The sequence below is a fragment of the Mesoplodon densirostris genome, chromosome X (genome assembly GCF_025265405.1).
Source record: "Mesoplodon densirostris isolate mMesDen1 chromosome X, mMesDen1 primary haplotype, whole genome shotgun sequence".
Lineage (NCBI taxonomy): Eukaryota > Metazoa > Chordata > Mammalia > Artiodactyla > Ziphiidae > Mesoplodon > Mesoplodon densirostris.
In genome coordinates, this window is record NC_082681.1 from 30783560 (window position 1) to 30855648 (window position 72089).

The 72089-nt window shown below is 35.6% G+C and overlaps 1 pseudogene; it reads left to right on the forward strand.

Moving 5' to 3' along the window:
• The first annotated feature begins 35447 nt into the window (after positions 1–35447).
• LOC132481526 (ferritin heavy chain-like) lies at positions 35448–50039 on the forward strand (annotated as a pseudogene).
• Positions 50040–72089: the final 22050 nt, after the last annotated feature.

Here is a 72089-nt window from a genome sequence, read left to right on the forward strand (position 1 = left end):
CTGGGATAGATTTTTATAATGAGGAAAATAATAAAAAATAGTGGCACTTTTTTCATGATAAAATAGTAATACAATAGAATGAGAGAATCCTATGAATAATGGTATGGAAATAAATTTGAAAATCTGGATGAAAAATGGAAAAAATAGTGGCAAATATTCAGACTTAAAAATTTAGATAATACATTCATATAATTGTTTTGCCTGTTTACTAGATATGTGACCTTAATTAGGTTACAGAACCTATATCTTTATTTCCTCTTTAAAAAAGGATTTTGTGAGAATTAGGACATTATGCATATGAAAGGACTTAGCATAGTGCTTGATAAATATAAAACACTGTGCATTTTGTGAAGAAATGAAATAAATATTTATTAATTTATTTCTAAAACAAACACCATTTTATTTAAAGGTTATGTCATAGCAGCTGAAAAACAAAGCAAGTTAGGCAATTTAATGCTAATTTTTTTGACACTTTAGGGGAGATATTTGGAGATACATAACTGTGATCATAGCAAAGGTCAAGCGCTTTCTAGTCATCAGTTGTATGAACTGTGGCATTTCTTATTAACAATGAAGAAAATGCCCGTTTTCAGAGTAAAGCTGCCTATATACAGGCCATAATTCAAACTAAAGGATTCGAACAGATTTTTGCCTCCATCTATAACGTAACAAGAAAGGTAAGCTAAAGAACAAGACACTATTTGATAGATGAGTTCATTTGTAGTTTGAAAACTAGTTGTTTAGGATCAAATCATAAGTGGAGCATTCTCAGGCAGAGGTACTTTTAGTTACATAGAGAGTGCTTGAGATTCATCATCATATTCCCACATAATTCATTCCCTTTAGAGTATACTGGGAATTGATCAACAGCTGTGGGCAAACTCAGTGTGGTAGGATTCTCTAAGCAGCAGATCAAACTATTTTTGCCAGTTTTATTGCCTACTCTTTCATTCCTGTGCTTTTGTATTATGGAAACCTCCACCTTCAGAGCCAATGTTTTGGGCTTTCTATCCACCAATGAACTACAATCAATAATTCAGTTGCGAAGCACTTTGCTGCTATCATGTAAACAACACTTTGGGAAACTGTGGCCCATGTCTTCTAGTTTGTTTTGCATAATGTCACTAATACAGCTTAACAAGTGATAGAAAAAGAAAAAAACTAAGTCAGCCAGGCAATGTGATAATTTTCACATAATGGAGTGATATTTATAATTTCATTACTTGAGTCAAATGATTCTTCATGTTTTACTCTGAGTCTAGTTGAAAAAGAGATATGCGGCTCCAGCTTGGTTAGACAGATGTGATAACATTAATAAAGTATTTTAGAACATTTCTTCACAAAAATTATTTTCTATGACCAACCTGCTCCTCATTTCTTTGGAGACATCTAAGTGATAACTCCAAAACTTACTGCGATAGAAAAAGAGCAACGTCAATACTTCTTTGGTCATTAAAATAAAACATGCTTTGATAAAAATTTCCTTTACACAGGGTAAAAGTCACTGCTCATATATGTCCTCTTTGGCCTGAATTTTCATGACTATAACGTAACTGGCTATCTGGAATTACCTCAAACTGTACTAAACTCACTTAAAACCATAGGAATTGAAGACTATGTAATAGTCTGTGGCTTATCTTGATCATCCTCTATGATTCCATAAAACCTCAGACCACAAGGAAAAAAGACCATTACACTGACAACTCCAGGCTTGAACAAATTTCGTTTGGGAGATTTCTCTTTTTCTTCTTAACATCTTTATTGGAGTATAATTGCTTTACAATGGTGTGTTAGTTTCTGCTTTCTAACAGAGTGAAGCAGCTATACATATACATATATCCCCATATCTCCTCCCTGTTGTGTCTCCCTCCCACCCTCCTTATCCCACCTCTTTAGGTGGTCACAAAACACTGAGCTGATCTCCTTGTGTTATGTGGCTGCTTCCCACTAGTTATCTGTTTTACACTTGGTAGTGTATATATGTCCATGCCACTCTCTCACTTCGTCCCAGCTTAACCTTCCCCTCCCCATGTCCTCAAGTCCATTCTCTACGTCGGCGTCTTTATTCCTGTCCTGCCCCTAGGTTCTGCATAACCAATTTTTTTTTTTTTTAGATTTCATATATATGGTAGCATACGGTATTTGTTTTTCTCATTCTGACTTACTTCACTCTCTATGACAGAATCCAGGTCCATCCACCTAACTACAAATAACTCAATTTCATTTCTTTTTATGGCTGAGTAATATTCCATTGTATATATGTCCCACATCTTCTTTATCCATTCATCTGTCGATGGACACTTAGGTTGCTTCCATGTCCTGGCAATTGTAAATACTGCTGCAATGTACATTGTGATACATGACCCTTTTTGAATTATGGTTTAGTCAGGGTATATGCCCAGTAGTGGGATTGCTGGGTTGTATGGTACTTCTACTTTTAGTTTATTAAGGAACTCCCATACTGTTCTCCATAATGTCTGTATCAATTTACATACCCACCAACAGTGCAAGAGGGTTCCCTTTTCTCCACACCCTCTCCAGCATTTATTGTTGTTAGATTTTTTGATGATGGCCATTCTGACTGGTGTGAGGTGATACCTCATTGTAGTTTTGATTTGCATTTCTCTAATGATTACTGATGTTGAGCATCCTTTCACGTGTTTGTTGGCAATCTGTATATATTCTTTGCAGAAATGTCTATTTAGGTCTTCTGCCCATTTTTGGATTAGGTTGTTTGTTTTCTTTTTGATATTGAGCTGCAGGAGCTGCTTATAAATTTTGGAGATCAATCCTTTGTCAGTTGCTTCATTTGCAAATACTTTCTCCCATTCTGAGGGTTGTCTTTTCATCTTGTTTATGGTTTCCTTTGCTGTGCAAAAGCTTTAAAGTTTCATTTGGTCCCATTTGTTTACTTTTGATTTTATTTCCATTTCTCTACGAGGTGGGTCCAAAAGGATCTTGCTGTGATTTATGTCATAGAGTTTTCTGCCTATGTTTTCCTCTAAGAGTTTTACAGGGTCTGGTCTTAAATTTAGGTCTTTAATCCATTTTGAGTTTATTTTTCTATGGTGTTAGGGAGTGTTCTAATTTCTTTCTTTTACATGTAGCTGTCCAGTTTTCCCAGCACCACATATTGAAGAGGCTGTCTTTTCTCCCTTGTATATTCTTGCCTCCTTTATAAAAACTAAGGTGACCATATGTGTCTGGGTTTATCTGGGCTTTCTATCCTATTCCACTGATCTATATTTCTGTTTCTGTGCCAGACCATACTGTCTTGATGACTGTAGCTTTGTAGTATAGTCTGAAATCAGGGATCCTGATTCCACCAGCTCCGTTTTTGTTTCTCAAGATTACTTTGGATATTCAGGGTCTGTTGTGTTTCCATACAAATTGTGCAATTTTTTGTTCTAGTTCTGTGAAAAATGTCATTGGCAGTTTGATAGGCATTGCAATGAATCTGTAGATTGCTTTGGGGAGTACAGTCATTTTCACAATGTTGATCCTTCCAGTCCAAGTACATGGTATATCTCTCCATCTGTTTGTATCATCTTTAATTAATTTCATCAGCGTCTTACAGTTTTCTGCATACAGGTCTTTTGTCTTCTTAGGTAGATTTATTCCTAGATATTTTATTCTTTTTGTTGCAATGGTAATGGTAGTATTTCCTTAATTTCTCCTTCAAATTTATCACCATTAGTGTATAAGAATGCCAGAGATTTCTGTGCGTTAATTTTGTCTCCTGCTACTAAACCGAATTCATTGATTAGCTATAGTAGTTTTCTGGTAGCATCTTTAAGATTCTCTATATATAGCATCATGTCATCTATAAACAATGACAGCTTTACTGCTTCTTTTCCAATTTGGATTTCTTTTATTTCTTTTTCTCCTCTGATTGCCGTGGCTAAAACTTCCAAAACTATATTGAATAAGAGTGGTGAGAGTGGGCAACCTTGTCTTGTTCCTGATCTTAGTGGAAATGGTTTCAGTTCTTCACCACTGAGAACGATGTTTGCTGTGGGTTTGTCATATATGGCCTTTATTATGTTGAGGTAAGTTCCCTCTATGCCTACTTTCTGGAGGGTTTTTTTTTTTTTTTTTTTTTTTTTTGCACTACGCGGGCCTCTCACTGCTGTGGCCTCTCCCGCTGTGGAGCACAGGCTCCAGACGCACAGGCCCAGCCGCCATGGCCCTCGGGCCCAGCCGCTCCACGGCACACAGGATCCTCCCGGACCGGGGCACAAACCCACATCCCCTGCATCGGCAGGCGGACTCCCAACCACTGCGCCACCTGGGAAGCCCCTGGAGGGTTTTCATTATAAATGGGTATTGAATTTTGTCAAAAGCTTTCTCTGCATCTATTGAGATAATCATATGGTTTTTCTCCTTCAGTTTGTTAATATGGTGTATCACATTGATTGATTTGCCTATACTGAAGAATCCTTGCAATCCTAGGATAAACTCCATTTGATCATGGTGTATGATCCTTTAATATGCTGTTGGATTCTGTTTGCTAGTATTTTGTTGAGGATATTTGCATCTATGTTCATCAGTGATATTGGCCTGTAGTTTTCTTTTTTTGTGACATATTTTTTCTGGTTTTGGTATCACAGTGATGGTGGCCTCGTAGAATGTGTTTGGGTGTGATCCTCCCTCTGCTATACTTTCAAAGAGTTTGAGAAGGATAGGTGTTAGCTCTCCTCTAAATGTTTGATGGAATTCGCCTGTGAAGCCATCTGGTCCTGGGCTTTTGTTTGTTGGAAGATTTTTAATCACAGTTTCAGTTTCAGTGCATGTGATTGGTCTGTTTATATTTTGTTTCTTCCTGGTTCAGTCTCAGAAGGTTGTGCATTTTTAAGAATTTGTCCATTTCTTCCAGGTTGTCCATTTTATTGGCATAGAGTTGCTTGTAGTAATCTCTCATGATCCTTTGTATTTCTGCAGTGTCAGTTGTTACTTCTCCTTTTCCATTTCTAATTCTATTGATTTGAGTCTTCTCCCTTTTTTTTTCTTGAGTCTGGCTAATGGTTTATCAATTTTGTTTATCTTCTCAAAGAACCAGCTTTTAGTTTTATTGATCTTTGCTATTGTTTCTTCATTTCTTTTTCATTTATTCCTGTTCTGATCTTTATGATGTCTTTCTGTCTTCTAAAGTTGGGGATTTTTGGGGCTTCCCTGGTGGCGCAGTGGTTGAGAGTCTGCCTGCCGATGCAGGGGATGTGGGTTCGTGCCCCGGTCTGGGAAGATCCCACATGCTGTGGAGCGGCTGGGCCCGTGAGTTATGGCCACTGAGCCTGCGCGTCCAGAGCCTGTGCTCTGCAACGGGAGAGGCCACAACAGTGAAAGGCCCACGTACCGCAAAAAAAAAGAAAAAAAGAAAAAAAAAATAAAGTTGGGGATTTTTGTTCTTCCTTCTCTAATTGCTTTAGGTGTAAGGTTAGGTTGTTTATTTGAGATATTACTTGTTTCTGGAGATAGTATTGTATTGCTATAAACTTCCTGCTTAGAACTGCTTTTGCTGCATCCCATAGGTTTTGGGTCATTGTATTTACATTATCATTTGTTTCTAGGTATTTTTTGATTTCCTCTTTGATTTCTTCAGTGATCTCTTGGATATTAAGTAGTTTATTGTTTAGCCTCCATGTGTTTGTAGTTTTCACAGATTTTTTCCTGTAATTGATATCTAATTTCATAGCATTAAGGGTAGGAAAAGATACTTGATATGATTTCAATTTTCTTCAATTTACAAAGGCTTGATCTGTGACCCAAGATATGATCTGTCCTGGAGAATGTTCCATGATCACTTGAGAAGAATGTGTATTCTGTTGTTTTTGGACGGAATGTCCTATAAATATTAAGTCCATCTTGTTTAACATATCATTTAAAGCTTGTGTTTCCTTATTTATTTTCATTTTGGATGATTTGTCCATTGGTGAAAGTGAGGTGTTTCAGTCCCGTACTATGATTTTATTCCTTTTTGATTCCCCCTTTTATGGCTATTAGCATTCGCCTTATGTATTATGGTGCTCCTATATTGGGTGCATAAATATTAAAAATTGTTATATCTTCTTCTTGGATTGATCCCTTGATCATTATGTAGTGTACTTCATTTTCACTTGTAATGGTCTTTATTTTAAAGTCTGTCTGATTAGAATTGCTACTCCAGCTTCCTTTTGATTTCCATTTGCATGGAATATCTTTTTCCATCCCCTCACTTTCACTCTATATGTGTCCCTAGGTCTGAAGTGGGTCTCTTGTAGACAGCATATATACAGGTCATGTTTTCGTATCCATACAGCCAGTCTCTGTTTTTTGGTTGGAGCATTTAATCCGTTTGCATTTAAGGTAATTATCAATATGTATGATCCTATTACCATTTTCTTAATTGTTTTGGGTTTGTTATTGTAGGTCTTTTCCTTCTCTTGTGTTTCCTGCCTAGAGAAGTTCCTTTAGGATTTGTTGCAAAACTGGATAGTTGTGCTGAATTCTCTTAGATTTTGGTTGTCTGTAAAGGTTTTAATTTCTCTGTCACATCTGAATGAGATGCTTGCTGGGTAGAGTAATCTTGGTTGTAGTTTTTTCCCTTTCATCACTTTAAATATGTCTTGCCACTCCTTTCTCACTTGCAGACTTTCTGCTGAAAGATCAGTTGTTAACCTTATGTGGATTCCCTTTTATGTTATTGGTTGCTTTTCCCTTGCTGCTTGTAGTATTTTTTCTTTGTATTTAATTTTTGATAGTTTGATTAATATGTGTCTTGGCACGTTTCTCCTTGAATTTATCCTGTATGGGACTCTGCGCGTCATGGATTTGATTAACTATTTCTTTTCCCATATTAGGTTAGTTTTCAACTATAATCTATTCAAGTATTTTCTCAGTCCCTTTCTTTTCTCTTCTTCTTCTGGGACCCCTACAATTTGAATGTTGCTTCATTTAATGTTGTCACAGAGGTCTCTGAGACTGTCCTCGATTCTTTTCATTCTTTTTTCTTTATTCTGCTCTGTGGTAGTTATTTCCACTATTTTATCTTCCAGGTCACTTATTTGTTCTTCTGCCTCAGTTATTCTGCTATTGATTCCTTCTAGAGAATTTTAAATTTCATTTATTGTATTGTTCATCTATGTTTGTTTGCTCTTTAGTTCTTCTAGGTCCTTGTTAAACATTTCTTGTATTTTCTCCATTCTATTTCCAAGACATTGGATCTTTACTCTCATTATTCTGAATTCTTTTTCAGGTAGACTGCCTATTTCCTCTTCATTTGTTTGGTCTGGTGGGTTTTTATCTTGCTCCTTCATCTGCTGTATGTTTCCCTGTCTTCTCATTTTGCTTAACTTACTGTGTTTGGGGTCTCCTTTTTGCAGGCTGCTGGTTAGTAATTCCTGTTTTTTTTGATGGCTGCCCCTAGTTGCTTAGGTTGGTTCAGTAGGCTTTGTAGGCTTCCTGGTGGAGGGGACTAGTGCCTGTGTTCTATTGGATGATGTTGGATCTTGTCTTTCTGTTGTGTAGGTCCGCATCTGGTGGTGTGTTTTTGGGTGTCTGTGCTCTTAATATGATTTTAAGCAGCCTCTCTGCTAATGGGCAGGGTTGTTTTTCTGTCTGGCTAGTTGTTTGGCCTAGGGTGTCCAGCACTCTAGCTTGCTGGTCGTTGAGTGGAGTTGGGTCTTAGTGTTGAGATGGAGATCTCTGGGAGAGCTTTTGCTGTTAGATATTACATGGAGCTGGGTGGTCTCTGATGGTCCAATGTCCTGAACTCAGCTCTCCCACCTCAGAGGCACAGGCCTGACACCCAGTCACAGCCCTAAGACCCTGTCAGCCACACAGCTCAGAGGGAAAGTGAAAAAAAAAGAAAGAAAAATAAAATAAAGTTATTAAAATAATAAATAAAAATAATTATAAAAAGTAAAGTATTTAGGGCTTTCTGGTGGTGCAGTGATTGGGAGTCCGCCTGCCAATGCAGGGGACGCGGGTTCGTGCCCTGGTCCAGGGGGATCCCATGTGCCACAGAGCAGCTGGTCCCGTGTGCCATGGCTGCTGGGCCTGCGCATTCAGAGTCTGTGCTCCACAATGGGAGAGGCCCGCATACCGCAAAAAAAAAAAAAAAAAAAAGAAAAAGAAAAGAAAATATTTTAAAATTATTAGAAAAAGAAAAAAGAAAGAGAAAAGAGGGCAACCAAACCAAAAAACAAATCCACCAATGATAACAAGTGCTAAGAACTCTCCAAAGAAAAAAAAAACAGACAGAACCATAGGACAAGTGCTACAAGCAAAGCTATACAGACAAAATCACACAAAGAAGCATACACATTCATACTCACAAAAAGAGAAAAAGGAAAAAAATATGTATATCTTTGCTCCCGAAGTCCACTGCCTCATTTTTAGGATGGATCATTGTCTCTTCATGTATTCCACAGATGTAGGATAAATCAAGTTGATTGTGGAGATTTAATCTGCTGCTCCTGAGGCTGCTGGGAGAAATTTCCCTTTCTCTTCTTTGTTCATACAGTTCCTGGGGTTCAGCTTTGGATTTGGACCCGCCTCTGTGTTTAGGTCGCCTGAGGGCATCTGTTCTTTGCCCAGACAGGATGGGGTTAAAGAAGCAGCTGATTAGGGTGCTCTGGCTCACTCAGGCCAGGGGGAGGGAGGGGTGCTGTATGTGGGGCGAGCCTGTGGCGGCAGAGGCCAGCATGACATTGAAACAGTATGAGGTGCGCCGTGTGTTCTCTGGGGGAAGTTGTCCCTTGATCACAGGACCCTGGCAGTGGCAGGCTGAACAGGCTCCTGGGAGGGGAGGTGTGGACAGTGACCTGTGCTTGCACACAGGCTTCTTGGTGGCTGCAGCAGCAGCCTTAGCATTTCATGCCCGTCTCTGGTGTCCGTGCTGATAGCCACGACTCACGCCCATCTCTGGAGTTCATTTAGGTGGTTTTCTGAATCCCCTCTCCTTGCGTACCCTGATACAATGGTCTCTTGCCTCTTCAGCAGGTCCAGACTTTTCCCCAGACTCCCTCCCAGCTAGCTGTGGCACACCAGCCCCCTTCAGGCTGTGTTCACGCAGCCAACCCCCGTCCTCTCCCTGGGATCTGACCTCCGAAGCCCAAGCCTCAGCTCCCAGCCCCCACCCACCACGGTGGGTGAGCAGACAAGTGTCTCAGGCTGGTGAGTGCTGGCTGCATGGATCTTCTGTGCAGGAATCTCTCTGCTTTGCCCTCTGCACCCCTGTTGCTGTGCTCTCCTCCATGGCTCTGAAGCTTCCCCCCACACCCCATTTCCACAAGTGAAGGGGCTTCCTGGCGTGTGGAAACTTTTTTTCCTTCACAGCTCCCTCCCAGAGGTGCAGGTGCCATCCCTATTCTTTAGTCTGTATTTTTTTTTCTTTTGCCCTACCTAGGTACGTGGGGAGTTTCTTGCCTTTTGGGAAGTCTGTGGTCTTCTGCCAGCATTCAGTAGGTGTTCTGTAGGAGTTGTTCCACATGTAGATGTATTTCTGATATATCTGTGGTGAGGAAGCTGATCTCCACGTCTTACTCTTCTGCCATCTTGAAGTTCTCCCCCCCCGTTTGGGAGATTTCTGAATAGGAGTAGTTCTGTGTGTCCTGGGCATTTTAGCAAGTGTTCAAGCTCCTATGACCCAAAATATTCTTCCTGTGTTTGTTTTTACAACCACTTGATATCACAAACCCTTTATATTTTTTATTTTCCAATGCATTTTGAGGTGATCTTGTAGACTTGGACATATTGATCTATAGTAACTTTGTGGTCAATGTCTTGCTTGTTTTAAGCAATATAGAGAAGATTTTGGAGAAATTCGAAAATAAATAATAGAAATAATACCTTCTAGCACTGACTCTCTCTCCTCAGGCCATATGTTCTCTCATGTTTAAAAGCAAATTACTTTATACTAAGCCACTGCCTGCAATTACAGCTTAGAGAATGCCTGCATTGTATTCTCCTTTGATATGCCGCTAAATACCATGTATTATTATTTTCACATCAGTGAATAAATGCAAAATTTCTATGCATCAATGACTTTTAGTTGAGAAAGAACACACCTAAAAATAAAGCTTGTGCCAATGGGTAAATTTGGCAAGTCTCTGAATCAAAAGCATAGTGACAGGAGTGATTGGAGGATGGAAGGAAATAATTACAGTTATTTTTAGACTTTTATATATGTATTATATAAATCAACCTATTTAATATAAGTTTTGAAATCATATGAGAACCTAAACTTGGTTCTATGGTAAGTAGCTTTACTTTTATATAATATTTTATTTTTTTCTATTGCAATGTCGAATTAACTAGAAAACCAAAATTATTACATAGCCAAGTTTTACATATTCAATGGATAATTGATTGCATCTGATTCAAACTCAGCTCAAGAATCATTTCCTCCTGTTATGTAACATATCTGTACTGTAGCACTGGAATGTGAACAGTACAGGAGGGACAGCTTTGTTTTTTCCTGTAAGTTGCAGAGGAATTCATATAACAGATGGGAAGTGTTTATTTTAAAAATTAAAGGATCCTATTTTTCAATGTAACAATATATAAATTAACTTTATAAATCCCCCACTATGAGCAATTAGTATTTTGGTATAATCAGACAGCAATTCTTTAAATATATAACTGATTTTATTAAACTTTTTTGTTGACTGAAAATTGCAGTAGGGTGTATTTCAGCCATTTAAGAATGGTTAATTTTAGAGATGATATAAAAGTAGTGCTACTGGATTTCAGTAAGAGTACAAAAATTGAAAGAAAGTTCAATGCTATGCTCAGAAGCATTGTGTTATTTGACCAGAGGATTAGCAGCATCTAGCTAGCTAAGCATTGCAAAACCTAGGGAACCATTTAAATTCTTACAGTGGAGAGACAAAGCCATAATTAGGAAGAGATGACAGAACCATTACACAGACCCCCCCCCCCACACACACACACAATAAAGATGGGACCAGGGGGCTTCCCTGGTGTCACAGTGGTTAAGAATCCACCTGCAGGGGAAACGGGTTCAAGCCCTGGTCTGGGAAGATCCCACATGCCGTGGAGCAACTAAACCCATGTGCCACATCTACTGAACCTGTGTTCTAGAGCTCACGAGCCACAAGTACTGAAGCCCGTGCACCTAGAGCCTGTGCTCCACAACAAGAGGAGCCACTGCAATAAGAAGTCTGTGCACCACAACAAAGAGTAGCCCCCGCTCACCACAAGTAGAGAAAGCCTGCGCACAGCAACTAAGACCCAACACGGCCATAAATAAATAAATAAATAAAATATATTTTAAAAACCCTTTCAAAATAAAAAATAAAAAAGATGGGACCAGGGATCAGAATGCTATCATCATGAGAATTTTGGTTTATGAAAATATCAAAACCAGACCGAATGTCCTGGAAATCTCTCTTCAATGCATGTATCACACTGTCCTACTTGGAGTAACTTCCTTCAGAGTAGAAATTCTCTGAGGGCAAAAGTCATGGTTCTGCTTGGATAGCATGATGTAATTCAAAGTACAGATAATACATCTTTAAAAGAATTTAAACTCAGAAATGTGTTAGAGCTAGTTCAAATCAGTTCATGAGAATTGAATGGTAAATTTTCAGGAAATTTGTGAACATATTCCCATTACTTAAAATCAAATTATATAGGACTGCCATTAGCAAAATGGCAGAGTAGACAGCTCCAAGCTCTCATCCTCCACAGGAAGACCAAAATACAAGCACCATCAGAGCCAACTTTGTCATAATCCTGGAAAAGAGTCAAAGGTTTACAGTAATCAAACAAACATTGAATCAAAAAAAAAGCAACTTAACAATGGTAGGAAATCTTTGTAGCGTCTTACTTGCCCCTCCCCATCCCTCCCTGGCTTGACAGCAGTCTTGAAGATGACAGCCTGCATTCCCAGTGTGGCATCCTCTCTCAAGTTACAGAAGGAACAGATCAGGCCTTACTCACAAATTATTGTTTATATTGGCTTTGACCTGTCTAGGGGCTACATGAAGTACTGATACTAGGCATTTGTCTCTGTTTCACCAAACTCAGAACTAACAGGCCAGAAAACTAGCAGTCATTTCTTGAAAGCTTTGCAAGGTGAACAAAGAACCCTCAGAAGCCTGCAAAGAAAGATTAAAGGTGAGACATATAACAGACCACCTAAAGTCTGGAAGGAAAAGCTAGGGAGAATTTCTTTGAAAAATTAGGTCATTCAAAAATACCCATGTTTATTGGGAAATTTAGAAAGCCACAAGCAAGAACAGGGTAAGACACATGCATACATTAAAATCTTAGAAGACCCTAGACTTTTACCTCAGGCTAATCCCTAGGCTCAGCACAAGCCTGAATAACTATTAGAGAACTCAAAGTAACAGTCTGCAAAGAATGAGCGAGGTGCTTTTTCTCTCTTTTTAGCTCCATAGGAAATTTCTATGACTCCTAGTTGAACACAACCAAAATGAGCAAACACTTCAGTAATCACACACAAAAAGGAATACTGATTTTCAAAAATAATCTTGAAAAGTTATTAATCAATTAGACTACTACAATCTTCAACAATTAAAAAACACAGTGAACCTGAGGGGTGGGAAAGAATTTGATTTTCAGAATTACCATATTATAATATTCAAAGGTCCAGTTTTCAACAAAAAAATAACAAGGCAACAAATAATCAAGAACACATAGCCAATTCAACAGAACAAAATAAACTGACAGAAACCATCCCTGAGGAAACCTACACACTGGAATTACTAGAACAAGATTTTATAAAAACTGTTTTAAATATGCCCAAATAGTCAAATGAAAAGAACAAAAATCTAAATGAAATCAGGAAAATGATGCAAAAACAAAATAGGAAAATCAGTAGATATTCAAATTATAAAAGTAACCAAACAAATTCTCGAGCTGAAAAGTACAATGACTGAAGTGAAAAAAAAAAATACTAGAGGTGTTTACAGCATATTTAATCAGGCAGAAGAAAGAATCAGCAATCTTGAAGACAGGGCAGTTGAAATTATTGTGTCTGAGGAGCAGAAAGAGAAAAAATGAAGGAAAGTGAAAAGAGCCTAAAAGAACAATGGAACATCATCAGATGGAACAACATATACATTATAGGAGTCCCAAAAGGAGAAAAGAGAGAGAAAAAGGAGCAGAAAAAATATTTGAAAGTGTATTGGATGAAAAATTTCCAAATGTGATGCAAGACATATATCTATATATCCAAGAAGCTCAGCAAACTCCAAGTAAGATAAACTCAGGGATCCACAAAGAGAAACACTATCATATTGCCAAAAGGGAAAAACATAATCCATGTTGAAAAGACAACTTACAGAATGGGAGAAAATATTTTCAAGGTATGTATCTTATAACGGTTTAATATCTAGAATATATAAAGAACTCCTACAACTCCACAAGAAAACACAACACAATTAAAAATGGGAAAAGGACTTGGATACTTCTCCAAAGGAGATACACAAATGGCCAATAAGCATATAAAAAGATTCTTAACAGCCTTAGACACTAGGCAAATGCAATTCAAATCCACAATGATACATTTATCACACACTATGATGGCTATGATAAAAAAAAAACAGGAAATAACATGTGTTGACAAGGATACCTAAAAATTGGAATCCACATGTATTGCTGGTTGGAATACAAAATGTTTCAACCACTGGGGAAAAGAATTTGGCACTTCCTCAAAAAACTTAAACGTATACTTACAATAAGACCTAGCAATTCCACTCCTAGGTATATACCCAAAAGAACTGAAAACAGGGATTCAGGTACCTGTACACCAATGTTCATTGCAGCATTGTTTACAATAGCCAAAAGATGAAAACAATCCAAATGTTCATCAACAGATGAATGGATATACATACATTGTTATACATACACAGGAATATTATCTGACAGTAAAAAGGAATGAACTTTTGATATATGCTACAGTCTGGTTAAACTCAAAAATAATACACTATGTGAAATAAACCAGATACAAAAGGAAAATATTGTATGATTCCACCTATTTTAAATATCTAGAACAGACAAACTAATCAAGACAGAAATTATAATAGAGGTTATCAGGAGCTGGAGGAGGGGGAATGTGGAATTAATGCTTAATGGGTACAAAAAGTTTCTCTTTGAGTTGATGAAAAAGTTTGGGAAACGTTTTCAGATAGTGGTGATGGTTATAACAACACTGTAATTAATGTTAGTGAATTGCACACTTAAAGTGATTACAATGGTAAATTCCATGTCATTCATATATATTATATAATTTTAACAAAATTAAAATGCATATATTTTAATAATATATATACAATTTTAAATTCACAAATGATAAAAAACATTTATTTATATGAACTTACAAGTTAATTTATATTAAAAATAAAGTTAAAACCTAGCTTTAGCGCCAATATATAGAGCTTAGAAGTTGTGATCTCATCCTTAGAAAAATAAGTTGAAAATCTTAAAACCATGGACTTTCAACTGAAATGGCAGAAAAAACCTCTATCCAGGTATCTGGAGAGTCAGGCAAAGCCAGAAAGTCACAAACAAGATATGCTTGCTTGACACAGAAGCTGCTGGAGCCAAACTGGTAGGAACACTTAAATGGCAATTTTTACAAATTGTTGGAAATTGAGAGTTGACTGATGTGTGAGTGAGAAACTCCCAGAGGCCACAGTTCAAGGAGGAGCCCCACAGTTTCATTGGTTTTATTTCCAGTAGTCCTACTAGGTTCTCATGGTGAAATTCCAGAAAGATCCCCTCATGATTCTGGCATGGAGAGGGGAAGATTAATCGTTATGAAATACATCCAGAGCCTTCTCTGTAACAAATGCCTATTCTGAGGGAAAAAGACTTTACCAGAACCTTTTTCCAGTTGGGGAAAGCACATTCCTCCTGCCCTAGCCCTCTGTAACTTTCCTGTGTTATCTAAAAGAGAGAAAGCAATACCAGTGAAGAAACACTTGTGAAAGTTTGAGTCCAGAGACACGAGCCTACAAATTGCTGAGGTTTACAAAACACTTTCCTTCTCTCACAATTTACCACCACACCAACAGGGCTCCAGTGTAATAATAGGGGACTGCAGATGAAAGATTGCAAACAGACTCTCTGTGAGTAAGAGTACTTGGGGAATTCCAAAATAAACAAGGGAGACCAAAACAAGAACACTAGAGGAATTTGAAGCCTTAGGCACATAGAGCTTCAAAAAACATTAAACATAAAATATTAAAAATCCAATAATTAGCCAGATTAACATAAACTTTCATATTAAAGCCTATTCCTATTACTTGATACAACATGTTCAGTTTTCAACAAGAAAACTGAAAGGCATTCCGAAGAGTAAGAAAAAATATAGTCTGAAAAGATAAAGTAAGCATCAAACTAGGCTCAGATATGACACAGATGATTAAATTATCAGATAGGGAACTTAATGATGATAAATAGGTTAAAGACACTAAAGGAAAAAGTAGACAGCATGCAGGAACAGTTAAGTAATGTAAGCAGAAGACGGAAACTCTAGGAAAGAAACACAATAGAATGCTAGAAATCAAACGCTGTATCAGAAATGAAGAATTCCTTTGATGAGCTAATCTGTAAACTGGACATAGTTGAGGATGGAATCAGTGAGCTTGAATATAGGTCAATAGACACTTCCCAAGCTAAAATAAGAAAAGTAAAAAGAAATAAAAAGAGAACAGAACATCCAAGATCAGTGGGATAAGTTTTTAAATGTGCAACATATGTGTACTTGGAATAAAATAAGGAAAAGAAAAAATAGAGAAAGGAAACACTTGAAGTAATAATAACTGATAATTTTCTAAAACTGATGAGAAACACAAACCACAGATCCAGAAGTTCAGAAAAAAACAAGTAGAATAAAGACCAAAATATTGTATATTATATTCAAACTGCACAAAGACAAAATCATGCAAGAAGTCACAGCAGGGGATGGGGACTATAACTATAGAGGAATAAGGACAGGAATTACAACTGACCTCTCTTCAGACACCACTCAAGCAAGGAGTAAGTGGCATGAAATACTTAAAGTGTTGAAAGAAAAAAAACAAAACAAAACAAAAAACATACCAACCTAGAATTCTATGTCCAGTGAAATTATCCTTTAAATGTTAAGGAGAAATAAAGACTGTCTCAGACAAGCAAAAACTGAGTGATCTGTGAGTAATACACTTCTCTATTTCAATTTCTCTTTTGGACTATTGTTGAACTGCAGCTCATCATCTGGCACTCTGTGATCCACTTCACAAACATTAATAAAGTTATAACATGTGGTGAATATATTTTTTTTTTTTTGCTGTACACAGGCCTCTCACTGTTGTGGCCTCTCCCATTGCGGAGCACAGGCTCCGGACACGCAGGCTCAGCAGCCATGGCTCACAGGCCCAGCCACTCCATAGCATGTGGGATCTTCCTGGACCGGGGCACGAACCCATGTCCCCTGAATCGGCAGGCGGACTCTCAACCACTGCGCCACCAGGGAAGCCCTGTGGTGAATTTTTTAAGGTGATGAATCTATTCTGTATGATATTGTAATGAGAGGAGGCTAGAATCAGTTACATGTAATAGATTAGAGTAGGAGACATTGATATGAATTTAGGCTTAGCTTAATATATAAACAGATAGTTACATACAGAAATATTATAGATTCATAATAGTGTAATCAGTACACAGGTGTATACTAGTACACAGTGTGTAATTAGCACACAGGTAACTAAATGCACTTATATTTCCTTGCTCTATCAGCTGAGAGGACCTAGATATCACAATAGTAATGAGTACAACTAGCACCCAAATTTTAATTTCTTATACTATTCTCCAACAGTGGAACCAGGACTCCTTAGAGAAATGGCTAACTCTAGAACTAGGACAGGAGATACTCATGATAAATCTGGAATATCTTGTGTGCTAGAAAGTTAGAAAGTGCTAAACAAAAACAAACAAACAAACAAATAAAAAGCCTACAATGATGTGAATATGTTAAAGGGAATCAGGAATCAACTGAAAGAGCTCAGTTGGCCAAGCTGGAACAATTTGAGCAACAAAATATAAGAAGTAGTATAGAATTATAACCCAAATATAAAATAAATATACATGAGTCCATACTTATATAAACTAAGGATTGAACAAATAAACTGGAGAGAAGAGATAAATCTCCCATGTGGAAGAATTTCAAATAATTTTTATAGTTATGCTCCCATCCTCTTTAAGTGTGGGCTACACATAGTGACTTACTTCTAAAGAGTACAGTGTAGAAAAGGGGAAAAAGAGTAATTTTATAGTGGAGAAAACTGACAAATACCACCTAAGACTAGAGATCAAGGTGAACATCAACAGTAATAAGTCATACTGATTGTATAATTCCCTGGATATTATGTGGTAAAATGGTACCTTATCCCTGTGGTCCTAACAGAAACAAATGACCGTAGTCTAACCAGGAGAAAAAAAATGAAAAGATACAAATTAGGGGATATTCTTGATTCTCCTCACTTAGTAAATTATTTTTTATTCTCTTTGGATGCCAGTGGAATTATTTACATTTGTAGTCCAACAAATTCATCAGGTTTTGACATATAGGGATCATTCTTGTTTAATTTTTCCTCATATATGGTAAGACATCTCAGTCTACATATTCAAGACTTCCTTTATTTCAGTTGTTTTTTCTTGGTGGTGACGTTATTTATGGTTACTAATTTATAGTACTGTCTCAATTTTTATGAAAATTTATTAATATATACTGTTTACAAACATATTTCCTTTACAATAACTAAATAAATTTTCTCATGGAGCTCATATAACTATTTTTGTAGACCAAACTGATAAACAAGTAACTTTATTACATATCAGAATGCAAGTATTACAAGAAAATTACAAAGCTCTATCAAAGTTCAAAACAGAGGATTATTGGTGAAAAGTTGCTTAGCAAAACTAAAAAATATATATAATATTCAAATGAATCCTGTGGTAAATTTTGTAAAGAAAAGAGAAAAAAATCCTTTGTGTGATGGGAACCATTATCTCATAGGTTGTTAGAAAATTTATGATTTTGAATGTTAGGCCTTTTCCAATATGAAGATAGGAGCAATACCCACTCCTCTTTAAAAGGCCCAGGTATAGCCTTAATCCTCTGCTATAATCATCCTACATTACCCACAATGTGAAGTACTACCTGGTTCCTGTTCTGGTCTCATGGAGCTTAACTTTGTGGGCATACAATGACTGGAAAATATATTTTTATGCCTCCTTTCCTGGTCCCTGAGTCACCTGAACTGAAACTGCCCCTACCTGTATCTTTATGCCTGGCCTAAACCACAGGTCCTAACTCAACTCTATACCTTCTGCCCAGGTTACAGTTGTGAATCCTGATAACAATCATGAATTATTGTAACTAATTTCTTCTTGGTTGCAACCTCAGGATACTGTGACTACTGCCACCCCCACTGAACCCCAATTCTCTCTTCTGTCCCCCTCTGTCTTGCACACACACACACCCTCTCTACACATAATTCACATCTAAATCTGTTGACCATAGCCAGTTTCAGTATCTGAAAGCCAAACCTAGACCATCTACTCAGAATCCCAGTCTTGACTGTGTTTTCTAGATACCTTGGCCTCTACTCCACCATCAAAACTAAACACAATTATTTCCCACTCTCTTGAAAGCGACCTGTCAGCCCTATGCTCTACCTTGGTTGGTAGAGCAGAGTCTCCAGATGATTTTAACATTGTTTATCTCTTACTAAGTATATGTACTCATTTAAAAATTATTTAAAAGTTATTATGAACCTTAAAGCAGTGAGCCTTATCTCTAATCTATTATTTACAATACAATAGCCTTTATGCAATTTTTATTTGAAGAAAAGAGACCTTGGATGATCTATATGTGTGCTTTGGAAGGCAGAAATAAATGTCCATTCTTTATTCTGTACTTCTACAAAATTCTCTGTCTTTGCCATCTGTGTTTTGGAAGTATGCAGTTTTCTCTGCTTGTGTTTTATTTCTGATAAATAAGATAATTGGGAAATAACCCTAGAGAGCTATCCCTGTCAGTCTCTTTGTTCTTTAAGAAGGAGATGAAGTTGGGGGCTAGTTCTCATATACAATTAAGTTTAAAAGAATGCCATGACCTCAACTTGTCTTATCCTTCTCCTCTGGTCTCTATACATGTCTGTACAGGTGAGCCACCTTTGCTATTAAAATTTTGGATCCAAGATTCAACCTTTTCAACTGGAGATTCAGAAGTTCAGAGCAAATTAAGATGTAGTTTTGTTTAGTAAATAAATAAAGTATAATGAAAAATAGCTATGTTTGCATTTCTTACTTGGGATAATTGGGATTAAATGGTTTTCTCAACTGTTAACAGATATTAAAATCATATATATATATATATATATATATATATATATATATATATACACACACACACACACATATATATACATACATAATTTACTTATTTAACTGTTGTTACATATTATTTATTACTAGAACACTGTGCCTATAATAGTCCCCCAGAAAAAAATTATATTGTACCTCACACCAGGTTAGATTAATTTATATAAAGTTCAACACATATTTTGTGTACTTGCAAATTCTGAGCAAATTTGAAGTTAATATAAATTTGAGTCATAAATCTATTTTTTCAGTTCTTCCAACAACCCTAAGAATTGGTATCAAGTCACTTCCATATGAAAGTAAGCAGCAGGGTCTGTATGAAAGGAATGTGTTCCTAGATGTAGTAAAATTTATTGCTGTTTGGTGATGGGGACACAATGGACAAATTATGAAGTGAGGTATAAAATAGGTGAGATTAGGTAGTTCAAGAAAAAAACTAATAATGCTTTAAAATCCATGCAAACATGATCTAGTCTCTCTGAATTTTCACAGTGGACTTCTCTTCAACTTAGACCTTTGCTTCTGAGGCTTAGAGTACTGACTACTTTCCAAGTAAGATCTTTCTTATATTGATCCTCCCAATCTATACCTCCCTCTGAAATCTCCCTCCTCTATATAGGTAGTTCAGTTTCTTATTCATCTTCCCTGACAACAATAGGACTGTAGATGTAGCAGCAATAAAAGTAAGCAGGGTGGATGTTATATCGCCATTTCACTGAGTTTATTATTTATTATTAATTATTATTCTAAATTAAAGAGCTTTTTAAAGAATATTCAAAATATGAGGCCCCTTCTCATTCTACAATAAGTAATCTATTTCAGAGAGTGAACTATAGCTTCAAATAAAGAATTTTCTAGAAACTTCTTACTATATTAATTGACTTTGAACATTATATTATCTGTCACTTTGGATATATTATCAAAATAGCTGTTGGTCATGCATTCTGCATTGTCAGTGCTCTGATAACCATTCATTCAAAAATATGGAAATATTTATGAGAAAATAGTAATGAATAAAGCAGATATGGTCCTGGCCTTCATGGAGCTTGTAGTCTGGCAGGGAAAAAGCAGAAACTGTAGTTGCATTAGCATAAACCAATGATAAGGATCATTAAAGGGAACATTTGTCATGAACTGCCTGTACCCCAGGAGTGCCAATCCTCCCACAGTTCCTTGATGGAAATAGATTGCCTTTATCTTTCCCCAGTATGACTGCAGGTGGCGTTTAACCTTCTCACTAACCATCTGCTGAACAAGATTTCAGTCAATTTCATGTTGACAAAGACCCAACACTTACTTGATTGGGCTAATTGTTTCTTGATATCTCAGGCAGGCTCTCAGCCTGCCATACCTTAGTAGGTATTTCTAGTCTCTAGCTTCTAGCCCTTACTGGTATAGATTTATTACTCTAATCTAAGCCCTAGGTCTAACACTGAAGGTACACTGGTCGGAAGGATCACAGAGAGATCACAGATCAGGCAAACATTCAACAAAAGTTTTAAAAGGGGTGAGGATGGAGACTTCTGTTTCCAGTAGTATGGTAGATTAGATCATTTGGAAGACAATTCTACTATAAAACGATTTTATCTTAGAAAGAAGATACTTAGTAAAATATCACAGGATTTACAAGATGTAGGTAGATCTCCAAAAACCTAACAATTTACCCGGCTTTGAAAAAGGTAAAAATCACAAGAATAAGTCTGAGCTGGGGGTGATCAGTTAGCAAGAATGGGGAAACTGGATTACCATGATGGAAAATGCCAATGGAAGCACTATTGTGACACTAAACCTTGATGTATCAAAAGGTGGAGAAGCTGAAATTTAAGACATCTGGATTAATTTAGGAATCTCAAGGAAGAATAAAGTACTTATTTCTACCTCACACCTGGCTGAAGTAGACACAGATTCTGTTTAGAGGAAAATGTCCAAAATTTAGAAACTGAAGGACTCCCAACAGATTGAAACCAAGTAGACAAAAATTCAAAATTAAAGATCAACAAGACCATGAGGAGGTAAACCACCATAACAGAGAATAAGCAGAAACTATAAACAACAGATTTAGATACAGAATATGTAAGAAACATTTAAAGAAGTAAAGATTGGGGTCACAAAGATGAGCAAGCAATAAGAAATTATCAGGAATGACCAGACATATCTGACAAAGAAACAAATGGGACTCATAGAAATTTGGTTGAAATTATATAAATATACAATTAAATATGTTTTTATATATATTTATTTAAACAAAAATATATTTAGATACTTACAAATATATTTTAAGATACTGTATATAAATATACATATATCAGAAATATAATCATGTATATAATTTCAACAGCCCATTGTAATTATGTACAGACAGAATTTGTTGTATGAGTATAGAACTTATTATATAATACAATCAGTTTTTTTAAGAGTATATTGCTTAATTTCCAAATGTTTGGGGATTTTTCAAATTTGTTTCTGTTATTGATTTCTTATTTAATTCTGTTATGGTAAGAGAATTTAATTTGTGTGATTTTAATTTTTCACAGAGCAGGCAAGCTGGTTAAAAAAAAAATTCTACCAGCTTTCGTTTCACTGGAAAAGTTTCATTTCACCTTCATTTTTGAAAAGTATACAATTCTTGGCTGACTTTTTTCCTTCCATATTTTAACAATTTCAATCCGCTGTCTTTTTGTTTTCCAAGTGTCTCATGAGAAGTAAGTTAATTTTTTTTGGTTGTTTCTCTATATTGAGTTTCCTTTCCCTACCTGCCTTCCCCCAAATTTATTTTTACCTTTGTTATTGAGCAGTTTGATTATAAATTCTGTGTTTGTTGTAGCACATGCATTGCTTCTATCTTTCTGCTAAAATTCCACATCTCTTCATGCATGCTGTCCACATTTACCACTCAATCCTTTTACATATAACAGTAGTTGTTTTATTTTTTCAGCTTTATTGAGGTATAGTTGACATACAAAACTGTATATATTTAAGATGCACAATATGTTTTGATACACACATACATTGTGAAATGATTACTACAATCAAGCTAAGTGACATATCTATCACATGGTAGTTATTTTCAAATTCTTGCCTGATAGTTCCAAATTCTGGCTCATCTGAGTCTCTTTCTATGTATTGCTTTATCTCATAAAAATGAATGTTTCTTCCTGAATTTGCTATGTGTCTTTTAATTGAGTACCAGAATTACTATCTAGAAAAACAACAAAGACTGAGTCAAGTGGTATTTGTTGCCACAAATGGTTACACTTCTTTTGCCTGGCCACTAGTTGATGGAGTTGAGTAAATGTAGCTAGTAATTGAGTTGGGTTGTTGTATTGCTACATTCAGTATAACGCAGTCTTCCATTTTATTCTCCATGGTAAGCAGTGGTTACTCTTTACTTAGTGTGAGGCTTGGTTACTGAGGAGTAATATTTAGCATTCCTGCTCAGCTTTCAGCAATGCCTTCCCACTTGTGTCACAAGAGAGGTCTTCCTATGCACTCTTGCCACACCCAGAGTGTTCTTGTTTGTTATTTGGTGCTAGGCTTGTAAAGCTGGCAAAAGAGATTCTCAGTTTTTCTTGTCAAAGCTCATGTTTTAGGCAGGACCTGCGCACTTTGCCTTTGTGGATAAGGTCTAATCATGCCTATCCCTCTCACCTTGTGTGAGCAAACTCTGCCCTGCAGCTGGGTAACGTTTTTTATGAGAGACATTTTATGTCCCTCCCCCACTGGCAGATGACTTTTGCTTTTACCCCCTCCTCCAGAAGCAGAGAATCTTTGTCTGCACTGTGCAGGCTAGAGAGAAGTTTCCCTACCCTTTCTCAAAGGGTAGATGGGACTTGCCTGTGCCCTTCCCCTAAAATGTGCGGTTATACCTGAACCCTGTGTCAGAAGAGTTGTGGTTCTACCCCTGATTCAGAAGAACTGAATCTTTGCCTGAGTATTGGGGGAAAGACAGTTTGTTTTTTCCTCCCCCAGTGGTTTAAGGCAATTTTTTCACACAAGAGAAGGATTCAAGAAAGACTATAGGGTTTTACTGGCCTGGCATTGGAGACTGTACCCCTGTACCAACAATTACTCTCACTATTGTCTTCTGCCCAGCCCCCAACCTTTCTTGTGAGTAACCAGTGGAGGTCCATGTAGAAGACTGTTAAGTCAATCTCATTTCCCTTGTGTAGGGGACTCCAGGTTATTCCAAACTGATATGTTAGTCCACACTCAACCATTTAGAATTTGTTACAATTACAGCTGTTTATTCTTAAGCACGTCTATGCCAGCTTCCTCTTCCTCCCATGAAATGTTTCTTGTCACAAGACTCTTGAGAGAGTCTTGTCATTTTGGGGAAATAAGATTTTTGCATTTGCCTTGTGAGTTCAGTTCTCCGGTGGTGTCAAGAAGAGTTATGATTTTATAGATTATTTGGCATTTTTTTCATTATGAAAATGGGGACAAAATTCTCTTGCAGAAATGATAACACTACATTGTGTGGTTTAAAAATATGTAAATGAAATATATATGACAACAATTGCACAGATAACAAGGGATGAAATGTAATTATACTATTGCAAGGTTTTTATATTTTACCATGAAGTGAAACAATATTAACTTTAAGTATACTATAAGTAAAGAATGTATATTTTAATTTTTTAAGCAGCAACTTTAAAATTAAGGCAAAGATGTGTGCCTAAATGGTCACAAGAAGAATTAAAATGGAATACTAAAAAATATTTTTAAAATCCAAAGTAAAGATTGTAAAGAAAGATAAGAAGAACACTGACATACAGGACAAATAAAAAAGTAGCAAAACAGTAAACTTAATCCAACCATACAGGTAATTAGATCAAATGCCAGTAGTTTAAACATTCCATTTAAAAGGCAGATATTGCCAGTCTGGATAAAAAAGACTAAATATATGCTGTCTACAAGAAATTCACGTTAAATATAAGAAAAGAAAAAAAAAGAGAGCTAATGAATGTGAGAATCAAAGATAAGAAAGGTCGAAGGGTTATACTAACAGCAGATAAAGAATACCTCAAGACAAGAGCACTTTCTCAGAGATATTTCACAATAACAAAACCCATCACTTCATGAAGAAACAAATATAATCATAGTTTAAATGTGCCTAATAATGCATAAAAAACTGACAAAAATCAGCAGAAACAGATAAAATCCATCATCATGCCTCAAAATTATAGCACTCCTCTCTGTTATTGATAGTAAAACTACATATTCACCTAGCTTTCATATATTAAACACTAACCCCCAAACTACATGAAACAAATTCTTTTCAAGTGCACATGTAATGTTTAACACCATAGAACATACACTGGGCCGTAAAACAAGTCTCAATCAATTTCAAATTTTATAATTTTTCAGGCTATGTTCTCTGACTCAAGGAAACTAAGTTAGGAACCAGCGTCAATAAAAGATATCTAGAAATTTCATAATTATTTGGAAATTAAACAACATACTTCTAAATGACCCATGAGTAAAGCTAAAACAGTGTTTAGATGGAAAGCTATGCTTTAAATGCTTAGATTAGAAAAGAACAATTACCTCAAGTAAATGATCTAAGTTTCTACCTTACACAACTACAAAAAGAACAAATTGAGCCCAAAGTACAAGAAAGAACATAAAAAAGATAAAAGCAGAAATCAATGACATAGAAAATGGACAAAGAAGAAAATCAATTAAAGCACAGTTGGTCCTTTTAAAGGATCCATAAAATTGATGCAATCTTAGATAGATAAGAACAATGAATGAAGCACCAAATTTCCAGTATCAGGGAAAAAAAAGACGGACTATTACTGCAAATCATTTAAGCTTTAAAATTATGAATGGTATTATTAACAATTGTATGCCAATAAATTCAAATATTTAGATAAATTGGACAAAATCCTTTAAAGACACAAATTATCAAATGGACCCAAGTAGAAATAGAAAACTGAATAACCCTTTACTTATTAAAAGCATTAAATCATCAGTTAAGTATCTACCAACAAAGAAAACAAGACCTTGATGTTTTCACATGAATTGTATCCAACATGTATATAAGAAATAATTCCAATCCTACAAAACTATTTTAGAAAATAGGGGAGGAAATACTTCCTGAATCATTTTATGAGGATTACATACTATTTTTTTTTACTACATCGCTGGTTTATTATAAATGGATATAACTCAGGAATAACCAAATGGATGAGAAGCAGAGGGCAAGGTATGGAGAAGGGGGGGCAGCAGAATTTCCAAGCCCTCTTCGAGTGCCCCACTCTTCTAGCACCTCTACATGTTCAAGAATCCAGAAGCCCTCCAAATCCCATCTTTTTGGTTTTTTATAGAGGCTTCATTATACAAGCAAGATTGATTAACTCATTGACCACTGGTGACTGATTCAACCTCTAGCCCTTCTCTCCTCCCTGGAAATCAGTGGGTGGGACTTATAGTTCCCACCATCTAATCAAGGTTGGTTTCTGTGACAACCAGCCCCCCTCCTTAGGTGCTTTCCAAAAGAGACAACATAATCTTGATCTACAATCTGAAAAATACATTACAAGAATAGAAAACAAATGATCAATATCTTCATGAACTTGACAAAAAATACTTAGCAAAGCATTAATAAATTGAATCTAGTAATATGCCAAAAGGATTATACAACATTACTAGGTAGAGTTTACTCAAAGAATTCAAGGTTGGTTTCACATTTGAAAATCTATCCATGTCATCCACCACACTAACAGAATGAATGATAAAACCATATGATCATCTCAATATATGCAGGAAAATTATTTGACAAAATTTGACAGTTATCCATGATAAAAACTCTCAGCAAACTAGGAATATAATGGAAATTATTTAATCTGAAAAAAGTATCAATGAAAAACCTAGAGCTAACATAATGATAATAAAAATTTGAATGCTTCCCCTTTAAGATCCAGAAAAGGACTATGATCCTCCTGCTCTAACCATTTCTACTGAACACTGTACTGGATATCCAAGTCATTGCAATAAGACAATAGAAATAAAAGGCCTAAATATTGAAAAGGATGAAACAAAACTTTTCTTTTAGTGCAACAAAATATGACTCTCTATGTAATAGTTCCTAAACAAATTAAAAGCTACTGTTATAAGTTAATTTAACAATTCAAAAATATAAGGTCAATACAAAACATAAATTCTATTTCTGCATACTATCAGCAAACAAAATGAAATTAAAATTTTATTTTGAATAATGTAAAATATTTAAGAGTAAAAATCAAAATATACCCAACACATCTACTCTGAAACCTGACTCTAAATTATATGTAGAAATACAAAAGAGTTACAATGGCCAAAACAATATTGAAAGATAAGTACACATTTTGAGGACAAATTGCTTGAATTTAAGTTTATGTTCCAACAACACTAATTAAGACAGTGTGGTTGTGGCACAAAGATAAATAGGTCAGTGGATCAAAATAGAGTCTGATTGAGAACAGAGCAGAACAGAATAGACTCTTTCCAAATAATATCCATCATAATTCCATCAGGATTATATTTTTTATACGAGATGAAACTTTACTAAAGAGATATGTAAAAATATCTCCCTAAAAAGATTTGTACAAGAATATTCATAGAGGTTTTATCCAAAATAACTAAAAATGAGACAAAATCCAAATATACTTCAACAGGAGAATGGAAAAACAAATTGTAACATTCATATAGTGGAATACTACTTGGCAATACATAGGAAAAATGTTGATACATAAATGGGGAAGAATCTCACTGCTAACATGCTGAGCAGAAATAGACACAAAGAGTTCATAGTATAGCATTCATTTCATTTAAAACTATAGATTAGGTAAAATTAATCCAAGGTAAAAAAAATAAGAACAAGATTTCCTCTGTAGTAGATTAACTGGGAAGGGATATGAAGAAACTTTCTGGAGCATATATCAAGCTCATCAAAATGAACTTTAAGAATGTGAACATTTCACTGTATGGTAATTTATCTATTAAACGGGTATAAAAAATACTGAATTGCAATCTACAGATTCAAAGGAATCCTTACCAAAATACCAAAGGCATTTTTCACAGAACTAGAAAAAATAATGTCAAAATTTGTATGGAATCACAAAAGACCCTGAATAGCCAAAACAATCTTGAGAAAGAAGAACAGAGCTGGAGGAATCACCCTCCCTGACTTCAGACTACAATACAAAGCTGCAGTCATCAAAACAGTATGGTACTGGTGCAAAAACACACACATAGATCAATGGAAGAGGATAGAATGTCCAGAAATAAACCCATGCACTTATGGTGAATTAATATATGACAAAAGAGGCAAGAATATACAATGGAGAAAAGACAGCCTCTTCAATAACTGGTACTGGGAAAACTGGACAGCTACTTGTAAAAGAATGAAATTAAAACATTCTCTAACACCATTTACAAAAATAAACTCAAAATGGATTAAAGACCTAAATGTAAGACCAGATACCATAAAACTCCTAGAAGAAAACATAGGCAGAACACACTTTGACATAAATCATAGCAATATTTTTTAGATCTGTCCCATAAAGCAAAGGAAATACAAGCAAAAATAAACAAATGGGACCTAATTAAACTTCAAAGCTTTTGCACAGCAAAAGAAACCATCAATAAAAAGACAACCAAATGGGGTTTCCCTGGTGGTGCAGTGGTTGAGAGTCCGCCTGCCAATGCAGGGGACACGGGTTCGTGCCCCAGTCCGGGAAGATCCCACATGCCACAGAGCGGCTGGGCCCATGAGCCATGGCTGCTGGGCCTGCGCATCCGGAGCCTGTGCTCCGCAACGGGAGAGGCCACAACAGTGAGAGGCCTGCATACCGCAAAAAAAAAAAAAAAAAAGACATCCTAATGAAAGGGAGAAAATATTTGCAAATGATATGACCAATAAGGGGTTAATATCCAATATATATAAACAGCTCATACAAGTCAATATCAAAAAACCCCACAAACAACCCAATTAAAAAATGAGCAGAAGAACTGAACAGACGTTTTTCCAAAGAGGAAATGCAGATGGCCAAGAGGCAAATGAAAAGATGCTCAAAATTGTTAATCATCAGGGAAATGTAAAACAAAAGCACAATGAAATATCACCTCACACATGTCAGAATGGCTACCATCAAAAATAACACAAATAACAAACTTTGACCAGGATGTGGAGAAAAGGGAATCTTTGTACACTGTTGGTGGGAACGTAAATTGGTGCAGTCACTGTGGAAAACAGTATGAAGCCTTCTCAAAAAAACTAAAAACAGAACTACCATAAGACCCAGCAACTCCACTCCTGGATATATAGCTGAGAAAAACAAAAACACTAATTCAAAAACATACATGCACCCCAATGTTCATAAAAGCATTATTTATAATTTCCAAGATGTGAAACCAACCTAAGTGTCCATCAACAGATGAATGGATAAAAATGTGGTGTGTGTGTGTGTGTGTGTGTGTGTGTGTGTGTACACTCGATAGAATAATACTCAGCCATAAAAAAGAATGAAATTTTGTCATTTGCAGCAACATGGATAGACTTGGAGGGTATTATGCTAAGTGAAATAAGTCAGACAGAGAAAGACAAATAACTGTATGATGATATCACTTATATGTGGAATCTAAAAAATACAACAAACTAGTGAATATAACAAAAAAGGAAACCCACAGATGTAGAGAACAAACTTGTTGTTACTAGTGGGGAAAGGAAAGGGGGAGGGGCAATATAGAGGTAGGGGATTAAGAGGTACAAACTATTAGGCATAAAATAAGCTACAAGGATATATTGTACCACATGGGGAACAGAGCAAATATTTTATAATAACTATAAATAATAACTATAGCTATAAATAACTATAATAACTATAAATAACTATAATAACTATAAATGGAGTAGACCATTTGAATCAGTATATTGTACACCTGTAACTTATATAAGATTGTACAGCAACTATAATTCAATTAAAAATTTAATTTAAAAAAGAAATATTGAATTCTAAGTTAATAGATTTTCTTTCTGAAGTGTTAATGGATTCACTAATCTGAAACTATCTGTGTATACTTGCTTAAGTAAATGCATAAATAATGAGAGCCATTTTTACCATTGTTGGAAAAGAGAGTTAAACATATGAATCAGAAAAGACTAGCATATACCCTTCAGTATTGAAATTTCAGGTATCAATGTAATCTCAAATTTTAATCTGCTGCATTGAAAATTAAGAGATAGTGGAACAGCTTCTACAGATGGTAATGCAAGAATCACATACTCAGATATTCATTTACAGCATAGAAAGAGTAGAAAGATTTTACCTGCATCATTCCATCCCCCTTGCCAGTACAACTCAATGCCAAGAGGAAATCCTCTCCACCATGGCTTCCCCTGCACAAGAAAAAAAGAGAAGAAAAGAGAGAAGACTCAAAATATCAGAAATAAATAAGAGACATTCTAATGAATGTTTCAGAAATAAAGATTATCTTAAGGGACTATTATACACAATTATATATCAACAAATTGGATAACCTGGGAAAAAATAAACTTCTAGGAAACATACAATCTACTAAAGCAGAATCAAGAAGAAATAGGAAGCCTAAACAGACGAATAACAAATAAGGAGATTGAATCAGTAGTCAAAAACCTCCCAACAAAGAAAAGCCCAGGACCAGAGGACTTCATGGGTAAATTATATCAAACATTCTTAAACTCTTCCAAAAAACAAAAGGGGGAACATATAGAAACATTTAAGAAGGCCAGCATCACAGTGATAGCAAAGCTATACAAAGACACTAAAGAAAAGAAAAGCACAGGCTCATATCCTGGATGAACATAAATGCAAATATCCTTAATAAAACATTATCAAACCAAATTCAACTGTACATTAAAAGGATTATACACTATGGCCAAGTGGGATCTATCCCTGGGATGCAAGTATGGCTCAACATACACAAATCAAGAGGGTAGTAATAAATTAGAGCAGTGTGTCAGAGGTCCCCAAGACCACCCACAGTTTGATGACTTGCTAGGAGGACTAAGAGATCTTAGTATAAAATGTCACCCATCACTATGTTTTATTACAGTGAAAGAATATAAAGCAAAATTAGCAAAGGGAAAAGTCAAAGGGGACAAAGTCCAGAGAAAACCAGGCACAAGCCCTCTCCCTTTGGGGTCATACAAAACATGCTTAAGTCTCCTAGCAATGAGTTGTGAAAATACAAATGAAATGTTGTCTATAAATAAGCTCATTAGAGACCTAGTTCCCAGAATTATATTGGGGGCTGATCATATTAGGCACTGTCTGCTTATCATGTGTCAAAACTGCATACTCGCAGAAGGAAGGCAGGATAAGCCACATTATTCATATAAATAGTGTAGGCACAGTGAGCCACTCCTACCAGTTAGAACGATGGGAACCTTCCCTAAATCCAAGTTCTCAGATGCTAGTGAAGACCAAACCTTGTAAGCAGGACTTACAAAGGATAGCAGTCAAGCCTGGTCTATCAGTGCTTTCTATGTGAGCAGGGAGTTTAAGATTTAATTTATGCATTTTTGTATTATTCCACTTGTTACAATGAGTTCAGTTGGCCTTTGAATTTAAAATATTCATTAGTAAATAGGAAATATAGTTCTATTTGAAAACATAATACATATATTCACCTTACCACCCTCTCAAAATTTTATTAAAATAGAAGAATAATAACACTAAGAAAGAAAGTACATCTCCAGCAGACAAAAAAAGAAACTTTTAAAATTATAAAAAAGACAGAACAGATTAATAATGAAAACAAAAAGAGCTGAAGAACTTTCAGTCTCACTGAGAGAAAGAGGGGGCCCCACAAATATTACTCCGAGCAGAAACTGTGTATAAGAACAATCACAAGAGGAATTGAAAGGAACAAGGGTACTTTTCCCATGTAATTAAACGTCAGTAAAAAAATTTCATTCCCTCTTTCTTAAAGTGGCTATTTTCAGTGTTTTGACCGCAGGATAAAAACACAAGTAGGGTACCCTAAAATATGACAATTTACATAGGAATAAGCGGAGTGCTATAATTTCCTGTCAACCATCACAAAGGACACCGATTCCCTAAATTTAGAACCCCAAGAAAAACTAAACTCTAAAGGAATCCTAGTAACCACCATATGCCCCTCAACAACTATTCAAGCCAAGGGTAACCTGTTAATTCAAACCTGCATTCATGAAAAGAGAAAAGGTGAATTATTTATGTCTAAAGAAAGTGGCCAATCTGAATCAATCTTAACCATTACAGGTAAATGTGGATATACAATCAAAAATCAACTAGTGAAGAAAATCAACATGATGTAACTGAAAGCATTAAAATTCTGCAAAATGAACACATTAGGTAATCTTATAATTAATATTTTATATTTTCCTATTAATTCTAACATTGAAGTTGCACCCTCATTGCTGCATCCTCATCCTCTACTTTTTATAATGCTATACTTTCTCAAATCTCTCAAAGGCAGTCATTTTTAATGTCCATGAACTTTATTGAAATTAAAAGTTAATATTTGGGCTAAATAACAGAATGACCCAAGCTGAAGATCTAATTAATAAACATAAGATTAAATTCAGGTATTTCCAGGAGTGCAGTGAAAATGTATAAAAAGATGAGAAGAAAAATAAGTGAGGTACATAAAATGGGTGCAATAGTTCCAATATCCTTTTAACAGGGATCAAAATAAACAGACTATAGACAATGAAGAGTAGGAGGGAAATAGTGTAAAATATCTCTGAATAGAAGAATGAACTAAGTGTCATTATGAAAAGTCCAAAAGGGAATATTTTTAAGTTTAAAAATCTGAAACAATTGGGTGAAACTTTTGAACCACAAATATTCAATTTTTTTAACTTCAGAAAGAAAATATAAAAGCAATCCCTAAAACAAAACAAGAATCAGACTAGAGAACAGAGTAATATCTCCATAGTTCTGTGGGAGATTTATTTCAATGTTATAAATGTCATACCTAGACAAAGAATTTTGTCAGTAAATGACAGAACATACAGAAAATAAAGCTAGAGAAGATTTGAAAAACAAAATTAACATACACATATGGTCATGTATAGATTACTGTGTGTAACAGCAGCAGAATATACATTCTTTCTTTGAAATGCAAAATAGGTTGTTTTTCTTTTAACATCTTTATTGGAGTAAAATTGATTTACAATGGTGTGTTAGTTTCTGCTGTATAACAAAGTGAATCAGCAATATATATACATTTATCCACATTTTTCCTCCCTCTTGAATCTCCATCCCACCCTCCCTATCCCACCTCTCTAGGTGGACACAAAGCAATGAGCTAATCTCCCTGTGCCAATTTTTTGTTCTAGTTCTGTGAAAAATGCCATTGGTAGTCTGACAGGGATTGCACTGAATATGTAGATTGCTTTGGGTAGTATAGTCATTTTCACAATGTTCCTTCTTCCAATCCAAGAACATGGTACATCTCTCCATCTGTTTGTATCATCTTTAATTTCTTTCATCAGTGTCACAGTTTTCTGCATACAGGTGTTTTGTCTCCGTAGGTAGGTTTATTACTAGGTATTCTATTCTTTTTGTTGCAATGGTAAATGGGAGTGTTTCCTTAATTTCTCTGTGAGATTTTTCATCGTTAGTGTATAGGAATGCAAAAGTTTTCTGTACATTAATTTTGTATCCTGCTACTTTACCAAATTCATTGACTAGCTCTAGTAGTTTTCTGGTAGCATCTTTAGGATTCTGGTAGCATCTAGTAATTTTCTGAGAGCATCATTAGGAATGCAAGAGATTTCTGTGCATTAATTTTGTACATGCTACTTTACCAAATTCATTGACTAGCTCCAGTAGTTTTCTGGTAGCATGTTTAGGATTCTCTATGTATAGTATCATGTCATCTGCAAACAGTGACAGCTTTACTTCTTCTTTTCCAGTTTGGATTCCTTTTATTTCTTTTTCTTCTCTGATTGCTGTGGCTAAAACTTCGAAAACTATGTTGAATAATAGTGATAAGAGTGGACAACCTTGTCTTGTTCCTGACCTTAAAGGAAATGGTTTCAGTTTTTCACCATTGAGAGTGATTTTGGCTGTGGGTTTGTCATATGTGGCCTTTATTATGTTGAGGTAAGTTCCCTCTATGCTTAATTTCTGGAGGGTTTTTATCATAAACATTATTCTAATCAAGAGTATTTACAACCTCCCCCAAGAACAACAATGACAACAACTACAACCAATCTCATACATAATAGTGAAAGTGAAAAGTTTCCCATGCTACTCAACGTTATACCAGAGGTGGTAACAAGAACATTAAGGCAGAAAAAAATATATTAAAAATTAGAGAGAGGAAGGGAGCCATAACCATTCAATGGGGGAAATACAGTCTTCAACAAATGGTGCTGGGAAAATAGGATATCCACATGCAAAAGAATGAAGTTGGAACCCTACATTCCATGACGTACAAAACTTAACTCAAAATAGATCAAGGACAAAAATGTAATAGTTAAAATTATAAAATTCATAATGGAAAACATGGCTAGATACTCTGCTTATGGTCCCACACAGCTAAAATAAAAATATTGACCAGAGTTTCAGTTCTTGTCTGGGGCTCAGGCTCCTCTGCCAAGCTCACTTACATTAAAATAATTCAATTCCTTGTGGTTGTAGGAATGATATGTTATTCTTATGACATAGGAATCCCTTCTTCATCAAGACAATTACAGTGTGTTAAATCCTTACCATTCCTTAGATCTCTCTTACTTCTTCTTAAGCCTTTCTCTTCACCTTTAAGGGCTCAGGTGTTTACATTTGGACCATCTGAACAATTCAGGATAATCTCATCATATTCACAGGGTCCTGGGAGATTGGGTCTGTGAATTATCATGTGGATTTTTTGCAGAGAGGGGGCATATTTTTGCCTACCACAATGGCATATGTAAAAATATCTAAAAGAATCAACTGATAAATATTTTAGTATCAATAAAGCAGCTAAAAGATACGGCAGTTTAGTAGGTTTACTGGCTATATACAACATTAACTTTAAAAAATATCAATTGTATTTCAACATGCCAGTAACACACACAAAAATAAAGTATACCATTCACAATACTGTCAAAATCATTAAGTAAGAACAAATGTATCAGAGTATTGCAATTGTCTTTGGAGGCAATTATAAAATTTTAATAGGAGATATTAAAGATTTCCTGAATATAGAGATATATCATGTTAATGAATTTATGGACTTAATATTTTAAATATGTCCATTACCCCCACATCAATTTTAGGTTCAATAGAACTCCAATAAAAAAAACAGATTATACCGTGGGACTTCACAACTGATTTTTAAATCTTATATGGAAACAGAAAGGATCAAGAATACCCAAGCCATTCCTGAAAGAAAATAAAAGGGTTGAATAACTTGCTTTAATAGTTAAAAAAATAAGGGGCCAGATCAAGGTGGCAGAATAGAAGGACATGAAGCTCACCTCCTCCCACATCAAAAGTACATCTACAATTCTCACAGAATACCTGCTGAACACTGGCAGAAGATCTCATAAAAACAAAACCCCAAGGAAGATCACCATGTAACAAAGTAGGAGAAAACAACAACAACAAAAAGGAATCGGGATGGGACCTGCACCTCTGGAAGGGAGCTGTGAAAGAGGAAAGGTTCCCTCACTCTGGGAAGCCCCATCACTGGTGGGGAGATCAGTCAGGACAGAAAGGGAGCTTCCAAGGCTCAGAAGAGAGTGCAGCAGCCAGCTTGCAGCAGGCAAAACAGAGAAAGACCAGCACAGAGGGTCCATGCCACTTCCCTGCACTCCCCAACTCAAGATGCACTTCTGGTGTGCATGGGTGCTGGGTGCTGAAACTCTGGCTTCAGCGGACCCAGAGAAAGGACAGGGATTGGGTGTGTGGAAAGAGTCTGAAGGGGCTGGACTGTGGTCTAAGCTGCAACCTGGGGTGTGCACAGGAAGGAGCCCAGGTCTGCCACTGAAGCCCCATTGTTAACATGCATGCTGGAAGGGTGGGGCTTACTGGAGCAGCCTCATTTTCAACATGCTTACAGTGGGTGTGGAGTTCTGGGAGCACATAAGCACCTGCAGGTTGCCCACATGCAGAGGTGGGGCTGAAATCCAAGCCGATCCCCAGGAGCCCCAAGACTTCAGAAGCAGTCACTCTGCAATCGGAGGATTTATGCACCACAGGTGGCTTTGTAAACTCACTGCCTGCAGGACATCTGAGCCAATTACTGGTGCTCCCATGGCTGGGGCAGGTCTGGTGATAGCAAGCTATAGGCTCTGCAAGCACACAGATGTAGAGGTAGGGCTAGGGTCTGGGCTGACTTGGTAGCTCTGAGGGCAGGTCCAAGTGTGGGACTATGGTGGTCCCGGCGCCTAACCTTCAGTGGTTCTGTGCCAACAGATATGCGCTATAGGGCTTTGTGAACACAGCACCTGTGGGATACCTGCGCCAACTGCCTGAATTTCCAAGGTTGAGGCAGGGCTGAGGGCAGTGCTAAAACAGTGTAGTCGGTGAGCCTGCACAACAAGTGACAGGTGATACCACAGAGCGCACTTCCTAGTGGACAGCTCCTGTGGAGGAATACTCAGTGGCTCCTCTCCCAGTGGGAGTGCTCCAGTTCCTCCTACCTCACACCACAGTTCAGAAACAGATCTGGGGGCATCTACTCCAACAACTGGGGAGCAGACCCTGCACCCAACAGGGCTGTGACAACCACAGAGCAAAGAGGAGGCCTGCTCAACATCCAGTGCAGGCTCTGGTCACCACAACACCAGTCACACCCCATACAAAGGGATAACAGCCTACACACACTGAGAGAAAATGTGGCAGGCATCCATACTAAAAACAGCCCTTGCACCAAAAATATGAGACTCACGCAGGCTACATCGGGATGCTCCCACATAAGAGCCCTCCTAGACCATAGTAGATAACTGTTTCTCCTAAACTCACAGAGTCAGAGAAACATAAGTAAAACTAAGAAGCAGAGGAACCACTTCCAATTAAAAGATCAAGAGGATTACCCTGAAAGTACAAACAATGAAACAGATCTCTCTAGTCTACTAGACCTCAAATTCAAAAAGGAGGTAATGAAAATACTGAAGGAATTAAGAAAAGCTACCAACAGAAATGCAGATGACTCTAAAAAAGGAACTAGAAACTATGAAGAAATCAGGGTAGCAATAGACAAACCAGACAAAATAGACTTTAAAACAAAGGCCATAAAGAAAGATAAAGAAGGATACTATATAATGATACAAAGATCAATACAAGAAGAGGATATTATATTCGTTAACATATATGCACCCAATATAGCAGCACCTAAATACATAAAACAAATACTAACAGACATAAAGGGAGAAATTAACAGGAAAACAAAAATAGTAGGAGACTTTAAAAACCCACTCACATCAATGGACAGATCTTCCAGACAAAAAATCAAGAAGGCAACAGATATTCTAAATGATACAATAGAACAGTTAGACTTAATTGATATTTTTAGTACATCACATCCAAAAAAAAATAGAATACACATTCTTTTCAAGTGCACATGGAACATTCTCTAGGACAGCCTACATACAAAACAAACCTCAACAAATTTAAGAGGAAATAAGTCAATTTAAGCATCTTTTCTGACCACAATGTCATGAAACTAGAAATCAACTACAGAAAGAGAAACAAGAAAAAAATGATTACATGGAGACTAAACAACATGCTACTAAAAAACCAATGGGGGCAACAATGAAATCAAAGAGGAAATTAAAAAATACCTTGAGACAAATGACAATGAAAACACAACCATACAAAATCTATGGGATGCAGCAATAGCATTCCTAAGAGGGAAGTCCATAGTGATACAGGCCTTCCTCAAAAAAACAAGAAAAATCTCAAATAAACAACCTAACCTACCACCTCAAAAAATTAGAAAAAGAACAAACAAAACCTAAAGTCACCAGAAGGAATGAAATGATAAAGATCAGAGAGGAAAGAAATGAAATAGAGATTGAAAAAATAGAAAAATATCAATAAAATCAAGAGCTAGTTCCTTGAAAGTTGACAAACCTCTGTCCAGGCTCACCAAGAAGAAAAGATAAAGGACCCAAATAAACAAAATAAGAGATGAAAGAGGAGAAATAATAACTGATACCACAGAAATACTACAAAAAAACATAATACTATGAACAATTATATGCCAACATTGGACAACCTAGAAGAAATGGACAAGTTTCTAGAGACATACACCCCACCAAAAGTGAATCAAGAAGAAATAGATAGGGCCTCCCTGGTGGCGCAAGTGGTTGAGAGTCCGCCTGCCGATGCAGGGGATACGGGTTCGTGCCCCGGTCTGGGAGGATCCCATATGCCGCGGAGCGGCTGGGCCCGTGAGCCATGGCCGCTGAGCCTGCGCGTCCGGAGCCTGCGCGTCCGGAGCCTGTGCTCCGCAACGGGGGAGGCCACAACAGTGAGAGGCCCGCATACCGCAAAAAAAAAAAAAAAAAAAAAGAAGAAATAGATAATTTGAACAGATCAATCACTAGAAGTGAACTAGAATCTGTAATAAGAAAAACTCCCTGCAAACAAAAGTCCAGAACAAGATGGCTTCACTGGGGAATTCTACCAAACATACAAAGAATTTATACTGATCCTTCTCAAATTCCTCCTAAAGATTGAATAGGAAGGAACACTCCCAAAGTCATTCTATGAAGCCACCATCAGCCTGATACCAAAATCAGACAAAGACACTACCTAAAAAGAAAACTACAGGCCAATAACTTTGATGAATATAGATACAAAAGTTCTCAACAAAATATTAGCAAACTGAATGCTACAACACATAAAAAAAGATCATACACCACGATCAAGTTGGATTCATCCCATGGTCACAAGTATGGTTCAACATAATCAAAACAATTAATGTGATATACCACATCAACAAAGGAAAACACAAAAACCACATAATCATTTCAATAGATGCAGAAAAAGCCTTTGATAAAATTAGACATCCATTCATGACAAAAAATCTTAACAAAGTGGGTATAGAGGGAACATATCTCAACATAATAAAAGCTATTTTTGATAAACCAACAGCCAACATAAAACTCAACAGTGAAAATCTGAGAGGCTTCACAGTAAAATCTGGAAACAAGGATGCCCATTCTCACCACTTCTACTCAACACAGTATTGGAAGTCCTAGCCACAGCAATCAGACAAGAGAAAGAAATAAAAGGTATCCAAATAGGAAGAGAAGAGATAAAATTGTCATTATATGCAGATAACATTATACAATATATAGAAAACCTCAAAGACTCCACACAAAACTACTAGAACTGATAAAAAAATTCAGCAAGGTAGCAGGATACAAGATTAAAATACAGAAATCTGTTGTATTTCTTTACACTAACAATAATATATCAGAAAGGAAAAGTAAAAAAAAATAAACCCTTCTAAAATCTCATCAGAAAAAAAAAGATACTTAGGAATAAACCTGACCAAGGAGGGGAAAGACTTACATGCTGAGAATTATAAAACATTGAGGAAGGAAACTGAAGATGATTCAAAGAAATGGAAAGATATCCAATGCTTTTGGATTAGAAGAATTAATATTGTCAAAATGGTATTACTACCAAAAGCAATCTACAGATTTAATGCAATCCCTATCAAAATACCCATGGCATTTTTCACAGAACTAGAACAAACAACCCTAAAACTTATATGGTACCATGAAAGACCCTGAATTGCCAATCAATCCTGAGGAAAAAGAACGAAGTAGGAGCCATAACCCTCCCAAACTTCAGACAATACTACAAAGCTACAGTAATCAAAACAGAATGGTATTGGCACAAAAACAGACATATGGATCAATGGAATAGAAGAGAGAGTCCAGAAATAAACTCACGAACCTACAGTCAGTCTTCAACAAAGGAGGCAAGAATATACAATGGAGAAAAGACAGTCTCTTCAGCAAATGGTGTTGGGAAAGCTGGACAGCCACATGTAAGTCAATGAACTTAGAACACACCCTCACACCACACACAAAAATAAACTCAAAATGGATTAAAGACTTAAATATAAGACATGATAACATAAAACTCCTAGAAGAGAGCACAGGAAAAACATTCTCTGACATAAATTGTACCGATGTTTTCTTAGGTCAGTCTCCCAAGGCAACAGAAATAAAAGCAAAAATAAACAAATGGGACCTAATCAAACTTATAAGCTTTTTCACACCAAAGGAAACCATCAACAAAACAAAAAGACAACCTATGGACCAGGATAAAATATTTGCAAACAATGCAACTGACAAGGGCTTAAATTCCAAAACATGAAAAACAGCTCATATAAGTAAGTAACAAAAAAAACCAAGCAACCTAATAATATAATGGACAGAAGATCCAAATAGACATTTCTCCAAAGAAGACAAACAGATGGCCAATATGCACACGAAAAGATGCTCAACATTGCTAATTATTAAAGAAATGCAAATCAAACCTGCAATGAGGTACCACCTCACACTGGTCAGAATGGCCATCATTAAATAGTCTACAAATAACAAATGCTGGAAAGGCTGTGGAGAAAAGGGAACCCTCTTATACTGTTAGCGGGAATGTAAACTGGTGCAGCCACTATGGAAGACAGTATGCAGGCTCCTCCAAAAACTAAAAATAGAGTTGTCGCATTATCCAGCAATCCCACTCCTGGGCATATATCTGGAGAAAACTGTAATTCAAAAAGATACATGCACTCCTATGTTCATAGCAGCACTATTTACAACAGGCAAACATGAAGGCAACCTAAATGTTCATTGACAGATAAATGGATAAAGAAGATGTGGTACATATATACAATGGAATACTACTTAGCCATAAAAGAATGAAATAATGCAATTTGCAGCAACATGGATGTACCTAGAAATTATTATACTAAATGAAGTAATAAGTCAGAAAGACAAATATCATACGATATCACTTATATGTGGATGGAATCTAAAATATGACACAAATGAACTTATTTATGAAACAGAAACAGACTCACAGACATAGAAAATAAACTTATGGTTACCAAAGGGGAAAAGGGATGGGGGAGGGATAAATTAGGAGTTTGGGATTAGTAGATACAGTCTACTATATATAAAATAGACAAAAAACAAGGTTCTACTATATAGCACAGGGAACTATATTCAATATCCTGTAATAAACCATAATGGAAAAAGAATATATATATATATATATATATATATATATATATATATATATATATGAAACTGAATATATATATAAAACTGAATCACTTTACTGTACACCAGAAACTAACACAACATTGTAAATCAACTATATTCACTAAAACAATAAATTAAAAATAGTTTAAAAATGTACTTATTTTAAAGTAAAATAATCAGACAGCATGGTATTTGGACATGGATGCATAAATAAATCACTCAGAATGAAAATAAAAATCCTAGAAACTGAGTAACCTATGTATGGACAATTGATGTATGAAATAGATGGCCTTGAAGAAAAGCAAGAAAGGATGAACTTTACAAAAAGTCATGTGGTGACAACTGATGAATCATAACAGGACTTTTACTGCATATCATATGCAAAGATCAATTCCAGGTTGACATCAACAAAAATGGCAGAATAAATGATCCCCAATTCTACCATGCATAAAAGCAAGAAAAAACAGGCAAAAACTGTCAGAATCAACTTTTTTTTAGATTCTGGAAGCTTACCAAGGCTTGCAACAATCTGGAGAATGTACTTGCTCAAAAAAAGAAAAAAAATGAAAAGAACGATTCTCAGTAAGAACTGAGAATCTTGTGGCATTTAACTTACCCCATTCCCATACCCAGCTCCCTTTCTCCATGGTAGCCATGAAAGTAACAGACCACTGGACCACTTTCCTGGCACCAAATGAAAAAGAACAGACCTTATTCACATAGAGTTGTAATTAATTATTTGTTCTGACCTGTCTAGTATCTCCCTGGAAAACTGGCTCAAACGTTAGTTTTTATGTTAGTAACCTGCAGGTTTAGTGTTAAAACAGCTTGCAAATTGGGGGCAGAATTTCCTGCAAACCTTGCAGGCTAAAACAATCTTAGGTTCCTGCCACCTGAGATGATAGGTGTTGTGTAACAGCTGTGGAAAACAATAGACTAACCAAAAAGTTTGGGAGGTTTTATGGAATGAATTGTGTCCCCTCAAAATTCGTATGTTGAAACCCTAACCCCAGAATCTTAGAATATGACCATATTTGAAGATGCGTGCACACAGAGAAAAGGCCATGTGAGAGAGGCCTTAGGAGAAATCAAACCTGCCAACACCTTGCTCTAGGACTTGAAGTCTCTAGAACTGTGAGAAAATAAATTTCTGTGGTTTAAGCCACACAGTCTGTGATATTTTGTTATGGTAGCCCTAGCAACTAACACAGGAGGAACATCCCTAAAACTTTGGAAAGTTGCAAAATATTCCTGGGATCTAGAAGGGAATCTAGAAGGTCTATAATTTTCCAATGTCACATTTTATGATAACATTTATATGAAATTTGCAGAATAGGCAAATCCATAGAGACTGAAAGTAGAATAGTGATTGTCAGGGGATGGGAGTGATGGGTGATTGACATTAACTCCTAATGACTATGGCTTCATTATGGGGTAGTGGAAAGTTCTGGAATTAGACAGTGGTGAGGGCTATACAACAGTAAATATATTATAATCCACTTAGGTGTACATTTTTAAAATGCTGAATTATATGCTATATAAAATATATCCCAAATTTTACAAATGCTATAAAAATCAATTCCAGGCAGAAAAAATTACTAACACATGAAAGGGGAAACTATACATTTTTAGGAGATGCATAAGACAATATTTTTATGATTTCATCTTGAGGGAAAGATGTGTTAAACTAGATGAAAACAGCCATATGCGTGAAGGAAATACTGATAAACTCCATTATATTAAACTTACTCTCTCTTCGTCTAAAGACACAATAAAACTGTGAGAAGGTAAAAGAAAGTAAGGAGAGGATGTTTGCAACATGTATATTTAACTAAGTATATGTATATAATACATACCAACAAACAAAAATTACAAGAAGCCATTAAGAAAATCTCCAAATACCAGTTTTTAAAAATGGGCCATAAATTTTACTATACTTTACAAAAGAGGATATACCAATTACCACTAAACATGTAAACATACCTTTAACTTCATTAGTAAATCAGACAAATTCAAATTAAAATCTCAATGAAATATTATTGCATACATACCAGATTGGCAATTACTAAAACCTCTGATGACACCAATTGTTGGTAAAATTGTGATGCAAAGGAGAATCTCATGCATGACTGGTAGATTTTAAGTTGTTCAACTATGTTGGAAAAAATATTAGCATTATCTACTCATTTAAATAACACTTGACTTGTAATATAGCAATATCCCATCTAAGTATATAAAGTGGAATGAATCTTGTACATGCTTGCTAGTAGTTATGAAAAATATTTGCAGCAGCAGTGTTTGTAATGAGTTTTAATTGGAAAAATCTTCAAATGTCTATCAATAGTAGAATGAACAAACTTGGAGATATTCATACAATAGAATAGTATACAGCAAAACAAAGGAAATAACTATAGCTATATTTAATGATGTTAGATTCTCACAATGTTGCACAATAAATAAAAAAGAAAGTAATATAGTAGTGTGCTCACTTTGCATTACACTCAAAATCAAGGAAAAATAATATATTTATAGACATATTCATATACGTAGTAAAATTATAAAGAACAGCAAGGTAATAATTATCATAAAAGTCAAAATATTTAGAATGGGGGAAAGGATAGACACATGAGAGATTTCTGAGATACTAAAAATGATCTATTTTTTTCACTTTGGTTGTTACAAATTACACATACTTCATAATTATTCTTTACATTGTGTTTTATGCACTATTATTTATGTAAAATATATCTAAAAATAAAAATAGATATAGATGATAGATAGATAGATAGATAGATATAGATGATGCTAGAACAATTTTCCAGATGGGGAAAATAAGTTTTTATTCCTTCCTCACAACGTATGCAAAATTCAGTTGTATTAGATATAGTAAATAGTTAAATTTGAGAGGCTAGGAAAGGCTTTCTTATATAAGAAACATATATTACAAATGTTTAAGGAAAGCAATAATAAAAATAATACTTGAAAGTTTTGACCCTTTCTTGCTGTCTTACTATCTCCAATTTTCTTTTACAATCAATTTATTTTTGATAAGGTAATACATTCTTATGATTCTCTCACCTACCTTCTTGTAGGTCTTTGTCTGGCTTTAGTATCGGGGTAGTGAGGGACTCATTAAATGATTCTGGAAGTGTTCCCTCCTCTTCAACTTTGTGGAAAAATTTGGTATTTTTTCCTAAGAATTCACTAGTGAAGCCATCTGACTCTGCACTTTTCTTTGTTGGGAGGCTTTTGATTACTGATTCAATCTCCATATTAGATATAGGTCTGTTTAGACTTTCTTCATGTTTTAGTCTTGGTAGGCTGTATGTTTCCAGGAATTTATTCATCTTTTCTAGACTATTCAGCTTGTTGGTATATAATTGTCCATAGTAGTGTCCTTATGATTCTTTGTATTTCTGTGGCATAAGTTGTAATGTCTCTCATTTCTGATACTGATTGTTCTCTCTTTTTTTTAGTCTATCCAAAGGTTTTTTCACTTTTTAAAAAATCTTTTCAAAAAACAGTTCTGAGTTTCACTGTTTTTCTCTATTGTTTTTCCATTTTCTATTTTGTTTATTTCTGTCTTCTTTTTTTAATTCCTTCTGCTAACTTTGGGCTTTGTTTTTCTTTTTCTAAATCCTTGAGGTATGAAGTTAGATTTTTTGAGATCTTTCTTCTTTTATAATGTAGACTTTTCTAACTATGAACATCCCTCTTAGTACTCTCTTTCTCAATTTCATACGTCTTGGTATGTTGTGTTTTTATTTTTGTCTCGAGGTATTTTCTAGTTTCCTCTGATTCTTTTCAGACCCAATCATTGTTCAAGAGTGTATGGTTTAATTTCCACATATTTGTGAATTTTTCAGTTTTCCTTCTGCTACTGATTTCTATTTTCATTCCACTGTGATCAGAAATGATACTTGGTATGATTTTAATCTTAAATTTGTTGACCTGTTTCATGATCAAACATGTGATCTATGCTGGAGAAGGATCCATTCTCAGTTGAGAAGAATGTGTATTGTGGTGCATTGTGGTATTGAGTGGAAAGTTTATAGAAACTTTGTTACATTTGGCCTATAGTGTTATTGAAGTCCTCTGTTTGCTTACTAATCTTCTGTCTGGATATTCCATCCCTTCTTCAAAGTGTGGTACTGAAATCTCTTACTCTTACTGTATTGCTATCTATTTCTTCCTTCAGTTCTACCAGTGTATGCTCTGATACTGAGTGAAATATCTTCCTGGTGGATTGACCCTTTATCATTATATAATATCCTTCTTTATTTCTTGTGAGAGTTTATAATTTAAAATCTATTTTTCCTGATAAAATCAGTCAACCCTGCTCTCTACTGTTTACCAATGACATGGAATATTATCTCTTTTCATCCCTACACTTTCTGCCTATACGTGTCCTTAAATCTAAAGTGATTTTCTTAGTACGATATTTTCTAGGTCCATCCAAGTTGCTGCAGATGGCAATATTTCATCCTTTTTCACAGGGTACTATATTCAGTATCTCGTAATAACCTATAATGAAAAATAATCTGAAATATACATATATATATTTAACTGAATAGAACTGAATCACTTTGCTGTACACCTAAAACAGTTAGTCCTGCTTTTTATCCCTTCAGCCATTCTATGTCTTCTAATTGGAGAATTTAATCTATTTACATTTAAATTATTATTCTTAGGAAAGTATTTACTATTGCCATTCATTGTTTTCTGTTAGTCTTTTAATTCTTTTGTCTGTCTGTTCCCCTTCATCTTGCTTTGTGTTTTTTTTTGATATTTTTTTTTTTTTTTTTTTTTTTTTTCTGTACGCGGGCCTCTCACTGCCGTGGCCTCTCCCGTTGCGGAGCACAGGCTCCAGACACACAGGCTCCGCGGCCATGGCTCGCGGGCCCAGCCGCTCCACGGCACGTGGGATCTTCCGGGATCGGGGCACGAACCCGTGTCCCCCACATCGGCAGGCGGACTCTCAACCACTGCGCCACCAGGGAAGCCCATTTTTTTGATATTTTGAATTGATATACTTTCATTCCTTTCTCTTTTTCTTTTGTATAATTTCTATAGGTATTTTTTGGTTACTTTGGGGTTATGTAATACATATATAATATTATTATATTTTATAAGAATGATATATCTTATAACAGTCTTTTTTTAAGCTGATAACTAGAGTTCAACTGTATACAAATGCTCTACACTTTAACTTCTCCCCTCTCCAGTCCATATTATCATCGTCAGAATTTACTATCTCCAGAAGTCAGCTTTCTCCTGCCATGACAGGCAACATACAACCTCTAGGTTACCTCTTACTTCCTGCAAGAGAAGGCATCTAACGTGGACAGACTCTACATCTCAAGCCTGACATTCAAACATTTGCAAACTTGTGGAGGATTTTGATAATGCTGCTATAGTTTGCTTACTGCCTAAGGATCCTTGGGTTTGGAAAGAATTTAAATGAAACTTTTCACTGTAGTTTTTTTTTTTCAAAAAATCTTTCAGAGTGGGTGTCATGAATACACGTCACAATTTGAAAGTATTCATATTGTGTATCCTTTAACACATTTTTAGGTATAGTTTTTAAAAATCCTTTTGTCTTTAACTTTTATACTAGAATTAAAAAGTGATTTACCCACCACCTCATTGTCCATCTTTATAAGAGCTATTTCTAATTCTCTATAAGGAAAATCATATAACTCTGTTTCATTAGGGTTGGTTTCTGGAGATTTCTCTGTTTCCTTTGTTTGGAACATCTTTATCTGATTCCTCATTTTCATAGGTTTTCTGTGTTGGTGTCTATACATTTGACAAAGCAGACACCTCTTTCAGTCTTCACTGACTTGCCTCATACAGAAGAAGACCCCTGCCAATCAGCCTGGCCAGAGATTTGGGGGACCTCTACCAACTCTTACCCTCCCCAGGGAAAAGCAGGCATCTGCGGCTTTTGTCTGTTCCCTCCATGCTGAGCCCAGGAGGTAGGGGTAGCTATGGCATCTACCAGACCAAGCTGCTACCTCCATTCTTCACCAGGTGGCTAGACTGTGCTAGATCTATCAGAGCTTCAAGACTAGTGAGATCGATGTTAGTTCTTTGGTCAGCCCTGGAAAAGTGGGGGCATTGGACATACAGATCAACTCTTTTCCTTCTCAGGGGCAAGCTGAAAACTGGGATTTTTTATCCATTAACCCTGTGTTGATCATGAGAGAGAAACAATGGCATCTACACACGAGCTGCCACTGGTCCATCAGAACTTCAGAACTAGTGAAACAGATGCTATTTCTTTTTTTAATTTTTATTTTTCTTCAATTATAGTATAGTTGATTTACAATGTTGTGCCAATCTCTGCTGTACAGCAAAGTGACTCAGTTGTACACATACATTCTTTCCTTTATATTCTTTTCCATTATGGTTTATGACAGGATACTGAATATAGTTCCCTGTGCTATACAGTATAGATTCCATTCCTTTGTGCAGCCCTGGAGAGGATGGATTGCTGGATGCATGGATCAACTCTTTCCCTCCCAAGGGGGAAGCTGAGAGCTGAGATTTTTTTGTCTGCTCACTGTGCAGAGCAGGAGATAAGATCAATGGCATTCTACCATCCCAATGTGCACTTCTATTCTCCCTGTGGTGGCTAGATTGTGCCAGATTCATCAGAGCTCCAAAACAGAAGGCAGTCATCTGAGAAACCCCCTTGGAAAAGACAGGGTCCCAATGCATGAAGCTACACTTTCCCTCCCTGGCATGAAGTGTGCACAATAATGATAGGTAATTACACACCCAGACAATTTTACTGGTGAATACCATCAAACATTTAAGGAAGAAATAACACCAATCTTGCACAAACATTTTTAGAAAATAACAGAAATAAGAACATGTCACAACTGATTGTATGAGACAATGTGATCTTGATACAAAAGCCTGAGAAGGGCATTATAAGAAAATTAATTTATAGTTCAAAACTACTCAGGAGCATAGCATCAAAATTCCTTAAGAAAACATTATGAATTGAACCCATCAATATTTTAAAAAAAGGAAAATAGATTATAACAAAGTGGGTTTATCTCAGGAATGTGAGGTTGGTTTAAAATTCTAAAATCCATCTAAATCACCACAAATCTATTTAAAAAATAAGAAGCAAAAGTAATGATCTCAATAGATATAGAAAATAATTTTTTTAAAGAAGTTCAACACTAGATCATAATAACTAATTTCAGCACACTGTAAGTAGGAGGGGACTCCCTCAGTCTGCTAAAATGCTTCTAGCAAAGATCTATAGCTAACATCGAGCTTACTGTTATGATATTGAAGTTTCCAACTAAAATAGGGAAAAGTCAGGGGTGTCTGCTCTCATTACTTCTAATCAACATTAGAAGTAGGTCTTAACCAAGCAATAAGACAAAAGAGTAAATAAATACATAAATATTGGATAAGAAGTAAAACTACTGTTATTTTCAGAGTATGGTTATATGCTAGAAAAAATCTACAGGAATCTATTAATAAAAATATTAGAACTCTAACTCATATAAGTTAAAATATAAAAAAGCAACTGCATTAACATATACTGGCAACAAAATATTGAGAATTTTAATTCTGAAATATCATTAAAGTGGCATGAAAATATTAAAGAGTTAGGAATAAATTTAATGAAATTTTCCAAGAGCTCACGACTGAAAACCCCATGACATAGATAAGGAATATTAAAGAATGGTTAAATAAATGGAGGGATTATTTATGTTCATTAATTGAGAGAATATTGCTATGATACTGAAGAAACTGACAGTTGGATTCTACAATTTATGCTACAGAAGAGCTAGTATTAGTTTTCAAAAGGACTGTAATATTGTGCAACATTTAGTCCCAGATATCAAGACTTACAAAGAAGCTTCATTAACTAAGACAGAATGGTATTGATATACGGATAGATGAATCAATAAATGGAATAAAATAGGGAATTCAGAATGAGACTTAAGCTTATATGGTCATTTGACTTTCCACAAATATATTTCTACAATTTAATGGGGAAAAGAAAGTCTGTCTTATCAACAAATGGTACAGGGACAACATGAACTTGGATGCTACCTTACTCCACACACAAAATTTCATTTCAGGATGATCATAGACATAAGTGTAAAAACGTTATATACCTGCTGGAATAAAACATAGAAGAATATCTTTGCAATCTATGAATATGAAATAAAAACTTTCTCAGCAGGGAAAGCTGAATTTGTCCCAAATGGACATACAGTATAATAACTGATAAAAGAAGTTCATCAGACTGTAGAGAAATTATATATGACAGAAAATTGGATCTGCAGTAAAGACAAAGTAAACACTTGTACTGATTCAATTAATAAATGGTCTAAAGCTAGAATCAAAAGGCAGAGATTGTCAGACTAGATTTAAAAGCAAGATTAAACTCTATGGTGTTGAGTAGAAACAATTTAATAAAAAAGGCACAGAGTGACAGTAAATAGTTAAGGAAAGTTATAAAAATTGAATATGAATCATATTAAAGTGGATGTAAAAAGCTATATTAAGTAAAAATTGACAGACTAAAATAGAAAAATCAGCACTCATAGAGAATAAACATCTCTCCCAGTACCTGATAAAAAATGTAGAAAAAAAATCAGTGAAGATACAAGAGATTTGAAAACCACCGACTTGATCTATTTGACATTTAAAGAATGCTATACCGGCCACAGTCTTCGCGGAGAGTCACCGAGGTTTCCTGCTTCAACAGTGCTTGGACAGAACCCCGCACTCGTCCCCCGCTCTGGCCGGCCGCTCAGAGCCAGCCCTCGCCACCACCTCACAGTGCCCTCCAACCGCCTCTCCTCAGCCGCCAGCCACGACAACCGACGACCGCATCCCCCTCGCAGGTGTACCAGAACTACCACCAGCACTCGGAGGCTGCCATCAGCCGCCATAGAGCCTGGAGCTCTATGCCTCCTACGTCTACCTATCCATGTCATACTATTTTGACCACGATGATGTGGCTTTGAAGAACTTTGCCAAATACTTTCTTCACCAGTCTCTTGAGGAGAGGGAACATGCTGAGAAACTGATGAAGCTGCAGAACCAACAGGGTGGCCGAATCTTCCTTCAGGATATCAAGAAACCAGACCGTGATGACTGGGAGAATGGGCTGAATGCAATGGAATGTGTGCTACACTTGGAAAAAAGTGTGAATCAGTCACTACTGGAACTGCACAAACTGGCCACTGACAAAAATGACCCTAATTTGTGTGACTTCATTGAGACTCTTTACCTGAACAAGCAGGTGAAATCCATCAAAGAATTGCGTGACCATGTAACCAACTAACGCAAGATGGGGGCCCCCAAATCTGGCATGGCAGAGTATCGCTTTGACAAGCACATCCTGGGAAACAGTGATAATGAGAGCTAAGCCTTAGGCTGGCTTACCATAGCCACGGGGATGACTTCCCTGGTCACCAAGGCAGTGCACGCATGTTTGGGTTACCTTTACCTTTTCTATAAGTTGTACCAAAACATCTACAAGTTCTTTCCTTAGTATCATTCCTTCAAATAGAGTAATTTGTTATTCCTCTCACCAAAATAAGAACGCTATACCAACAAGTGCAGCATATATGTACAAGTGCAGGGAACATTCACCAAGGTAGAAGGTATGCTGAGCCATAAGACCAAATCCTCAACAAATTTAAAAGAATTGAAACCATACAGTAATAGTGTATTAGTTTCCTAGGCCTGCCATAACAAAGTACCACAAACTGGGGAGTTTAAAACAAAACAGAAATTTATTATTTCATTTCTGGAGGCAAGAAGTCTGAAACCAATGTGTCACCAGAGCCAACCTCCCTCTAAAACCTGTAGTGGAATCCTTCCTTGCATTTTCTTAGCTGCTGGTGGTTTGTCAGCAATCTTTGACATTCTTTGGCCTGTTCATGCATCACTCTGATTCTCTGCCTTCACATGACTTTTTCCCTGTGCCTATCTTCACATGGATGCCTTCTTATATGGACACCAGTTGTATAGGATTAAGGGTTCACCCGACTCCAATATGACCTTATCTTAACTAATTACATCTACATTGATTCTGCTTTCAAATAAGGTCACATTCTGAGGTACTGGGGGTTAGGACATCAGCATATCTTTTTTTTCGGGTGGGAACATAGCTCAACCCATACCAAATAGTATGGAGAGATTCCCTCAATTTTGGAATTTCTGCAACATGTATTAATAATCCATGGGTCAAAGAAGAAATCATAAGAAAAAATAGTGAATATTGTGAGCTGAACACCTACCATATATATCAATAGTGGATATCCAAGTATCAAATTTTGTGGTATGTATCCAAAGCAATGCTTAGAATTTTATAAATATAAATAACTGCTAGAAAAAAGATTTAAAAATTAACGACCTAAGCTTGTACCGTAAGAGAACTAGTAAAAGAGCAAATTAAACTTAAAATAATAGAAGGTAAATAATAAAAATAAGATCATAAATCAAGAAATAGGAAACAGATAACAATAGATAATAAAGTTAAGATATGGGGTTTTGGGGGAAAAATAATAAAAGTTGTAGATACTAACCAGACTGATTAAGGAAATAAAGATATACATATTGCCTAGAGCAGTAGTTAAAAAGGGAATATCACTAAACATATTAAAAGGACTGCAGACATTAAAAGGGTAATAAAATAATATTATAATTCTGTTTATATCATTAAATTCAACAACCTAGCTAACTGGAGATATTTATTGAAAACCATGAATTACCCAAACTGACAGATGAAGAAATAAAAATTTAGAAAAATACTTTTCATTAAGGCAATTCAATTCATAATCAGAAACCACCTAAGAAAAGCAGAAAATAAAATGGAGAGAGCAAGATCAGGAGAGAGAAATAGAAAGAGAGGAGAAGAGGGAGGAAAAAAAAGAGAAAGAAAGAACGTAAGGATGAATGGGTGGGAAGGAGGAAAGAAAGCAGGGAGGAAGGAGGGAAGGAAGAAAACCTCCAGGCACAGTTTCATTAATTAATTAATCAAATATTTAAGCAATAAATAATGCCATATCTAAAATAAACTGTTTTCATAAATAGAAGTGGAGGAAACACTTCCTAAATTAGCTAGCCAGGACATTAAAACCCTGATACCAAAAACTGACAAAAGCATTACGGAAAAATAAAATTTATACCAATATCCCTCATAAATATAGATGCAAATTCCCTTTCAAAATATCAGTAGATAATTTAAAGTAATGTACAAAAAGAATAATACACCATGACTTGTTGGGCTTTATCCCAGAAAAGCAAAGTTGGTTTGCCATTTGACAAAAAATCATTTTAATCTACCATACTAACAGAATGAAATATGTATATATAAATATGTATACCTTCATAAGGCATTAGCATTGTCTCCTAAAGTTGACAATAGACGTATATATGAGCCAGAAATTCCCCTCCTACATATATACTAAAGAGGGTTTGTGTATTTTCAAGTACTGTTCATAATATCGACAAACTGGAAAAAAAAACCAAATGCTCATAAACAATAATGTAGATGAATTCACTGTGGTACAGTAAAATGCAGTATTATACAATAGTCAAAACAAATGAACTAGCAACATGTAAAAACATGAAAGAACTTTGTGATAAAATGTTGAGGACAAATGAGTCTCCAAAGATTGCCTACAGCATGATATACTTCTTTTATGAAATAAAACAGATCTTAAAAATATTTACTGTTTCAGAAGTTATAAACAAACCAAAAGAGACTCCCAGTTTCAATTTTGACATGTAAACAGCTAGGAGATAGTTATTTCCATCATTACAGAAAGAAAACTGAACAAAATGAAAATTAAGGACTCTTCTTAGACCCATCAGAGAATTGTGATCACAGGGCAAACTGCCACTCTTGAAATCTGGAGAGAGAGGTGAATAGAGAATCACAGCTGAAACCTGGAAACAAAAAGTCCTAGGAACACTTAAGTTTTAATTTTGACAAACTGCTTGAGGTTGAGTATACTAGCATGAGGGAGAACTCCTAAGAGCTGTGTTTTGGCATGTGTGTCGGGGGTACACTTTCATGGACTTTGCCCTCAGGAGCCCAATCCTCACAGTGAAAAGCTTGGAAGGATCCTCTGCTGGCTCTGAAACAGGAAAAGGAAACATAACCATTTTGAAATATGCCAAGACTGTTCTCCAAAACAAAGGGAACTTTGCAGGAGAAAAGGCTTTACCAGAGCCTTATTACACCCTAGGGAGAAGAGCATTTATCCAATTCTACTCCCTCCCCGACCCCAAATCCTTCCTGTATTACCTAAGAGGAGAAATTAAGGCTAAGAAACATTGATGCAAGTCACAGCTCAGAGACATGGGCCCACTAAACGACTGCGATTCAACCATAAATTGAAAGAAACTTCTCCCATACCTTGCCACCATACCAAGAGGGATTGGTGTAACAGTGGCTTACAGTGAAAAGAGCTGAATAACAAAGACTTTATCCAAGTTGGAGTAATTAAGAAATTCTAGAGTCAACAAAGGAGATACAACAAGGTCATACAAGGACCTTACAAAGTTCCCTTTGTTTTGGACAACAGTTATGGCATATTTCGAAACGGTTGCTATTTACCAAAAAAACACAATTTAAATAAAAGTAATCAGGTTCAAGGTAAAAAAAATGAAAACATTCAGTATGAAAATACTAAGAGGAAAGCTACTTTAACAGGACTGTTACTAAATCAAGTAGACTTTAAGGCAAGCAACATTTCCAGTGACAACGAGGGAGATTTCATAAAATGACAAAATGGTCAATCCTTCAGGAATATATCACAATTATAAATCTATGCACATATTTATATAACTGAAAAATATATATAAAAATTTATAGAATTACAAGTAAAAGGGGAAATCAAGTATAATGAGACAATAAAAATAGAAGATAACTTCCATAGAAATAAAAATATATCAGAGATTACGGGCTTCCATGGTGGCGCAGTGGTTGAGAGTCCGCCTGCCGATGCAGGGGACACGGGTTCGTGCCCCGATCCCGGAAGATCCCACATGCCGCGGAGCGGCTGGGCCCGCGAGCCATGGCCGCGGAGCCTGTGTGTCCGGAGCCTGTGCTCCGCAACGGGAGAGGCCGCAGCAGTGAGAGGCCCACGTACAGCAAAAAAATATATATATATATATATCAGAGATTATAATAACAATACTAAAATAGCCCTTAGTGGCACTGAATCACATACATAACAATAAAGATCTGAATTAGCAAAATTTAGTTACTGTATCAGAGAATCCTCTCAAAATACAGAATTAAAGGAAAACCATAGAAATTATGATAGCCAAGATACTGAGCAGTGCCCTTCAAACACTAATGTGGATATAAATCACCAGGTGATCTTGTTAAAAATGCACATTTTGAATGAGTAAATATGCGGTAGGGCCTGCGATTCTGCATTTCTCATTGGTTCCCAAGAGATGCATAGGTTACTGATCAGCAGACCTTAATTTAAATAGCAAGGATACAGAGAGCAAATATGGAAGAACATCTTTATTCTCACATACAAACACACACACACACACACACACACACACACACACACACACACACACAGCATTTATACCACAGGAGTTCCATAGGAAAACATGGAGTCTTGGAGGAGTAAAAAGCAATCAAGTGCACAACAGAAGAAGGCACTTATTTTGAGGTAAATGTGTTTACTGAAGACTGGGCAGAATTGTTTGTGTGTGATATTTTCTAAAAACATCATAGTAAATATCTGAACTAAAAGAGTAAGGAAAAAATAGCAAAAAGATTTAAACACATTTTTGGAACCAGAAATCAAATAAGAGCTTGGACACACCTTTAACAATTTGGGGACCTGGCAAGAGTATAAGACTTCTGAGTCAAGCTAAAAATCTGTTACATAAAACATATATATTATCCTGCCTTGAAAAAAGTTAAAAGCCTGGTTGACTGTTTTTATATGACAATTTTGGAAGAATATTAAAAATTGTTAATTATTAATGTCAGTGATATTTGGTTGAGTAATAAAATATAGATATATATAATTCATATTTATGAATATTCATTCCATACAAGTTATTTTTCCTTTTCTTTAATGTTAAAATAAAGATTTTCATATTAATGCAATAAAAGATTAAAATGTAAAAGGTGATCATGTTCAAAATATACAAATTTTGAATTTATATTGATAAAATTAAATTACTATAAAATATTAAAACATAGCTATGTTCACATATACTTTCAGTTACCTTATATAATATTCAAACTTTTAAAATTAAAAGCCAAATATATATCTTAATTATTGAATTTCAAAATTTTAGTTAAAATTTTAAATAAAGCTGAAATGTATAGTATTTTTTGAAAATTTACTCAGATCTTATCAATATGATTATAAATATAAAGATATTCACAATACTACCTTTTAATGCCCACCTACTTTCCAACATAAAGAGCTATATATGTACATTTATTTATTTTTTTTTTTTTTTTTGCGGTATGCGGGCCTCTCACTGTTGTGGCCTCCCCCGTCGCGGAGCACAGGCTCCGGACGCGCAGGCTCCGGACGCGCAGGCTCAGCGGCCATGGCTCACGGGCCCAGCCGCTCCGCGGCATATGGGATCCTCCCAGACCGGGGCACGAACCCGTATCCCCTGCATCGGCAGGCGGACTCTCAACCACTTGCGCCACCAGGGAGGCCCTATATGTACATTTAAAAGGAATATGAATTGTTAAATGTAGCAAAATATTTCTCAGCTGCATTTTGTACTGGTTATAAAAACCATGTGTGTCTCTTCAGAAACAATATTGGAACATAAAGAAAAGGAAGGAAAGGGATGCCTGTCACTACTGTGAAATAATACTTCCCTTAAGCAAGAATCTATGGGATTTATATCATCTGAGAGAAAAGATATTGAACAAGTTAATTAATTTGTGTTTTCTGTTACATAAGGCATTTAAATGTTTCTCACATCCTGAAGCAGTATCCTGAAGCAGTATCCAACACATGAAATTCCTTAGTATTTGGGCACAGGGCAAGAGGTGGGAAAATGTTTTCTCCTGGATCCAAACAATATTCGTCACAAGACAGCTTGCTTAGGGTTGCAGGTCTGAGTGGCAGATGCTAAGGGACAAAAGCTGCTATATGTACTTCAGTAAGTTTAATTTTTTTCTGTGTATAATTGGGATCATCTAAAGCGTGGAGCTCAGGACAGGTTACTCTCTTGCCCTGTTATAAATGTGGTGCCGAATACATGAATATGGTACCTAGAAAAGAAGTACAAGCTGATATTCATGGGAAAAGCCCAGTGAGGATCTATTCTTGAAGTAAGTATTTACAGGGGGATATAGAGGTGTTAATTTGAATGATTACCAAAAACTTGTGCCAAGTCTCTGCCATCAGCCCATCCTGTCCAATTCTTCCACACAGAGAGATGGTGAAAAGTGAGGCTAGAAGGGTATTAATTTTAATGACCATCTATGGAATCCTGATCGGTCTCTGTCTTCATTCTATCCTTCCCTACTCCTCCATACAGAGAGATGAGATGGGAAGGCCATTTCCCTGTCTCCTGCTCCATGTTCAAAACACTCACATACACATGTGTGCGTGAGCACGCACACATATATACACACACACCACCCCAAAACTAGAGTGCTTAACTCTATGTGTACTTAGGCCTTCAAATATTGAATTTAACACTTAAATTAAAGCATTCCACAGGCTGGAATTTGGGGATTCCCAAGCCAAACATTCTAACTCTTCATATAGGCATCTTAAAATGAAGCTTGCCATTCAAAATGTCCAGCCTAGTCTCCAGAAACAAAGCTTCCATTAGGCTTCCCAGTCAGGTGAGAAACCTATCAGGAAACACACCTGCCTATACAATAGCAAAGAAAACCAATTTCAACTTACCTACAATAATCAACCAAATACTTCATTCTGAAGTATATGGACAGGCAACAAAAATTTAACACATACGATAAAAATCAACAGAATAAGACAGTAAGTTTAAAAACAACAAGCAGAATACTGAGCCCAGAATAAATACAGTTCAAGAAAGAGAAGAAATATTTTAAGATAATCTAATTAGTATTCTCAGAGAAATATGAGTACATCATAGATTGCTGGTAGGAATGTAAAATGGTACAGTCACTCTGGGATACAGTTTGACAATTTCTTGAGTAACTAAACATGCAACTACCATACACCAGCAATTACACTCCAAAGAAATGAAAATTTATATTCATACAAACACCTGTACATAAATGTTTATACTAGTTTTAATAGTAATAGCCCCAAACTGAAAACAATGCAGATACCCTTCAATGGATGATTGGTTAAACAAACTGTGGTACATCCATACCATGAAATACTAATTAGCAATAAAAAGCAATGAGCTAATGATACATGCAATAACCTGTATAAATCTCCAGAGAATTATGCTGAGTGAACAAAGCCAAATACACACTATATAAATGCTATATTTGTATAAGATTTATATGAAATTCTTGAAACTACAAAATAATAGAAATGGAAAACAGATTGACAGTCACCAGGGATTAAGGAAAGGGTGGGGTGGGAGGGAAATAGGCATAACTATAAAAGGGCAATGTGAAGGATCCTTCTGGTGATAGAAAAGTTCTATATCTTGGCTGTATCAATTGTCATATCTCTGTTGTGATATTATAGATTTGCAAGATATTATCACCGAGAGAAATTGGGTAAGGTGCATACAGGATCTGTATTCTTTCTTAAAACTGCATGTGAATTTAACTTTCTCAAAAAGGAAAAACTTAACTAAAAACTGAAATTGAATGTTGTAAAAAAGCATCAGAAAACAAAACATGACTGTTATATGAAAGTATATCAATAGAATTACTGGGGAAAAAATGCTGAAGAAATAAATGTATTTTTGTAGAGAGAAAGGAAAAGAGAAAGAAAATGTGAAAGAAATGATGGCGACACAGGGATTCAATCTCATAGAGACAATATTTTACTATTAGAAATTAAAAAGAGTAAATAGAGGAAATGAAGAAGAAAAAATTATTAAAGAAGTAGTATAAGTAAATTTCCAAAAGTTGAAACTCATGAATCTTTAGAATAAAAGGAAAATGTTTGGTCTTCCTAGTTGAAACTTTAATGTCTATCAATAAATTTTACCATTTTTTTTGTATAGGTCTTTCACATTTCTGGTTAAGTTTATTCCAAAATAAAATTAAAGCTCTTGTCTATTTTAATATGTATCTTTATTTTTCTGTTGGCAATATATCATTTGGATATTGCTGATGTATTAAAACACTGCTTCTAATCTAATAGAATTATTTGATAATCAGATCAAATCATTTGAAAGCATCCTCAGTTTTGTATCAATTTCCAATATTTATATCTCTTTCTTTGTCTTAATGCATTGGTTAGGTCTTCTAGTAAAATAATAAATAATAGCACCAATGGTGTTATTGCTGATTTGGGATGAATTATTAATATTCTACCATTAAGAATGACTTTTGCAGTAGGTTTGGTACATTTATCTAATGATGTTTTCTTCTTTCTTAATTTGCTATGAATTTTTAATATGCATAAGGATGATAGTTCAAATATTTACTGATAGCTATTGAATTTATTTCATTTTATATTATTTTTATAATCTAAATCAATATATTTTGATTAAAACAGATTTTCATTCCATACACAAAACATTACACAGGTCTGCACAGAAAACTGATTGTGAAATTTAAATAGCATGATAAATTTAGATTGTGTTTAGAAAATGGTACAACTATCATTTTAAATTTAATGTACATATATAAAATAAAAAGGGAAGCTAGTATAGCAATATTAATAGACCCCCCAAAATTTTTTTACATCTTTATTGGAGTATAATTGCTTTACAATGGTTAGTTTCTGCTTTATAACAAAGTGAATCAGTTATACATATACATATGTTCCCATATCTCTTCCCTCTTGCATCTCCCTCCCTCCCACCCTCCCCATCCCACCCCTCTAGGTGGTCACAAAGCACCGAGCTGATCTCCCTGTGCTATGTGGCTGCTTCCCACTAGCTATCTATTTTATGTTTGGTAGTGTATATATGTCCATGCCACTCTCTCAGTTTGTCACAGCTTACCCTTCCCCCTACTCATATCTCATATCCTCAAGTCCATTCTCTAGTAGATCTATGTCTTCAGTTCTAGTCATAGTAAGGCATCTACAAATATTTGACACAAGATAATATTTTCTACTCCAATCCAGATTTATTTGTCATTTAATAAAGGATAGGCTGGACATGACTGACAGGTGTGCAATACTGTCAAGGAAATTACGAGTTTGTAAATTCAGCATTTATTTATTTTAAGTAACCATGCATAAGAAACTCTTAAGTTGTAGCCACATTGTTTCAGTATTCTGAATCCATGCAACCCACTGTTTCTACGTTGTTACATAGATTTTCTCAGTCTTCTTCCCCAATATACATGTCTCTTGATGTCAAGAAAGTTGTTTGTTTCATATGACCTAACAATTCAATCAAGTGATTTTTTTTTTTTTTTGTGGTACGCAGGCCTCTCACTGTTGTGGCCTCTCCCGTTGTGAAGCACAGGCTCCAGACACGCAGCTCAGCGGCCATGGCTCATGGGCCTAGCCACTCCGCGGCATGTGGGATCTTCCCGGACCAGGGCACGAACCCGCGTCCCCTGCATCGGCAGGCAGACTCTCAACCACTGTGCCACCAGGGAAGCCCCAATCAAGTGATTTTTAAGTGATAAAAGGGAAGCTTCCCCTCCCCTCACCCTCTTGGGAAGGGGAAGTCAAAAACTTAATTTAGACAGGAAAATAGGATCAGCTCTGCTACCAGTGATTCTCATAATCTTTAAAACCCTTTAGTATTTTTTCGAATTTTCACACATATCTTCCCTTTTTTGTTAAAGCACAAATGGTTGTTGACTATGCAGGTTATGCAGAGGAACTTCAGCTAAATGTTACTTCATCAGGAAGAACTGTGGATCAAGTAGGCACACAAAGTTATCAGAAATAATGACATTTACATAGGCAGTTCATATAAAAATGTAGAAAGTGAGGCAGGAGGTAGATGCCCCTCCCCCCCCCAGGGTAAGCAATTGAAGATTCATTCCCTGTGGACCAATACTCCAAGGTGACAATAGCAGGGCAATTGAGAGAGGAGGCTGGGCCCTGCCCAGATAGAGGATAAGAGACCACATATTTCTCATTCTCAAATTCAAGGAAACCTTCCCAACTAGAAAGCTCCTTAAGGTCAAAAAGGGAGGGTGCGCCACCCCATAGTAAGTGATGCCAACTACCCATAGGCCTCTTCGGTAGAATCCATCTTGGCTAAGAGATGCACGTGCACATGGGAGGATCCTGAGATATACCAAATACAGATTCTGAACCAGGCAAATCAAAATGATTGGTCAAAGGAAACCTGAAAGAAATGTCCCATATAAGTGATTTAAACTACCATGAGGGTGCAACTCTCTCTCTGAGTCTGCCTGTGTGTCTATCCACACGTATTGTACTCTTTTCTTCTCCTAATGGACACTTGTTTCACTACTTTATGTCTTTGTGGGAATTCTTTTCTGCAAAGCCAAAGGGCCAGGGCCTTGTCACCGGCTACTTGTTCCTGGTGGTCTAGTGGCTAGGATTCGGTGCTCTCACTGCCTTGACCTGACCTCAATCTCTGGCCGGGAACCAAAACCATGCTTCAAGCTGCTACAGGCCGAGGCCACCCAAGATCAGGAAGTATGAGAAAAAGGTAAGATTTTAGAAAAGCCTTCTGAAAGACAAATTAGAATAACAATTCACGATGTCACATTCCTCTTTTCATGCTTTGTTAAAAAGCCTAAATTTATATTTGCTTCATGTTCCTTTCAGGAAGCTGAATAAGTTATGCAAAACAAAGTACACCAATATTTAAATTATATAGAAAAGCTTAGGTTTGAAAATAATTTGACAAGTTGATAAGCAAGAGGGTCCAATTAAACAAACCCTTTGGCAAATTACTATTTCTTTTACCAACTTAATTTCTGTCATAATCTATAGAAAAAAAAATCCCTGACCAGCTAGGTGTTTCTATTTTAATTTTAAAAAGCAATATTTATTAATAATACTCCATAGTTAACCATTTTAAGCTATCAAACTCAGGCAAGAAATTATTAAATTCATAAATGTGCTTTCATTGCATTTTAATGGAAATGAAATTAGATCTGTTTTATCAGAGGTGGGACTAGTCAACACTAAAAGAAGCAGAAGTACTGCCAAATAGTCAATTTACATAAATAAATTTGCCTCCTTTACAAATCAGGAAGTCTTTTCATGAGAGCTTGAAAAGCAACATCACTCCCCAAGCTGACTTTGAATTGAGGCACTAGTGGTAAGTCTGATAAGATTTAACCAAAACTTTTCCTCTTTTCTCTCCACACTAGGTAAATTTTAAGCATTGCTCTTCCAATGATACCTATCTAAATGTTAATACTGCACATCTTTTCCATACTATTATTGCATTCCTAGGGAAGAAATGCATATCCTGTACACAGCAATTTTGTTCAATCTGAAATAATAGATATTCTGAAATACTTAGTCCTGAATAATTCATTTATGCAATCTACAAAATGATGATTACACAGCTTGCTTTTAAAGGATTTTACTAACTTTCATTGAATGATACTTTGACTAGATGATGTAGCAAATCTAATTGTCCAGGAATGTACACTAAGGGGACCTCTTTGGTTTTTCTGTAAAAATACTAACTCACTGAATCATACAAATAATTGTTCTTCAAGTTAGAATAAATTTCTGAAGGTCACTTAGGCCAAATTCCTACCAGATTAAAATAACAAATTTCTTCTATAGCATAACTACCAAGGGGCTATTTATTATTCACTGGAATGTCTTTAGTAACAGTATATCCCTGTGTGGTGTTGGCTCCTGATCAGGTGTTCACAGTTGCCCACGTCTTACCCTCTGCTTTGTCTTGACCAAATTTCTGTCAGTTTTTTCTATTCACTAAAGGTCCCTGAATTCTGCTTGTCCTCAAGCCTAAGCAAGCACTGAAATGCCAAAAATATCCCCTTATCAGCTTATCCCAAGAATAAGCTGACCCTCTCTATAAAAGAAAAGCCTTTTTGCTTGCTTTTGAGACACTTGCACATTCCTGAGATCTGAGTCCTTTCCTTACTGCAACAGTCTTTCTTCTCAGTAAAGCCTCTCCTTATCTAAGCCTGGATTTGTTTTTATATGACACTCCTATTAAAAAATATGTGAAAGCCCAAAACTTGGTATTTTAAATAATTTATTTACCTCTGAACTCATTTTTTTAACACTGTGCTGTCTATATTTCATTTCCACTTTCTCTCTTCCTTCTATTTTCCCTTCCATTATATAAAGTCATGGACTTAAACTCTAATATTCTTACAGATACAAAATTCTAACTCACTGGTCCCTTGGGTCAACTTCATGGCTATTCATGACATTTCACCTGAAATATTGCTTCTCACGTCTTATTCGTTATGTGTACTTACAAAGGAAGCAGTTTCCTAAAGTACTTTGCTAAGTAGCCACTAATACCTATTCATTGTCTACTAAATGCCCATATTCTTTAACTTGAAATTTAAGTTCTTCCAACAGTGGAGCAGGAGAATAGACCCCAGTGTAACTTAAATGTTGTGGTATTTAAATATACAGGAACACCTTAGATGTGTGCATATGCAAAGATAAAATTGTGCAAGAACAATGATTCATTTAGCTTGAATGTACCAAAAAAGTAAATTAAGCTAGGTCTCTGCCATGTAGGCAAACTAGAACTAATGGCTTTGGCTCAAACGCATTGTTACAATGACTTTATAACTATGACTATAGAAATAAATTTAGTTAAATATCATCTAATAATTGTTTGTTGCTTTACTACCATATATCCAGCTCCACGGTAGGCACTATGGAGAAGAAAAAGAGAACTCTGAAACCTACATCTTACACTTTCACATACTATACACAATCTCAGAGTCAGAAAAATTCCTAATGCAAATATGAAAAGTAAACATTATAAAGGTAATTTTAGTACATCTGCTTCTGGTCATGATGGAAAAGCTAGGTTAGATCAATCTTACTTCCAAGAATCGACAGAAAAGCTGGATAAAATATTTTTAAAGCATTTTTTTAATGTGGAATACTATAGCTTGATTGAAATGGTAGTTACATGGATGTACACATGGGATACAATGGCATAGAACTATACACGCATATTGTACTAATGTCAATATCCTTATTTTGATATTATGTTAAAACTATATAAAATGTAACTATTAGAGGAAACTGGGATGAAGGGTACACTGTACCTCTCTGTACTACTTTGTCACTTCTGGTGAAACTATGATTTATTTTAAAACAAAAAGTTTTTTGTAAAAAAAATGTTTGAAGGCATCAGAAAGTTACAAATAAAAGCAGGACTTGAGGGGTCAACACCCCAGAGAGAAGTGAAACACAGAGAGATGAGTCCGACATTTGGTACTGCATTTCTTCTACAGGCATTTACAAATTCATGACTGATAGCCAAAAAGCTAAGAATTTGAGTATAGCTCTCAGCATTCTCTTGGAGCTAAGAAGATGGAAATTGGAGTTTAGGACTGATCAAAGTGGTCGGCCCTCATAAAATAATTTAGTTTTCAGGTAGATCATCTTTACAGGGTTGTAAGGATGAACCAAAAATAGATCAGCTTTTGTAAAGACCGAAACTCAGCCTATATAATCAGCCCAAACTCTGGCTGAATTAAAGTGATCTCCCCCTAGCTTAGAGGCCAGATGCAAAAGCCTTAAAATATCTCTATATTTCTATATATAACATCTGACACTGAATTTTTAAAAATTAACAGGCATACCACATCGTGAGATCAATCTAAAATCAAGAAGAAAAATGAACAAAAAGATACCCACAGGGGATCCAGGTTGTCAGAAATAGCCTTTACAATAATAATGATCTATATAATACTTAGGGAAAACTTAATAAAAAATATATAAAGCATATATAAGGGAAACCATAAGCATCTACAAGAAAAATCTCAAATAAATAACCTAACCTTACATCTAAAGGAACAAGAAAAAGAACAAACAAAATCCAAAGTTAGTAGAATGAGAGAAATCATAAAGAACAGAGCAGAAATAAATGAAACAGAGGCCAAAAAAAAGAGAATAGAAAAGATCAATGAAACTAAGTGCTGGTTCTTTGAAAAGATAAATGAAATTAATAAACCTTTAGTTAAACGCATCAAGAAAAAAAGAGGGAGAACCCAAGTAAATAAAATAAGATATGAAATAGGAGAAATTACAATTGACCCCATAGAAATACAAAGGATCATAAGAGATTACTACAAACAATTATACACCAATAAAATGGACAACCTAGAAGAAATCAATAAATTGCTAGAAATGTACCATCCCCTAAGACTGAACTTGGAAGAAATAGAAAATATGAACTTATTGCCAGTAATTAAATTGAGTCAGTAATAAAAAAAATCTCCCCCAAGACATAAGTCCAGACCCCATGGGCTTCATAGATAAATTCTACCAAGCGTTTAAAGAATTAAAACATATATTTTTCACACTATTCCAAAAAACTGAAGAGGAATGAATGCTTCCAAACTCATTCTACAAGGCCATCATCACCCTAATAACAAAACCAGACAAAAATATCACAAAAAATTACAGGCCAATATCACTGATGAACATAGATGTAAAAATCCTCAACAAAATATTAGCAAACTGAATTCAACAATATATTAAAAGGATCAAACACCATGATCAAGGGGTATTTATCCCAGGAAAGCAACGGACATTTCAATATCCACAAAGTAATCAACATATCATACCATATTAACAAATTAAAGAATTAAAATCATATGATCATCTCAACAGATGCAGAAAAAAGTTTTGGACAAAATTCAACATTCATTTATGATAAAATCTCTCAACAAAGTGGGTATAGAGGGAACACAACTCAACATAATAAAGGCCATATATGACAAGTCCACAGAAAAATCATATTCAATGGTGAATAGCTGAAAATATGTCCTCTAAGATCAGGACCAAGACAAGGATGCCCACTCTCACCACTTTTATTCAACATAGTATTGGAAGTCCTATCCATAGCAGTCAGATAAGAAAAAAGAGATAAAAGGCAGCCAAATTGGAAATGAAGAAGTAAAACTATCACTGCTTGCAGACAACATGATACTATCTACAGAAAGTCCTAAAGATGCCACTAAAAAACTATTAGAACTAATAAATGAATTCAGCAAAGTTGCAGGATACAAAATTAATATATAGAAATCTGTTGTGTTTCTATACACTAAGAACAAACTATCAGAAAGACAAATTTAGAAAATAATCCCATTTATAATTGAATCAAAAAGAATAAAAGGAACTAAAAGACATATTCAGAAAACTATAAAACATTGATGAAAGAAATAGAAGATGACACAAATGGAAAAATATATTGTGCTCATGGACTGGGAGAGCTAACATTATTAAAATGACCATACTACTCAAGGCAATCTACAGATTCAATGCAATCCCCATCAAAACACCAATGACATGTTTTCACAGAACTAGAACAAATAATTCTAAAATACATTGGAAAACACAAAATACCCCAAACAGTAAACACAATCATAAGGAAGAACAAGGCTGGAGGTATCACACTCCCTGATTCCAAACTATACTACAAAGGTACAGTGATCAAAACAGTATGGGACTGGCACAAAAATAGACACATAGGTCAATGGAACACAACAGAGAGCTCTGAAATGAACCCACGTTTATATGGTCAGTTAACCTATGATAAAGGAGGCAAGAATATACAATGAGGAAGAGATAGTGTCTTCAATTAATGATGTTAAGAAAAGTGGACAGTTACATGGAAAAGAATCAAAATGGACTACTTTCTCATAGTGTATACAAAAATAAACTCAAAATAGGTTAAACACTTCAATGTTAAGACTTGAAACCATAAAACTCCTAGAAGAAAACATAGGCAGTACTCTCTTTGATGTGGATGTTAACAATATTCTTTTGGGTATGTTTCCTCAGGCAAGAGAAACAAAAGCAAAAATAAACAAATGGGACTACAGCAAACTAAAAAGCTTCTGCACAGAAAAAGAAACTATCAACAAAAAGAAAGACAGCCTACTGAACAGGAAAAGATATTTGCAAACAATATATCTGATAACAAGTTAATATAGAAAATATACAAAAACTCATAAAATTTAACATTGAAAAACCCAATTAAAAATGGGTAGAGGACCTGAATAGACATTTTTCCAAAGAAAACATACATATGGCCAAGAGACACATGAAAAGAATGCTCAACATCACTAATCATCAGGGAAATGAAAATCAAAACCCCAAGGAGATACCACCTCATACCTGTCAGAATGTCTGTCATCGAAGAGACAACAAATAGTAAGTATTGCCAATTATGTGGAGAAAAGGGAACCTTGGTGCACTGTGTGTGAGAATGTAAATTGGTGTAGCCACTATGGAAAATGGTATGAAGGTTCCTCAAAAAATTAAAATAAAACTGCCATATGATCCACCAATTTCACTTTGGTGAAAATACTTTGGGTATTTACCCAAAGAAAACAAAAACACTAATCCTGTGACATATGTGCACTCCAATTTTCATTGCAGCATTATTCACAATAGCCAAGACATGGAAACAACCTAAATATACATGAATAGATGAATGGATAAAAAAGACATGGTATGTATATATACACACACACACACAATGGAATATTATTCAGCTATAAAAATAAATAAAATCTTGCTATTTGCAACAACATGGATGGATTTAGAGGGTATTATGCTAAGTGAAATAAGTCAGAGAAAGATAAATGCCACATGATCTCACATTTGGTAACTAAAAAACAAAATAAGCAAACAAAACAAAACAGACTCATAGATACAGAGAAATATGGGCGATTGACAGAGGGGAGGGCATGGGGGGTGTCAATAGGTAAAGGGAATTAAGAGGTATAAACCTTTAGTTATATGAGAAATAGGTCATAGGGATATAATACAGCACAAAGAATGTGATCAATAATTTTGTAGTATCTTTGCATTGGGACAGATGGTTACTAGATTTATTGTGGTGATAATTTCCTAACGTATGCAAATGCCAAATCATGTAGTACACCTGAAACTAACATAATATTGTATGCCAACTTTATTTCAATAAATAAACAAAAGTTACATTTTGAAAAATACTGGACCTTATCAAAATTAAAAGCTTTTGCTCTTTTGAAGACATTATTATGAAAATAAAAGAGCGTAGACTTCGAGATAATTAACATAATACATAAATTTGACAAAGAGGTTGTATACAGAATATATATAGAATTCAATTCAATAATTAAAAGACACATTTTTAATTTAAAAGTAGGCAATACATCTTAGAAAGTAACAGAAGACATAGCAATGGCTGAAAAAACACAAAAAGGTGTTCAGCATCATTAGTCATTTGGAAATTGAAAATTAAACCATGAAAGGTAGCACTCTGCACTCATTAGAATAAAATTAAAATGAATGACAATTTCAAGTGTGGGTGAAGATGCAGAGCAGCTTGAGGTCTTATATGTTGCTGGTGTAAGTGTAAAATGGTAAAAATCACTTTGGGAAACAGATTTTGCAATTTTTATACAAGTTAAATATAGACCTAACCTATTAATCACTCTTAGTTATTTTCCAAAGGTAAATAAAAAAGTAATATCTACAGAAAAACTTATTCAGGAATTTCATAGCTTCTCTATTTAGAAGAGGTTCTCTATTTAGAACTAAAATCTGGAAAAATACAAACATCTATTAAGAAGAGATTGTATGAACTATGATATATCCATACAATGGGAAAGCACTCAGTACGAAAATTACAAACTATTTGAATATGCAACTGTATGGATGATAACAAAAGAATATTTTGGGTTATGGAAGCTAGAAACAAAAGAGTACTTACTGTACAATCCCATGCATATGAATTTCTACAGTAGATAAAATTAAGTTGCTGTGATACACACCAGAATGCTGGTTACCTTGGTGGGTGGTTATCTTGCAAAGGGGTGTGAGGTAACTTTCCTGAGTGCTGGAAATGTTCTACCTCTTAACTAGTGTTACATAGGTGTGTATATTTGTTAAAGCGTTCAAACTGTGTATTTAATTTTTTGCATTTAATCATATGTAAATTACATCTAAAAAGTAGTTTCTAAAATGAAGTAAAAATAACAACTTTCTAAGACCAAAAAAAGAGAGAAAATTCACTATCAGTAGACCAGCATTAAAGGGAATATTAAGGGAGGAGTTCACACAGAATAAAACTGATCTTTGATGGTAACAAGGAATTGCAAGAAAGAATGAAAAATAAAAAGTAAATGTGGAGTTAAAATCTAAATTCGTATTGTATAAATGAAACAATAATAATGATATTCTGTGGGGTACAAAATACTTGGAGATTATGAAGAATTCAAATGTGTGACAAAGATAGCACAGAATGCAAGAAGGTGCTAAATGGAGTTCACCTATTCTAATGGTTTTTAATTGTCAATAAAGTTGAAATATTCTACTTTATATTGTGCTTATTACTAAGCTAAGAATGCATCTTGTAATTGTTACAATAGCAATTAAAAAATAGTAAAAGAATGTATAACTATTGCTCAAAAATCAATCCAATTTGGGATGAATAAAAAGTTCTGGAGATTGATAATGGTGATGGCTGCACAATAATGTGTATGTACTTAATGGTACTGAATCACACACTTAAAAATGGTTAAAATGGAAAATTTTATGTTATGTATTTTTACAACAATTAAAAATTCAATCCATGTAGTTATATAATTTCTCACATCGATAGAACAAAGGAGAAAATCATATGATCCTTTCACTGGATGCAGCAAAATGTTTAATAAAAACCAACATTCTCACATAATAATAATAATAATAATAATAATAAAACTGTTAGCAAACTAGAAAAAACAGGGATATTGCTAAATTTGACAGTTTGTTTCTGGAAAAAGCATAGTGGAACAGTAGAAAAGGAAAAATTAATGGTGCTGGGTCAATCGTATACCCATATATTTTAAAAAATTAAGAATCATGACTCATACCTCACAGCATACACAAAATTAAATTCCAAGTGGACTGTAGATTGCAACATAAAGAGGTAAAGGAGTACGCCTTCTAAAACATAACCCAATTTGCTAAAAGATAATCATGAGAATATATTCATGACCTTGGGGTTGGAGAAGATGTCATAAGCACTAACCATAAAGAAGAGAGTTGATAAATTGGACAACAAGATTTAAAAATGATTTCATAAAACAAATCTCCATGAAAAGAATGAAAAGTCAAGCCTTTTCAGCATTGGGAGAAAATAACTGCAACCCATTACATACAACAATATGGATGAATCTTAAATATAATATTGAGCAAATGAAACCAGACACAAAAGAGTGCATTGTGTGATAACATGTATATCAAATTCAAAAATATAAAAGCCTTATCTTAGATTATACAAGTTGAAAGAGTACTTTGGGGTAGAGGATCTGTTGGCTGGGATGAAGTGTCTAAGATGCTGGCAATTTTCTATATATTGGTCCAGGTGATGTTTATCTGGGCATATTCACTTTGTAAAACTTCATTGATTGGTACACTCACCCCATCATGATTTTCTATGTGTAAATTATATTGAATATAAAAGTTAGTTCTTGCCAGCTAATTTATATAGTCACTTTGTACTAAACACAGTACGCCTCTATTTTTTTAGTTTACATTTTAAATCAGAATGACTAAAATCTTGGTCTCCCAAATTAAATTTTGTTGAAACATGCTGGAAAAACATTGCCAATACAAAAATGGAATTATAAGAAAATGAATAAACTAGAGAATAATGCAAAGCCAACTGTGCTTCTTAGTGAATACCAGAGGGAAAATGAAATCTATCATGTTATGAGAGAACTGAATGTCTAGGAAGAAGGTACAAAAGTGCTGCAACATATGAGCTGGATACCTAGTATCTAAAGATATTCAGATATATATATTTAGATATACCCTATTTATTTATATCTAGATATATTTAGGTAAACCTAGATATTAGATCTGCCATATCTAAAGATATTTGTACTCATGACTGGTAATCTAAATTAATGATGGTGATGTTCTATCCCTTCAGAAGGAAAAACGTATTATTCCTGATACCCAGCTAAAAATGTTCAGGGATAAAAATACTTGGATATATCAAAAAAAAAAAAAACAGAACTAGAGCACAATATTATTACACTACTAAAGGTTGTGAGGAGATAAAGATGATACTTCATTTGAATAATAGAAGACAACTTCCTGTAAAAAACAGAAAGGTAATGAAGTCTTCATATAATGGTAGAAATTGGGAAAATGGAGATGTTGGGAAAAGTACGGAGAACTTAGGGATCAGAGACAAGAAAGAAATGTGCAAAGAACAATGTGAAAAGAAAATATGGATAGGATATTAATGCCAAGAATTTTACTGAGAAAGAGTGCAATGATAATGCTACATTGAGTGTAGCAGGTTGGAGAGAGAAGTAGTCCTTATATTTTATTATGGCACACAAAATCTGTAATGCTTATTTAAATACAGAGTTCCAAGCTCCCTCCAAAATACTCTTATTCAGTAGGATTAGGGCAGGTCAATAGTTCTACAAGTTTAACAAGAACCCCAGGCAATTTTGCTACAAATGGCCATGGGTATGAAATTTTGGAAAATACTGCCTTAGTATAAGGGACACCAAGAATGGGTCTCAGGGCAGGTTCGGTGTTGAATTGTATTCAATATCGGGATAATAGTTTTATTAATTTTGTACTGCAATGAGGGTTTATAGACGTCATCAGATTACTGTGGCATCAAAAAAGCGGTCACAAATCACTGTTGTAAAGATTGGTACTTTAAAGACTTGAAAATAGACTTCCAGTTTTACTCTAGTCCTTAAAAGAAAAAGGCTGAGCAAACTGAAAATCAATAATTTTACTTGGACCCAGCAGAAAACCGAGGTTGCAGGGCAAACTGTCATGCCAAAATTATTATGAACAATTCTATGTCCATCAATTTGATAACAGATGAAATAGACCAATTCCTTGAAAGACATAAACCAACAAAACACAAGAAGAAACAGATAATCTAAATAGGCCTATATCTACTTATAACAACTGAATCAATAATTAATAACCTCCCAAAAGAGAAAACACCAAGCCCATAAGGTATTCTACCAAAACTTAATGAAAAAAAGATACCGATTCTTTACAATTGCTTCCTGAAAATAGAAGCAGAGGGGATATTTCCTCACTCATTTTATGAGGTTTGCATTACCCTATCACTAAAACTAGCCTAAAGTTATTACGGGAAAGGAAAACTACCAAGCAGTATGTCTCATGAACACTGGTGCACAACACCTTAATTAAACATTAGCAAATCAGGGCTTCCCTGGTGGCTCAGTGGTTAAGAATCTGCCTGGCAATGCAGGGGACATGGGTTCGGGCCCTGGTCCGGGAAGATCCCACATGCCACGGAGCGACTAAGCCCGTGTGCTACAACTACTGAAGCTCGTGTGCCTAGAGCCCGTGCTCCACAACAAGAGAAACCACCGCAATGCCTGCACACCGCAACAAGGAGGGGCCCCCGCTCTCTGCACCAGAGGAAAGCCCGCGTGCAGCAACAAAGACCCAATGCAGCCAAAAATAAAATTTAAATAAAAAATTTAGCAAATCAAATCCAACAACATATAAAAAGAATGATACACCATAACCAAAGGAGATTTATTCCAGATATGCAAGACTCATTCAACATTTGAAAATTGATCAATACAACCGATAACAATAGGCTAAAGAAGATGTCCAAATAGAATTAGAGGCAAAGGAGAAGTAAATATAAAGATTAGGGTTTTTTTTTTTTAACACCTTTATTGGAGTATAATTCCTTTACATTGTTGTGCTAGTTTCTGCTTTATAACAAAGTGAATCAGTTATACATATACATATAGCCCCATATCTCTTCCCTCTTGCATCTCCCTCCCACCCTCCCTATCCCACCCCTCTAGGTGGACACAAAGCACTGAGCTGTGGTCTTCTGCCAGAATTCACTGTGCTCACGCCGCCAGTCCTCTCCCTGGGATCTGAACTCCGAAGCCCGAGCCTCAGCTCCCAGCCCCGCCTGCCCCGGCGGGTGAGCAGACAAGCCTCTCGGGCTGGTGAGTGCTGGTCGGCACCGATCCTCTGTGCGGGAATCTCTCCGCTTTGCCCTCCACACCCCTCTTCCTGTGCTCTCCTCCGCGGCTTTGAAGCTTACCCCCTCTGCCACCCGCAGTCTCCGCCCGCGAAGGGGCTTCTAGTGTGTGGAAACCTTTCCTCCTTCACAGCTCCCTCCCACTGGTGCA